This window comes from Ruditapes philippinarum, unplaced genomic scaffold, assembly GCF_026571515.1.
Source record: "Ruditapes philippinarum isolate M1 unplaced genomic scaffold, ASM2657151v2 ctg3663_1_1_1_1, whole genome shotgun sequence".
NCBI classification, from domain to species: Eukaryota; Metazoa; Mollusca; class Bivalvia; order Venerida; family Veneridae; genus Ruditapes; species Ruditapes philippinarum.
The window spans coordinates 166-72254 of NW_026851578.1; the positions used below are offsets into that span (position 1 = coordinate 166).

Below are 72089 nucleotides of genomic sequence, written 5' to 3' on the forward strand. Positions count from 1 at the left end.
AACCATTTTTCCCTGACCAATAACAGTGTCAAGTCTGCACAATCTTAGAGCAATAAATGTATTTTTTATACTATGTATTTCGACCTCTTCCTCCCCAAAAAGCCAACCTATTTTCTCCAATTCTTTATTTTAAATTATTCAAGATAAAAAACCATGAATATTAGTGAGCAATTGTCATAAGCAACTTGTCTTGTTTACTTTCAACAAGTATGAGTAAATTTATCCAAAATGTAAAGTATTTGATAGTACATGTTATGCTGAAAGATGTTTCATTCTCTTACAAATGCAAAGCAGTGTAATCAATGCAGGATTGACTAAAACAGGCCTATATTTTAATAAAATATATGATAGTTATCAATGGAAAACTGGTGTTGGACAAGAAACAATAAGACAGGTAATGAAGTGGCTACATTAAAAGCAAAATGCAGTAAAAGCTTGTAATACTACTATAAAAAACTAGCTATGGCAGTTAGTATTTTCAAAGTTTATGGTTTAATGCATGTGTGCAAAAAAACACAAATGGCACTAAAATTATTGGTACTTAATCGAAGTCCACTTAGTGTTTTTCTCAAGTTTCTCAATATCTTTACTTGATTCTTTTATTACTTTTCTTTGACCTTGACCCTGAAGGCATTGCAATTGGCATTTTACTTCACAACCAAGTTCATTTTCATATTTTTTCAGCCTCCTGAGCAGATTATCAGCCTCTTTCACACGAACAAACCATAAATAGCTCAGGAGACAAGGGATGCTTAAACTCCTTTTAGCTTCTTTCTTAATAAGATAGTTACTAATAATGACAAAAATATCCAGAATCTTCAGGCAGAAGCATAATCATTTTAAGAGTAAAAAAATATAAAAATAAAACAGAATGATGGTCATAATCAAAAATAACAATAAAGATACCCAAAATGATGGAAGAAACTGCCTTAGCTTTTACTGATTTTGCTTCTTGCTGTTTCACAAAAACATTATTTTCTACACAATTCCCTGACTTTTCCCTGACTTTTGCTCATTTTTCAAATTTCCCTGACCAATTTCAAAATTCCCTGACTTTTCCCTGACCTTGAAAAAAAATCATTTTTCCCTGACTTTTCCCTGACCGTGGGAACCCTGCAATACTATTATTAATCAGGACGGACACATGCATAAAGATTCACTTGAATATATTCCGGTTTCGAATTCTTACTCCATGATATAAAGCTTAAAGGAAAAAATTAAAACAGAGCAAAAACATTTCTTAACGGTTGGATTTAAAATCAATCTGAACATTGTTATTGTCACATGGCATTGTTAAGTTTCACTGAGGGAAGAAGACCTCTCTTTGTATTTTCTTGCATGTTAGACAGGTTATCTACCGTTTATGGACATGACTAAATATCGGCTATAAAACAAGCCAAAAAAAATCCCTGCCATGTAAGACAAATTGCTTGCTTTAAATGACGTCATTGCCGATTCGCCTTTTATGAATAAATTGCGTTCTTAGGATGACGTCATTTTTCAGTTATGAATGAAGATGTAAGTTCATACGCTACTATAAGAAAAAAGTGCTAAATGAGAATATCAGTTTTCATAATTTCTGTTCTGAAAATAACTGATATCTGATTGTATCTGACAGGCACCAATAGGAGGTCACCTTTCTGTGACCTTTCAAACAGCCAATCATTAGCAAGCTTTCACAATTTTGATTTCTCTAATTTTAACCGCTGGAAAACCAATACTGAGTAGGTATTTTTCACCATTTTGATTACAAACATGGTGTTGTCCATATAGCCAGTTAGTTAACCTGGCAAAACAATCTTGCCCATGAAAAATTGAATCTTTTATTTCCAGTTCATTTGTTGTAAATTACTTTAAACATTTTTTTTTTCTAACAAAAATCAACAATTTGTTTTAATTTCATAGCCAAGAATACTTTGTCTAATGCCTATCTGTAAAGAATGGTTTAATTAAGGCTAAAATAGCTTTGTCGGGAAATGCGAATCACAATGAGGGCGAAACAAATACTGTAGCAATCAGATCTACATGCAAGAAATTACTAAAGTAGATTTGAACTTTAGTCAGATTGGCTAGTAGAAACACCAATCTACAGAAACATTTGGGACAGTAATATCTTATATAAATGTATAAAGGTAAGAAATGAATCTCACTCCACAGTTAGTGTAGCATTCAACATCAAAACTCCCTCATTAGCCCACTCCACGAGGCAGCCATGGTCAGGTTTCTTAAATCCAGGAATTTTCGGGTCTCTCTCTAGCTCGTTATACATGTTCCTCAAAGATGGCGGGACGGCTATGTCTTTTGGTACAGAAAATGATAAGCCCATGGCCTGAAACAAGAACATGCAGAGATTTTATAAAAAATTTCTCCACTATATTGGGGCAAAAAAAAAACTATAACAAGAGGGTCATGATGGCCTGAAATGCTCACCTGTATAAAGGCCGTTGAGAAGGGACTAATTTGAACCCAGGGACTTTTTTTAACTAACTTGGTGAACACCCATTAGAAGATGTTTCATGATAAATATCTAAGCTCTAGATCTTTGGGGTTATTAAAAGAAGATTTTTTAAGTTTTAACTATAGACATATAAGAAAAATCAGACCCCCAAGGGCTGGGCCAATTTAACCCTGGGGCTTTTATTTGAACAAATTTTGTAGATACTCTCATGATAAATATCTAAGCTCTAGCTCTATGGATTATTTTAAACAAGATTTTTTAAAGTTTTTACTATAGACATATAAGGAAAATCAGTACCCCTGGGACGGGGCCAATTTTGATCCCAGGGCTTTTATTTGAACAAACTTTGTAGACACACACATGGAAGATATTTCATGCTTAATATCTAAGCTCTAACTCTTTAAATTTTTCAAAAGAAGAATTTTAAAGTTTTTACTATATACATATAAGGAAAATCAATGACCCCCCCCCCCCCCCCGGGTTGGGGCTAATTTTGACCCCAGGGCTTTTATTTGAACAAAACTGATATACAGTCACTAGAAGATGTTTCATGCCAAATATCTAAGTTTACCTCTTTGGACTTTTTTAAAGAAGATATTTTAAGTTTTTTCTTTGGCAACCAGAGTTCTGCATTGAATTAAATTCTTGAACAAGTTTTTAAGGTGGCCACTATAGGACCATTCCTGTGAAGTTTGGATGAAATTGACTCAGCGGTTTATGAGGAGATGTTGTTTAAAGTAAAAGTTTATGGACGCCGGACAGACGCCGGATGAAAAGTGATCACAAAAGCTCACCGTGTCACTTTGTGACAGGTGAGCTAAAAAAATCATTTTGTATATTATTTAAGGCACAAAATGTTTCAAAAAGGCAGAATCACTGACCAGTTGTTTAACAGCTTAGATTTATCTACCCATTATAGTGTACAGCATATACGCAACCATATACATGTATATTGCAATGATATGTTAAAGATCAATGCATAATAAAAGTACACCCACCTGACCATTGTCATGATAGGGATCCTGTCCAAGAATCACCACTCTGACCTGAAAAGATTACAAGTAAATCACATATATAACATACATATAGTTCATATAATTCATTATCTTACTCTATGTTCAAGCTATATAGCAGGATCTGAAAAATGTGGATCATACATACAATTAAACCTGTGATAAAGTTCACCTCTGAATAAAGATCAACCTGTAGATAAAGGCCACTCTTCAAAAAACCTTCATTGATTAAATGGAACAGGATAACCTCCAAATAAAGAACACTTGTTTATAACGGCCATGTTTGGTAGGTCCTTTGTTCACAGGTTTGACTGTGTAACATTCACAGAATTATCAAATCATATTTATAGAATCTTCTAATGTTTTTAAGTCATAGAGAAAAATGCCTCCAGATAAAAATTGAATTTCTCAAAATTAATTTTTCAGCATTGTTGAAGACTAAAGGGAAACTTAGGCAAATTAATGACACAAATATTAAATTGATCTTATTTACTCAAACCATGCTAAAAAGACAGTTTAAAACTTCATAGCATTAATATCTGTATAAATACTATATATTTTGTGGCTTGAAGCATAATTATATCTTTATATGTTGAACAAAATTAAGACGCCGACAGAGTCACCAAGTAGTTTTAAAACAATCATGTAACTAGAAAAAACTTACACTAACAGATATTGTGGATATTGTTAGATTAAAATAAGTCTTAGTCATTCACTTGATAGGTACTTTAACATTTTCATAGCTACATGTATAACAACTATTGTGAAATCTAAATGCTCTAACCCGACCCACATGGGTCAAGTTGGGAAACCACCATTATATTCTTAATAAGAAGAAAAGTTTTGTTTCTTTGGCTGCTTAGTGTATTCATTTAAAGGGCATTTATAGAATATTGAAAGAACAATTCAAATCAAAGAAATGAAAATTTTGCCTGTGTCTCCCTTTAAGGGCTGGAATTTTTAATAAAAACTTTCTATAAAAAAATGTTGCATTTATAAAATTTAACTAAAAAATAGGCTTACAGTGCAGATTTAAGGATAAAGGGTACACACACTACTGGCATCAACCATATATGCTTCAGCTTGGATAGGGGAGGGGCTAAATAGGGATGACTTAATAAGATTTACAATAACAGTATTTACTCACCTTTTCCAAAGGTGTGAGGTGAAGAGCATTGAATATAAGATCCCTGGGTGGAAATATCTCTTTGCCTTGGTCATACTCATTCTGTAAAGTTTCTTCTAAAGATTTAAAATACGGTTGCTCAAACTCTGGTGCCAGCACATCTTTCCATTTACCGTCCTTCAGAAGTCCTTTCAAATCAAGATTCCCTGTAGATTTCGCAGAGTTCTTCCCCTTGGTTTTTTCTTGAGGCTTATCTACTATTGCTGTAGCTTTCTTCCTGCCTGTTGTCTTTTCTTTAGTGACCTTTGTGTTCTTTTTTGGTACTTCTTTTACTTTCGCTGAAGTCTTAGTTTGTGCTTTTACTTTATCTGTAGTCTCTATGGTGAAAAAGTTAAACCATTTATGGAAAGGTGACCAAGCCATGTGACATTTTTTAATACCTAAATTAAAAGTGTTTCTTTTTTCATAGTCTATTAAAGAAATTTTCTTGATGATTGAACAAACAAAATCATTAAACATCAGCATTCTCAAATAATAGCTGAATTTGTTGATTTCTAATACAATTTCTCATACAATCATAATATTTAAACTGTATGTGTATGTGAACTATGGGATCCAGGCAGCCATGTTTTAATTCTGTACCTAGTGTTTTGATTTAGTGTTGGAGGTAACACACTCTACTTTATATATGTACTAAGAGCTAACAGCTATCACAAAAACAGTGAGCTATATTCTCATTAAATGGTTGAGAATAAGTTTTTCAACGACACAGAATTTGTCCAAGTCCTAACGGGCATCTCAAAGGGAAGCAATGAATTGACAATTGACACTAGTTATGGGTCTTGGTCACTGACCTTCAATTATGAGAATGAAACTTTTAGGAGGTACAGTCTATATACATTCTTTCTGTAGTTGTGTAGCTAAAGCTCTGAACAAAAGGTATTTGTGGAGCTAGAGCTCTGAACAAAAGGTATTTGTGTAGCTAAAACTCTGAACAAAAGGTATTTATGGAACTTGAACTCTGAACAAAAGGTATTTGTGGAGATAGAACTCTGAACAAAAGGTATTTGTGGAGCTAGAGCTCTGAACAAAAGGTATTTGTGTAGCTAAAACTCTGAACAAAAGGTATTTGTGGAGCTAGAGCTCTGAACAAAAGGTATTTGTGGAGCTAGAACTCTGAACAAAAGGTATTTGTGGAGCGAGAGCTCTGAACAAAAGGCATTTAAGGAGCTAGAACTCTGAACAAAAGGTATTTGTGGAGCTAGAGCTCTGAACAAAAGGTATTTGTGTAGCTAAAGCTCTGAACAAAAGGTATTTGTGGAGCAAGAGCTCTGAACAAAAGGCATTTAAGGAGCTAGAACTCTGAACAAAAGGTATTTGTGGAGCTAGAGCTCTGAACAAAAGGCATTTAAGGAGCTAGAACTCTGAACAAAAGGTATTTGTGGAGCTAGAGCTCTGAACAAAAGGCATTTAAGGAGCTAGAACTCTGAACAAAAGGTATTTGTGTAGGAGTTATTACTCTGAAAACTAAACCTTATTGGGATTTTTTTTAATCAAAAGGGGCAGAAAATTATTTAAAATACATTAAATTTTCCACATTTATGGGCATTTGCAATAAAATCATGAATTTATAACCCTAACCTTCATGTTAAAAGTTTGTAATAAAGCTCTTAACATGTAAATAATAAGTAATCAAGATTTGTGAATAAACTAAACCAAGTATAATGTCAACATCAATGCCAGAGAGATTTAGAGAGCTTCACTATTTTTCCAAAAAGGTCAAATAATGGTACATGTATAAGTTTGTTTGTTTGTTTAATTAGGTTTTACGTCACACCGACACATTATAGGTAATGGCGACGTTCCAGCTTTACTGGTGGAGGAAGACCTTTTTTGCCCTTCTGTGCATTTTTTCAGGCACGAACGGGCACCTTAGTAGAACCACTGATGGCCTGTAAGCAAGCTGGATAGATGAATCCAAATGGTATACCTGGTAAATAAACAGCTTGACTTTTCTATATTCAGCAGAGCTGGTCTCTATATAGAAACTACTTCTTCAGACATAATCTGAATTGTTTTCAGAAAGTAAGATTTCATAATATTCAGATTTAACCTTTCAAGAGCAACACCTCTCATCAACAACCAGAATCTTCCCCTCCCAAAGGAGTGGTTGTTCTACAGAGGTTGTACTGTAACTTCTTACCTTTAACCAGTTTCTGTTTCTTCCCTTTCGCAACTCTCTTGGTTTGAACCATATCTTCTAGCTCCTCCAATTCTGTGTCTGCTTTACGTTTTCTCGGCATATTTCCTGTTTATTCAATTTAAAAAAACACTTTAAAGCAGCACGCCTCCAGATTTATGTAAATTTAAATGAAAATTTTAGAAATGTTTTTAAAAGTAAAATATTGCAAGTGAACAAATAAATTAATTTACATATTGCAATCATCACTTACAATCCAAGAAATTACCAAAAAGTGGTCAATATATGCAAAAACAGCCCTTACTGCGTTAGTAACGCATTAAATATATGATGATAAAATTCCACAAAATCAGTTTTTTACCACACATAACATTGTAAAGTTAACTTGGATCTTGAATGTTTTTACCTTTCTTAAAATTTTAGTACATTTTGTTTCAATATTGATATTAATTCTTGAAATATTTTGGCTCATCTGGAGGCATGCAGCTTTAAGAAAGGTATTATAAGATATAAAATGAGCCGCGTCACGACAAAACCAACATAATCGGTTTGCGACCAGCATGTATCCAGACAATCCTGCGCATTCGCGCAGTCTGATCAGGATCCATGCTGTTCGCTATCAGTTTCTTTACTTGTTATAGGGTTTGCGCAGGCTGGTCTGGATCCATGCTGGTCGCAAACGCACTATGTTGGTTTTGTTGTGACGCGGCTCAAATGTTACATACTTTGCAAACAGGTATAAAATGTTGAGTATTTTGCCATCAATTTTCAAAAGATCAAGATCAGACACAAATGAAAACCTGACTGGCATTTAAAAAAATTCTACACACATGCTGAGACTGTGACTAACGGCACACCTTTGAATTAAAGCATCATCAGTGCTAAACTTTAAAATCAGGTGTGCTATATACATTTTCCATTTCATTTGCAGACACAGTTTTTTTTCCATGCTTGTGTTAGAGCTTTTATTTGACTTCATACATAACAAGATGTATTATTTAAAACAAATGCTTTTTAGTCACACCTTGGCCTTGTGCCATAGCTCAGAATTATTTACTATTTAGGAGAAATGATGTGTATTGTGTAAGTGGCAGGACAGCTCAGTAAGTAGAGTTGTGGCACCTTATTCCGAGAGTCTCAGGTTCGAGTTCTAGTCAGGCTGCATTTTTCTCACCCTGTAACAATTGAAGCCCGATATGGGGCCTTGAATGCATATAACACTGAGTTTGATTTACATTGCTCTGTAACCCTAAGAAATCCGAGGACGAATTTCAATAAAGTGAGGGAGTATGTCACAGTTCAGAATTGTTCGCTATTTAGGGGAGATGATGTGTAAGCGGCTCGATAGCTCAGTGAGTAGAGCTGCAGAATTGTATTCAGAGTGTCCCTGGTTCGACACCAGTCAGAATACACATTTTTTCACACTTTTAGAAACTGAGTCAGATTAATTTCTGATAAATTGAAATTTATTCTGACAATAGGTTAAAAACTGTTAAAGTAGCACACCTCCAGATTCATGCTAATTTTCATGAAAATTTGAAAATGTATTTAACAGTATGTTATTGTAGTTACCAAAAGAATGCAATTTACACATTATCAATGGCACTTACAACCTATGTAATTTACTATAAAGAGGTCAAAATATGCAAAAATACATGTAGAAACCCTTACTGCTTAAGTAACACAATAGAAATATATTTATCATAGGTTAAAGTAAATCATCTAGTTTTAGTGAGTATCACCCTTTAAGGTTGTAGTATTTATGGTATTCAGTTTTGCACGGATTTTCCGTGCGTGTAAAGTATTGATAATCGTTGTTAAGATTTTTCTCATTCGAAGTCTTTGCATTGTGCAGTAAACATATACATTATGATATCATAAATGGCTGAATCAGAAGATAGAATTAGAGATAGTTCGTCCTTCAGTGATAGAAATGGAAATACAGATGGCTCTGTAGATGAATCTTCCATTGAGCAATTTGGTTTGATGCGCTCTTATTTCGACCAGCATTTCAAGTCATTGAAAAGAGAATTGAGAGAAGAATTACACTCTTCTTCGACTTCCACACTAAAGCGTTTCAAGGACGTTTCGTCATCCAAGGACTTCAAGTATCGAAGTAACAAGAAACAGTTTGTTTTCAATCTTGACGTTATTGAGGGTTTGGACGACATTAAAGAGGCTACTTAAAGGGGCGAGCAGAATAAAGTCTTAGAATTATCTGAAGCCCTGAGAAAGAAGGTATTTCATAGAAATAAGCTTACCAGAATTGCTGATAAATCTGCAGGCGGCTGGGACACAGTCAAAGAGTACGAGTCAGACGACCTAGCCAGTGACAGTGACGATGATAAACGTCTTAAAAGGGCAGAGAGCAGGGCGCTTGCCAAACTTAAATCTAAGCAGCCGCGGAAGCCTGCCAGCGCTACACCTAGCCCAGGGTTTGCTGATCTTAGTGGGTCTTCTACTTCCACTGGTGTTCCTCCTTCAAATACCAACTTCATGCCTAATTTTCGTGGCTCACGACGCTTCAGCAGGTTATCCAATGTTTTTCATGTGGCGGATGGGGGCATACCCGACCGGATTGTCCCTTTCAATATTCTGGACCAGGTGTCGCCTCAACTTCCGTTTCCGGAACCTTGGGTTCCCCTTGGCAATTCGGACAACAACAACAACAACCTCAAGTCCCGCAGTTCATGCAGCTCAAGCAAGATCAGCAGTCAAAGGCCGCCATTTCAAAGCAGTGATGAGAAAGATGAGTATTCATATCTAGATATGATTTACAATAATGATAAAGACTTTAAAAACATTTTGTTACAAAACAGATATTTTGAATATCAAAATTTATCCAGTCAAAATAGTATTAATAAATGTAGCGATTTTTCTAATGTTAAAGGTAGATTGCGTGATCATTATAGATTTTGGGAAGTTACCTTAAAGGCACCTGCTTTTATTTTGGATGTAATAAAGAACGGCTACAAAATTCCGTTTTTAGAAGTTCCAAAAAGTTATTTCATGAAAAATAATAAGTCCGCTCTTAAACATTCAAAATTTGTCTCTGAAGCCGTAGCAAAATTAGTGAGTTCCGGTTCTGTCTTGAAAGTTAGTTTTGTGCCTTATATTGTTAGTCCTTTATCTGTAGCTGAAAATAGCCAAGGTAAAAAAACGTCTTATTTGGATTTAAGTGTTTTAAACAAATATGTTTGGAAAGAACATTTTAAATTTGAAGACTGGAAAGTTGCATATGAATATCTTTATAAAGACGGATTTATGTTTAAATTTGATATAACTTCTGCTTACCATCACATTGATATATCCACTACTCATCAGTGTTTTTTAGGTTTTTTCTTGGTCAGAGAACAATGTTAAAAACTATTACGTTTTCACTGTTTTACCATTTGGTCTTTCACCGTCCCCCTTTATTTTTTACCAAATGTTTGAGATATATTGTTAAATACATCCGGGAAAAATGGGGTCAGGTTAGTGTTTATTTCTAGATGATGGCTGGGGTGTAAATAGAAATTATTTACTGACCTTAAAAGATGCTGAATTTGTTAAATCAGTGCTTTTACAGGCTGGTTTTGTTTTGAATTTGCAAAAGTCAGTTTTGGTTCCCACTCAAATTCTTGAATGGTTAGGTATAGTCTGGAATTTGCAAGAAAATACTATCAGTATCCCTAGCAGACGATTAGTCAGTGTTTGTAGATCTTCTGCATGCTTATTCAGTAAAAATACCTTTTTTGACTGGCAGAGAAATCGCTAGATTAACAGGGAAGATTGTCTCAATGATGCCAGTTATAGGAATGTTTGCAAACTGATGACAAAAAATCTTTCACAGAGCTATAGAATCTAGGTCATCTTGGGATTCGGTTTTAAATATTTCATTTTTCACTGGTTGTTTTCAAGAGCTTCATTTCTGGGAAAATCAGTTCAAGGAAACACCTGTGAAGTATCTCTTTACTCACAATGGGTCAGATTCTATTACTATATTTTCAGATGCAAGTAGTAAGGCATGTGGGGGCTTTTATCAAAGGCGAAAATGATCAAGTCTGTCATAAAAATTGGTCGATTAATGAACAAAAAGAAAGTTCTACCTGGAGAGAACTGTCTGCGTTATTATTTTCAATTGAAAGTTTCATGCCTAAACTAAAAGACAAGCAAGTGCTTCTTTGTACAGATAATCAAAATTGTGTACGAATTGTAGAAAACGGAAGTACAAAATCTCGTTTGCACGAGATTTCTATTAAAATATTTAATCTATGTTTGAAAGAAAATATTTCGTTGTTAACTGAATGGGTTCCAAGGAGCCAAAACGAAATTGCAGACTGTATTAGCAAATTTTGTGATGTAGATGACTGGGGAGTTTCCGATGATTTTTTCTGTTTCATGGATGATTTATGGGGCACTCATACTGTTGACAGATTTGCCAATCATTACAACAATAGAATACTTCGATTTAATTCTAGGTTTTGGGTCCCTGAAACAGAGGCAGTGAATGCCTTCTCCTGTTCTTGGGCTGGGGAAAATAATTGGCTTGTGCCCCCTATAAGTATTGTTCCACAGGTTATAAATTACTTGGAGAAGTGCAAAGCTAAAGGAACTTTAATTATTCCAAATTGGCCTTCGGCGCCGTTTTGGCCAATGTTGTTTGGAGACAACAGTATTAAGAAAGCTCATATTCTTGATATTTTAATGTTTTCATCCGGGCAGAATATTTTTGTTCAATATTTAAACAAGAACACGATTTTTTGGTCCGGATTTCCATAGTAAAGTTCCTTTGCTATTAGGCTCGATTGTACCAATAATGATTTTAATAATGTTGTCGATTTTCGCCGACCTGACGGCGTTTGATAGAATTTTCCGCCGACCTGACGGTGTAAAGTTGTTGCCGACCTGACGGCTTTATTTAGTTAATGCCGACTGAACTGTTTTAGTTGTTTTTTGACGACCTGGTGGTCTATTCATATTTTTTTTGCCGACCTGACGGCGTAGAGATTATTTTTATCGCCGACCTGACGGCGTAAAGCTTATATTTATCGCCGACCTGACGGCGTTAATAAATTTGCCGAACTATTGGCGTTATTAAGTCAACTTCTATAATTTGTTATATATTTTTCATGTTTGTGTTTATTTTACATATTTAAAACATATATATGTAATGATATTAATATGAGTATTTATTATATTTCATTCTCTTCTTATACGTTTTGCAGATTTAATTGCACTGAAGTTAGAGACAAGGAATTACCAGAATCCGGAGTTGTCTTTCCTGGCTGATCGTGTTCCAGATATAGTTCTTCAATCTAAAGCACCTAATACCAGTAAAAAGTATCAAAGAACTTTTCAAGCATGGAGTCGTTGGGCATCTAAATTCAGAATTTCACCACTTCCGGCTTCGGAATCTGATGTCTGCCTTTATTTGGTTTCGTTAATTCAAAAAGGTAAATCTTTCTCAAGCGTTGACGAGGCATTTTATGGAATAAAATGGGCTCATGAATTAGCAGGCTTTTCGAACAATCCGTGTACGTCGTTCTACGTTACTTCAGTCAGGGAAGCAGCTCATAGGATTCTTGGTCATTGTGTTACCAAAAAGGAACCAATCTCTCCTGATGTGTTAAGACAATTAGTCTGTGCCTTTGGTTGTTTAAATGCTAATCTTTTTCAGTTGAGAAATTTAACTATGTGTTTATTGTCATATGCTGGTTTTTTAAGGTTTTTTCAGAACTTGTTAATATTAAGCGGTCAGATATATGTTTCTATACAGATCATGTTGAAGTTTTTATTGTTCAAAGTAAAACTGATGTTTATAGGGATGGCGATCGTTGTTTGATTGCAAAAACGGGTTGCGATACTTGCCCAGTTAATATGTTGCAAAGATACATCAATAGCGCAAAAATTAGAGATGATTCTAATGAATATATTTTTCGTGCGCTTACTTTTTGTAAAAAATATAATTGCTACAAATTAAGAGGGTCTAAATCGTTATCTTACAGTCGAGCTAGAGAGATTTTTTGCTTAACATGCTAGAGTCAATTGGTTTAAACAAACAGCTTTTTGGGCTGCATAGTTTAAGATCTGGTGGTGCCACGACAGCCGCTAATATGGGTATTCCTGATCGTTTATTTAAGCGGCATGGTCGATGGAAAGTGATCGAGCTAAAGATGGCTATGTTAAAGATGATATTGATAAAAGATTACTTGTTTCGAAATCTTTTGGGAATTTAATCATTTGTCTAGCATTTCAATTGCAATGCCTTATAAAATTATTATTTTATGACCGTTCTTTGTTGGTCGATATGATATTGTATAACACAATGCACAAGACAATTCCTAAATAGCATTTTGTGTTTTGTTATCTTTTCTCACAGTTGATTTACCTTATTAGATGGTAAATAATTTATTTCCGGTTGAGAGAAACGAATTAGGAAATAAGTATATTAATAAATACTGACAAATCCGGTCATAAATTGCACATAACATGTAAATTTTTTACTAGATTTTTTAATCTTTATACCTACATGAATCCTAAAATCTCAGTACATTTTTCTCAGGTTTGATTTTATCGAAATATTTTTTGCTCATCTGGAGGTGTGCAGCTTTAAAAGGTTAAATCAATTGTAATCCTAAATTCTCAACTATGCTAAACGGCCATTCTCAGTTAGAATTTACACCCCTATCAAAATTTTATAAAAAATACAGATTCGCAAAAACTCAAAACTGTTAGTCTTTTTACAAACCTAAACCATCTGTGAAGTTCTACTGAAATTATTTTCAACATCATATAAGTAGTTTTTGTAAATCGGCGGTTTGAAAAGTGTATCCATTTTACCTTTTTAAAATGCCGGAAAAATGTTCGTGACAAAGTACCTTTTACTCTAAAAAGGGCTGCTTATAATTACATTGATGATATCTTATTGGAATTTATTTTTAAATATCAACATGATACATAAATTTTTAATTGTACAATTTATATCACGAATTACTTGCCTAATTAAGCTTATATACCTTTTTAAAAATTCATATGCAAAAAAGTGCAAATCAAGATATACTGCTTAACTGTGATTACGATTTGTCTCATATTATAAGAGCTACGACCCAGTTGTAATTAGTTATAGTTCTTGGCATAATAAAAAAACCGTAGTATCACTGCTAGCAATTGTATGCGATGTATATGCTTTATTGTTAGGTAAATGATCACCTTGCTAAAATTTAAGTACTATGTAAAGCTAACGAACCTTTTCAACCATAAACTCAAACAAAAAGAAGCCCACTTAATACCCCAAAGCATACATATAGACATCAGACAATGACATGAGTATAAACCCATTATCTTTCTTGACTTTATAGTATACTGGTTCACAATTTGTAGTAAAAATAAAGCATCGAATAGTATTTATGTAAATGATAGTAACTAAAGACATAGCAATACAGCATATCAGTCTAAAACAATTGAAACAACAACACCTTAATTAAAAGATAAACATTGTATCAAGAAATAGAACAGTTTACCCGATCAAATACATTGCTGGTGCTAAGATTTTAATCATATATTCACTAACTTTTTCAATTCAGATATGGTATATAAAATAACGAACCTTTCATTGTCAAATCAAAATTTTGATGCTAATATTAGATACATTTATATTCAGATATAAAGTTCGGATATAGACATTCGAATACAATTATATTCATTACCTAATGATATCTACTGTAATCTTTTCATTTCTCAAAAATGATATTAAATTGGAATGGCATCTGTAGTAAAACAATTTATAAATGTTTTCTTCAATTTATAACAACTCATTCAATCCAATGAAAACGTGTCAATATGGTAATAATACTAGATTCTACTTTTAAAACAAATAAACATAAGCTTTTAACGAAGAGAAACATTCAGCTAGTATAAAAAAATATTAGCTATATAACGCAAGCATATCAAACTAGACCTATCACTGAAGGTGATTAATACCCCCACCAGCAACTTTTTGAAAAATTAGTAGTCTGAAGAAAAATTTCAACACAAACTATCAACTGTGTACAAAGAAATATTTCAATTAATTGTAATCCCAACTGGGGTCTCCAAATAAGCTATGCTTTTCACAAAGTTTGATTACAATATTCTCATTCCTAACTCTAGTTATTGTCCGGGGAAACCATTTTTCTACTTTTTAGGAATGGTGACCTTGACCTTGACCCAAGGGGGTCCAAATGCAATACCAACCCAGGTCTTCATATAAGCTTGCTATACACCAAGTTTGATAACAATATCTCATTCCTAACTCTAGTTATTTGTCCGGAAACCATTTTTCTATTTTTAGTAACGGTTTGACCTTGACCTTGACCCCAGGGGGTCCAAAAACAATACCAACCCAGGTCTTCATATAAGCTTGCTATACACCATTTTGATTACAATATCTCATTCCTAACTCAAGTTATTGTCCGGAAACCATTTTCTATTTTTAGTAACGGTGACCTTGACCTTGACCCCAGGGGGTCCAAAACAATACCAACCCAGGTCTTCATATAAGCTTGCTATACACCAAGTTTGATTACAATATCTCATTCCTAACTCAAGTTATTGTCCGAAAACCATTTTTCTATTTTTAGTAATGGTGACCTTGACCTTGACCCAAGGGGGTCCAAATGCAATTTACCAACCCAGTCTTCTTCTTATAAGCTTGCTATACACCAAGTTTGATAACAATATCTCATTCCTAAACTCTAGTTATTGTCCGGAAACCATATTTCTATTTTTAGTAACGGTGACCTTGACCTTGACCCCAGGGGGTCCAAATGCAATACCAACCCAGGTCTTCATATAAGCTTGCTATACACCAAGTTTGATAACAATATCTCATTCCTAACTGTAGTTATTGTCCGGAAAACATTTTTCTATTTTTTAGTAACGGTGACCTTGACCTTGACCCCAGGGGGTCCAAATGCAATACCAACCGGAGTTTTCACATAAGGTTGCTATATACCAAGTTTGATTACAATACCTCATTCCAAACTCTAGTTATCGTCCGGAAACCATGATGTGGACCGACCGACGGACCGACCGACCGACCGACCGACAAGCTGACTCCTATATACCCCCCCTAAACTTCGTTTGTGGGGGTATAATTATAGGATCGGAGTCAATTTCGCTAATGATATGTTCGTTATTCACTGAAACTGCTTTTTTGCAACAAACAAAGAATTGACCAATTCAATGTTGTCACCTCCCAATTATTTAAATGACCTCCACGAATATCTTGTTTCTCTTGGCTGCATAACCTTTTAGGGTGTGTCCTTGGGTTCAGCCATATCTTTTCTTCGCCTACTGGACATTGCAATATGTCACGCAAATATTAGTTTTCAAAAAGTTAATCACAATTTCACAACATTGAAGAGGCAACGTATATTTTCATGCTTGTAATAATATATTCTTGATATTTTTCCGAATCTTCTTGTTTTATTATTTTACCAGGGCCAAAAAACCCTTCTTTGTAGAGGCCGAATATAGGCTACTTCCCCAACCAAACTAGCCTCTTTTTTTCCCCAATTTGGTCTTAAATATTCCCCAGTCTTTTGAAATTTCCCATAGAATTTAGAACAAAATTAAATGATGGTGTTGAATTAAGGATTTTGACTGCCTTATTTGTATTTCCCAGTGCTTTTTGCTTTTCTACTTTAAAGACCTTGTTAAAAGTTTATGTTAAATTTGAGACCCCTTTTCCCAAAGTATGCCAAAATCAGGCATATTTTCCCCAAGAAAAAGGCTGAGGCCCCTTCCCCAAAAATGGTGTTTTGGCCCTGTTTACTGAATTACCGCAAGTTTTTAGGTTTAAACTTCAGCATAATTGTCTGCACTAAAAGTAATTCCAAAGCTACATTCGTCTAGCTTGAAAAAGACGGTTTTTTTAATTGAAAGGTTCGTGGCCCAAGACAACGAACCTTTCATTGAGTTAAATGTTTATTTTATCATGTTTCCCTCATCATAATAATTTATCTTTATAGAATTGTTTTAAATTCACTTCATATTTTAAATTTATAATCACACAAATATAATGGTTTATTTGCTTTTTTATAAAACAAGCTTTTCAGGCGAGTAACGAGGTTTATTTTTTACATACATCTTTTTCAGTTGTAACGCTTGTAAAAATTCAGACATTCTTTTGATGTTCTTTTTCTGTATAAACAAGATATACTCACAAGATTTTTTCTTAAATAATATTATATACATTAACAGGATAAGATATATTATTTTATTCATATAAATTTATCATAGGAAAAGGTTCGTGACTAATGGTCACGAAACCTTTTTCCTTGTTTGTAAATCCGACATCGGTATTAATAAACATCATAAAAATATAAATTCGCTTATTTCATTTGAAAACAACATCGTTTGTGATTTCGGTAGGCAATAGAAAATTTTCTTGAAATTTAATAACATGAAAAGTATCAAAATCACTTGCCAAAGGAATTTGATGGGAATCTCTCGATCATGTTTGTAACATGCGCTGCGAATAATAAGCAACCATTATAGAAAGAGTTTGAAACGTTTCAACCCAAATGACATCATAGTACATATGTTTGTTATCCGCAGCCGTTTACAAACAAGCACAGTGTAGGCGGCATCGAGTAAATATATCACCGCACGAACCTTTTCATCACGAACCTTTTCTCAGCATATTTTCAGATTCAATAATGTTGTTTATACAGCAACAAAATGTTTCATTTTTGGCATAAATACTAATTTTACCTAACTTAGAACATTTGATGGTGCTCGGGGTACATAATTGCAGTCATTAAACCCTTTAAATCAGGTAACGAACCTTTCAATTTTAAAACCAAACCACATCACAGCGTTTTAAATTCTACATAAATAATAAAAAAATTGTGCACATTATGAACATTGGTGATAATATGAAAGTATTATATTGTGATATTAATACAAAAAAGAACATGTAATGTTGTTTCAATGACAAAAACACTTCACTTGCAATATATGGTTAAAAGGATAACGAACATTTCATACTATCCGGCGACAAACACTAACCCCTTACCATTTTTTATGAGTTATTGTTACTTGAGATCTAATTTACAAATTTATAGTCGTGAATTGTCCCAAAATAATACGGCATCAAAAGAAAATTAAAACAATACAATTAAAGCATCTAAATACACGTTCATTTTTATAAATTGGAACGGGGGACAATCACGAACCTGTCATTTTTCGTAACTTTTGGGTGAATATTATTAAACAATTATTCATGATCAAATGGCGAGTTATTGTGTGTTATTTAAGGTAACATCTACCTTCTTAAACCAGCATAGATTTACAGGCAAATAACCTGCAATAATTAGGATAGACGGTGGCGACAAGTAAAAACAAAGGGTGTAAATTCTAACTGAGAACGGCCGTAAAGACTGCTGCCTTTTTTCTAAATTTTCTTGATAAAATTGATGAATAATTTAGAAGCTGACAGTTGTAAGTAATGACTTTGTAATACACTTGAAAATTTTATTAAACGTTGGACATGGCATCACAGGGAAATCTGTCCTTACAACTGTCAACATCAGGCTAATAACATGTAAACCAATTCATAAAACCACCCTTTATTGTAATTATCTTAATCAAGGCGCAATAAATAACTATAATCTGTACACAAACATTAATTTTTTTATACAAGATTTCAAGATTTATTCAAAACCAAGGCATATAATATGCATAAGGTTATGATATATCAACAATATAATGAACAGTTATTCAAAAGTGATAAATAATGACTGCATAGTGGTGTTCAGCCTAACATTTTTTTAACTACACGATGTTTTTCTGTGCTTTACATAATTGTTGAATATAAATGATATGTTGAGAACATAGTTGATGTTTAAGTAAAACATGATAGGACGGAAACGACTACTGACACTTTTTTAACGTCAATAATGTTAAATTTTTGTAAATCGCGAAAATGTAAACAAAATTCTTACCTGTTAAATGTGTTCCGTTACATTTACACGATCATGAGATTTACTTTATCAGGGAAGTGATGCAGTAAACATGCTAAAAGGACAATAATAGAAGTATTTTATCAAATAAAAACTTCCGTATTCTTTTAATATAATTTTTGTTATTGATATTATTATATTCACGTTTTCCACTGTTCTTCCACTTACGACTTACGACTTGAGAGACACTTAATTGATAAAGTGCAGACAAGTACCGTAATAATATATTTTTGCGTTATTTTCCGTTATATACATTGTATTCTTTTTTATTTTGTTTTGTATCTTTTTTATTTTTTCCTACTTTATTTATGTATTTGTTTATTATTTTTTTTTTTTTGGGGGGGGGTGGCACTGTAACGTGTATACATGTATACATATGGCGACTTTTCATTTCAGCGTGCCTGATAGAAGAAGATTTCAGGTGCCCCTACGTTCATTATCTGTAATAGACACGAACGGGAAACTGAGGTTCCGTAAGTCAGATTGATAGCTCCCTAACATGAGATAAGGCGAGGTTCGAACCTATAACGGTTAGGGGAAAGTGGTTTAAAGTTAATGACTTTTATCGCACGGTCACGGACGCCCCTCTAGATTAGTTGATACATGGTGTATGTATTACTTATTTGTTTGGTTTTTTTGTGTTTGTTTGTTCTTTTAATTACGTTTTTTATATACGTATATATATTTATTTTAAATAAGTTAGGTCTGAATCTTCCAGCACCTTAAGACATCTTCTGGTAAACTAAAATGCCATATAAGTAGTCGATTTTCTCTATAACTTTTATGTGCATGTATAAAATCTCTACAAAATTGAATTTCTATCTTATTTTTGCGTATGGGATACTTACCAAACGCATAATAATTTGCAATTTTTTTCTCTCACGTCATGGACTTGCTTCTTGTTTGGGTCTGGATTGAAAGATATACATGAACAGTAGAACCTGTGAGCTAAGGCCACCCAAAGGAAAGACAGAACATGACCCTTGTAGACAAGTGGCCTTTTTTCGGAGGTTCTACCTTATCAGTGGAGGGTTGTCGAAAAATGGTCTTTATGTACAGAACGGTCTTTATGTGGAGGTGGTCTTTAACACGGATTTGACTGTGTGTAGACAGACATGTATTCTGAATGAGTAACATTAAAGCATTCAATGTGGATTCTATTGTGTAAGCATCAGTTAACAAAAACACAGGGTTGGAATGTATAGAAAATTCTGTACATGTTATGTTTCCTTGATATTTCTCAAAGAACAAGAACAAAGAACGTTTTACGTAATGTGTTGTACTGCTGTGGTACCCGCATCTGAGCTACGTCAAAAAAAAATAACAACAACAACAAAAAAAAAAAACAGGGAAAACTTTGCTCCTGCACATGTTTTGAAATAAAATCAATATATAAGTCAAGAAATGCTCATTGTACTATCATTTTGTAGGTGTGGACTTTTTTTAATAATAATATTCATGTATTTTTTGTCCGATTGTTAAAGCAGAGTTTACATTTAAAACTGAAGCAATTGAAAAATAAATAAAGGAAAAATAAATAAAGTAAAAAAATTAAAAAGAAAAAAAAAAAGAAGAGAGGACGTGAGTTAGTTTCGAACCACGATCTTCTGCATTATGCAGCGGTATGACAAATGTATGAATGAAATAGACAATTTATCTATATTTAGACCTGTCAAGTCTTGTGTGGCGTGACTTACATTTCAAGAAGTTTGAAGAGCGCGGTTATTTAAATAACTGTTAATAATGGCTAAGCAAGGTCGTGAAATTTCCAGTGGAACGCAAAAGAAATGTTTTTGAGCTGATTGAAAGCAGATTACGTGCAGGGATGTGGCAAAAAGATTAAATATTAGTGAGAGAACGCTTTCGAAACAAAAGGGAGACCGACCTGGCAGAGCAAAAGCAACATCGGATCCCGTCGACCGCACTTTGTTCAGCATTGTAAAAACAATACAAATCGGCGATCTAGTTCGAAGTGTATTACCGGCATATTTAATGAAATAACATCTGTGAAACTTTCTACTAGATCTATACAGAGGAGATTTCATTTCTTTGGATATAAACGACGATCCGTCGGGAAAACCATAGGAATAAGGAATGTGGTTAGCGTGGTGTAGGGGTAAAGTACACTGGACAACTGACAATCACTGGAAGAATGTTAATTTTAGTGATGAAATGATGGTTGTTATCAAACCTGACGGGAAAACAAAAGTTTAGAGAAAGAGCTCGGAAAAGTGGCGACCTGAATGCTTAGGATATGTTGCTGACGGGCCTCAGTCAACCATTATAATCATGGTCTGGGGTTGCATCACTTATTATGGAATTGGAACATTACCATTCGTAAATGGTAACATAAATTCTGAACAATACATTGAGATTTTAGACTCGAATCTGTGGCCAGTTATTGCGAAAGTATTTTGCGTTAATCCACGGCTCTTTCAGGATGAAAACGCTCCTTGTCACCGCTTCCGAAAGTCCAAGGAATTGAAACATAGAAGTATTAGAAACCAGATACCCCCAGCTCAGTTGCCAGTTGCCGCCCCCCCCCCCCAGTCCCCAGATTTGAGCCCTTTTGAAAACGTTTGTCAACTGATGAAAACACGTTGAACAATTGACTTTATCTAATATACTTATTAATGTCAATGACTTGAAGGCTCAATTGTTACATGTGTGGAACGAGGTGCCCAAAAACTGTATGATAGTTTACCCAGAAGATGTCGACAGGTCATTTTCCAGAAAGGAGATATTACAAAAAACTAGTTACATCACATCATTTTTCAGGTTAGTAAATCATTTTTATAGAGTTCATATTTCGTTAATTACCGCGTCGCCATTAAAACACTTGAATCATTTATAACATGACACTGTGTACCAGTATATCGGAATATAAGCTCGACAGTTTTATAAAATTGATTTCAAACACTAAATTGGTTAGTGTTTATTAATAAGCATGTACTATATTAAATTGGTCATACATATATGTCGCCATTGTTTCCTCGCTTATGGTGAATTTCGCTACATCAACTATAAAAATTCAAATGGTCGACACAAAAGACATTTTAATTGTCAGTACACCGTATTTCTTTTTTTTTCTAATTAGAAGTGACATAGCAACACTGCTTTTAAGCAATTTTTGAAACACTGAAAATGATATTAATGCATAGGGGAGTTATATAAAAAATATATCTCAACTTTGTTGATATCAATCATTTCAAACTCAAGTGATTATTATGATATAACATTGTAGCTTTCAATTTAGAAGTTATATTAAAAATATATTTTCTCTTTTTTACCACCTTGTTACGAAAGAAAGTATAATTACAGTGACACAAATATATCAACAATTTTATTACGATGAAAGTCTATGACAGAGTATACTATAAATGTAAAAAGTAACAAAAGTCCTTTTGTATACTCGTAAAGTATATAAATACAAATGAGCCGCGTCATGACAAAACCAACATAATGGGTTTGCGACCAGCATGGATCCAGACCAGCCTGCGCATCCGCGCAGTCTGATCAGGATTCATGCTGATCGCTTACAAACACTATAACAAATAGAGAAACTGATAGCGAACAGCATGGATCCTGATCAGACTGCGCGAATGCGCAGGCTGGTCTGGATCCATGCTGGTCGCAAAACCCACTATGTTTGTTTTGTCATGACTCGGCTCAAATAATAAACAGTAACAAACACATCAATAAACAGATTTAAGTACTGAAACATATAATATCAAAACGTTATCAATGTCATTTCATCCCATTTTAACAAAGTGGACAGGTATCTATTTAAGTAAATGTACATGTATTGGATTTCGTACACAAGTTGTAAATTTGAGATATTAAAGGAACTCCACTGAGGTCCAAAAGCCGGAAACTTTTAACTTTTAAATTTTAATTTCATACATAGTCTGATCAGCTGGGGGTACTTAAAAGAGAAGGTTAAACAAAAAGTAATTAAGAAATATACTAAACAATAAATTGAAACGTGTACTTTATTTCTATTCCTGGCCCGATTTGAGTGAAAAGCGTTGTAACGTTTTTCAATTTTAGGTCATTTTTTCTCAATAAGAATAATTTATTCTATAAAAAGAGAACGGAGAATGATATGAAATTTATTTGTCTAGATCTACATGAAATGGAACATTTATCTAGGAAAAAAATCTAGTCTTGTGTCAAAAAAACCTTAACGGAGTCCTTTTAAACCGTAACCTATTGTAATTTTGTACTTGATTTGTCCTAATTTTTAAATTTGAACAGCCTTTGTTAAAGCCTTTATCAAAGTTTCATATTATCGAAATACCAACAGTATCTGATCAACCTTCATGAACTATGCTTTTGTGAATGGTGACAGTTACTGCAATACTAAATACTGGTGGCAAAGGTTAATCAAAAAGTTATCGATCAATGTGAATTCAAAAAAAAAACATGGACGAAAACTTTTAGTAACCACATTTAGCTACTCATCAAATGATAATATGTTGTATAATTCACTTATCAAAATACACTGGTAAGTTATTCCCGTCAATTTACATTTCATGAAAATATAAACTGGCAACTACATTAAAGCACAGTAAAAACATGCGTTTTTTTATTGTCCATTTCATGTCCTTAAATCGTAAATTTAAACCTGATTGTCCCAAACGATTGCTTATGCAAATGTTGACAATGGCACTAAAAGCGATATAAGACAGTCTGAAGAGACGAAATCTCATTGTATCTCGCGACGCATGAACGAGAGGATACGTTATTTAAGTTTTTACGCATTTGCACCAAATGTAAGATTTTTGTAGTTTTTTTTATCTGTCCACATTCATTTCCATAGAAAAAATGCCTGTTCTGATTGACCAATGCATACGTCCTACAGATAATGAGTAAAATTTCACTTTTAATATGGTACCGAAAAACTAATAAATCAAACTGATATATCCGTGCCTCTATAACTGTCCATTATGACATTATATTCATTCACAACATTCACCAATGCATTTATTTCATTTACTTCCGGTATCTAATTAGAAACACAGATACACACGTGCTTATTTATTATCACGTGACGCAAGGTGCACGGGTTTACTTGGAATACATTCCGTGTTTCTTGGTATACGTTCACTATCAAGAAAAAAAATGTAGCACTGTTTTTTTTTCAGCCGTTGATTGGGGATATTCGAGGTGCTCGTTATAACACGTGCATTTTGTGATATAACATCGTTGATTGTGATGGGTGTATCTTATGATGATGGATACAAAAGTGTCACGCTCTCATCTTCGCACGTGCTCTCATCTTCGCACGTGCATTGGCATTGCGTGTCGGATATCTTTATACATACAACTTTCTGGTTTTAACTGAAAATATAGAGAAAAGAAACACTTTGATATCATTTTGTTTCCCTTTTTAGTGAAATGTCTTTTTTTCATAAATACGCACGGCCCTCTTGATAAATTTTTGGGTGTAAATAACAACAACAATAATAATAATAATTTAAAAACAACAAATAAACAAATAAAAAAAGAAACAAAAACGTATAAAAAAGTTATTTTTGTACATGATTATCTATAAAAATAAGAAACAAAAATGAGCTTGCATTTTTACAGATATACATTATATTGCTTCATGATTGAAATTTTGCAAGTTTGTTCTCAATAAATGCATTTGTTGCGAAACATATATATACAGCCGGAATTCAACGTCATTTGCCTAATTCAATGCATATTTTGTAATTCCTTTTAGGAAATTAACACATTTCGTATTTCTTTGGTATTCAACTGATTAGTTTCAACTACTGAATTAGTTACATATTGGGAGTAAACTTTGATTGATGTCTGCACGTGAACCTACTGCGAACATCATCACAAAGATCTCCCCGTTCCGCACAACTGTGGACGCGCGTCGTTAATTTTAGTACAATTTATTCCCGAAATTGTACTGTGGACCATTCGGAAAACATTCATGTTGATGACTTTTGCAGATCGAAAACGTTTCATGTTTTGGGAGATGAAAGATCTCTCGGTACATGCAAATATTCCAACTGCAAGTTTTATGGGTATTAACGTTTTAGGTTTTTGATTCTTGTCCTAGATATTCTGACACTAACGCGCGGAACAGGTTCGATCTTTTCGGGAATTCTTAATCTTTTTCGGATATTAATTTTTTATAAAGGTAGATGACGATTTTTTAAGGACAAAACGGAAATTGGTGTATGAGTATCGAGCAATATTAGTAACAGGTTAATATTATACAATTCAATTTGATTTAAAGGTATCCAAAACAATAAGTTTCATATCCTATAGATTTCATGGACGGGTCTCTTAAAATCTTTTGAAGATTACCTTAAGTTAACCCTTGACCTGCTGGAATATAATGTGATTTTGTTTTGGCAACGCCAACTCGAACAATAGTGCAGCCTGACCAAGCGCTATACTAATAACCTTGATGTATCATCATTTTATCCCCCGGATATGAAAATAGACAGTGCCAAAAATTGAGGCTGGACAAGCCCATTTACGAATTCACCAGGTTAAAAGTCTAGATGACGTGCGCGGTAATTGTAAAAAGCAAGCTAAGTTAAACTTTCATTAGGTCGACTTGTAATGAAAACATAGCTCGAAATCTCGAGTTTTCAATCGTATTTATTTATAAGATACATTCATTTCACCTTGTAAAATGTACAAATATGCCTTTTACATTAATATGACTTTTGCATGTGAAGATTATAATTGAGCCGTGTCACGACAAAACCAACATAATGGGTTTGCGACCAGCATGGATCCAGACCAGCCTGCGCATCCGCGCAGTCTGATCAGGATCCATGCTGTTCGCTTACCAACTCTATTACAAGTAGAGAAACTGATAGCGAACAGCATGGATCCTGATCAGACTGCGCGGATGCGCAGGCTGGTCTGGATCCATGCTGGTCGCAAACCCATTATGTTGGTTTTGTCATGACACGGCTCATATATTAAGTCTTATGACTTTTTGAATATAAAATTTATATTCATATGACTTTTTGCATGCAAAACTTACATTATTGTACTCAAATGACTTTTTACATGTACATGTTTAATTTATATTCAAATGACTTTTGCATGTAAAACTTTTATTCAGATGATTGCTAAATTTAAAAGTATAAGTATGTGACTTTTACATGCAAAAAAAATCGGATTTGATTCACACGATTTTACATGATTGCAAAATTGTAAAATTGTACATTGATTTGATTTTAAGATACTACTGTAGTCTTGGACTATAAGTTTTTATATAACTTATGCATGTATAATACTCGAATCCTTTTCCATTTTCGGTACAGGAATAACATACAACATTTTATAGTATACACGTACATTTCTAATATTTTCTGAAATTCGTTTAACTTTTGATTTTCTGTTAAAGATATTTTCATAAAATGTTTTCCAGATATGAGTAATTGTTTGCCAATGTGTTGAAATAAAAGCATATTTGTAACACATTTTTGGGGTGGATATTACTTCAGATCAGCTTGAAACAGAATGTTGGAAGTTTTGCTTACTGACAAAACAGTTATGAGAAAACTTTGAATCAGCATCATCGTATATAGTTATTTCACATTGAACGTTACATTTGAAGAAAAAAAAAGTTAAAAAAGCGGTTTCGGGCAAAATGTATATTTTGCCAATAACATTTTATCGAGAAAAATGATCATTTACGAGGGCTGTCACAGTAAGTCATGGACAACAGCGTTTAAATACAAATATCAGAAAAATTACAGGTACCTAAAAAGCCATTGCTGAGTGTACATGCACCCCCCCCCCGCAAAAAAACAAAAACCAAACAAACAAAAAAAAACAAAAAAAAAACAAAACAGCACGATATCATTTAATTTGATTATACAGAACAAATTATAAGACTACCTGGTAATGCAATGTGGCCCAAACTCCAAACGTCATAAAAGTTATATGAAATTGTAACTATGACTAATAAATTGGTGAAATATTCTCTAGATTTATCTGTTTTGATAAAATTGTTTATCAAATATGCTGTAATGGAAGTAAGTAAATTAGAAAAAAAATCTGCCGTCGAGATCATATTAATGCGCATTTGAACTTGAAATTGATAACTATTTCCTTAAGCAAAAGAATATAAATAAAGCATTACATAAATTCTGCAATAATAATTATCACTATATGTATAGTCGTTTAAATCTAATGTTGACTAAATATAAGAATTAAGCAAAAATTGTGTCTTATTTCTAAGAGGAATATAATATGATAATTTTCGGATTTAATTTCATTATAAATTCATATAAAATTATAAAAATTGAATTGCCACTATTGCCGATAAAAGAATAAAATGAAAAATATAAAATGTATATTTTGTATTTAGTCAAAAATAGCTTTTTTCTTATAAACTTTTTTTTATCGTCCCATGTTTGAGAACCAAATTTGAACCTTTTCTCTCTATTTAAAAAACAAAAATGCAACAAATATCAACCAGTTCAGCTATATTCTATTTCTTTATTTTTCGAAATCCTTAACTTTTGTTACGACAGACAAGAGGACCTTTATATGCATATTTTAAAAGCCCATTATGCTCCAGAAATGTTTTTATTTTCTTTCCTCAAAGGCATTTTAATTTCTTTTATTTTTGGTGTCCTGTTATTTAAGTTTCCAAAAAGTTACCCATTGGCCAATTACTTGAACCATCTTTTGATTCTGTTAATATTATTAAACTCATGTTTAAAACTGAAAATATTATTTGTTTGTGAGACATAATGTGCCTTTAAGTAATTTTAAAAATAAAATAGAGCTTAAATATAACGAACACAGTTATAACGAAAAATCGGTTATAACGAAGAAAATAAATTTCCAACCTTCACCGTTATTTATTTGTCCATTGACACAATTATAATTTGGATATTTCGAAAGAACGGTTATAACGCATGTTTTCTGAAATCCAGTGATACAGTTTTTAAAAGCAAAATGGTTCGGGTTAAGCGAGTTTATTTAATTTTAAAAGTACCGGTAATTGATTTCGGAATTAATCCTGCTTAATTTGTATACATATACATGTAGATATTATAGAATAAAAACAACTGACAAATCGTTTTACAGCGATATATTTTGTACGGAAGGTGACCGATTTTGATATATCTATCCATTATCTGCATTTAGATGTTTATCAATTAATTATTTATCTTTCCAATTAACTTAGGACAATAATCAATTACTGCCCACTGAGCAGCGATCTTTCATCAGTAGACTAATACTGCTATTGATGGACAGGCTTGACAGGTCGACGGTGTCCAGTTACAACTTAATGACCGGTGCCACTGACAGATCTAAAATGCGATCTGCAGCGAATGCACGGAAAGGCGTATAATATGGCCATTATTGCAGTTTTTATGAGCTAATCGATGTAATGTTTCTTGTTAATGGTGAAGAAATACGAGTAACGTTCACTACAAACCTTTTTGCGAACAGAAATATTCATATTATGATGTTGTTTTTATTTTGTTATGTTTTTTCCTTTGTTTTTTTTTTGTTTGTTTGATTATTTCATTTAAAATAATGGAAATGACGTTTCCTTCCCATTTTTTTCTAGATATCGGTACATTTTCAAGTTTCGATTTTTATCAATTCAAATTTCTATTGTTTTTCCTATGTTTTAACAGCATATAAATGGAATTATTCTTTCTAAATAGCTATGAGGTTAATATGGTCCAAGCGTGAATCGTCTAAGAACATTTATAAATACCAATTAACAAACTTTAGACTGACAGACAAACTATTATATGCTCAAGTGCGGTAATAATGTTCAATTGCCCTCAACGCTGATATTTATAAATTTTAAAATAGAATGCATGTTTTTGATGATATTATAGTACTAATTAAGCTCTGTTGTGTTTAGTTATGAATATTTAGTTATGGTTATACCACAGGGCGTTGAAGGTTCAAAGTTGCATACCTGTACATATATTCAAAGGTGGGTGTTATGAAAAAAAATTATGCGCGAAACTTTTCCTTCAAGATTCTTGAAATAGTAATTTCTGAATATAAAAATCAAAATGATGATTTAAAGTGGATTGGTCTACAATGGGTATATTTTCCATAAGAATTTCAAATATTAATAAAAAAACAACAGAAATGCATCATTTGGATATTTCTATGAAATCTGTCTTTTTTTAAAAAAAAATTAATATAGTTCTGAAATGATTTAGTATGAACATATATATGATGAAAAATAATATTTTGTTCTGGAACGATTTCTAATCTGCTATATATTGGATCGTGTATCTAACACTTACCGACAATGGTCATATTAAATTTTTTTTTCTTGTTTATTGTACCTATGACGCTAAATAATATCAATATACTTATTTATAGTATCATAGATCTATCGTTATCGGCTAATTCACTTTAATTAAAACAAGTATTTCACAATAACACTAAATGGTTAGTAGATTTTACTTGCAAAAATTTGGAAAAAAGTGATCCATCGGAAGTATTAGCTTAAAGTTACTTTTATGAAATAAAGTTCTAACATTTGCCTTTAAGAGTACTGCAAAGCTTTTTTTTCAAGATGATCTACGACCGTAAAAGAAATATGGGAAATGCTGCAGTAAAATGCATTTCGCGGAAAAGCTTTCTTTCAAGATGATCTCAAACCATAAAAAGAAAAACATGGGAAATGCTGCAGTGAAAGACATTTCGTGGAAAATTTAGCCGCATATTTCGTCCAGCTTGTGAAGACATCTGTTTAAATCATTATGGCCGCTGATCCCTTTATTATGTTGTTTCAACAAACAGGTTTGACATGACTTATGTGTTCCTACCAGCATCTATAGCATTCAGCGAATATTTCAGCAAGCCTAAGTATTTATTTGAAAATCAATTTTAAAATGCCAGCAACACGTGGTCGTTCGATCATGTGCGTGTATAAAAATCGAACGACAGTAAATAATTTGACCCCGCCCCCACGGAATGTGTTTAGCCATAGTTAACCATGCTTTCTTTCAATTATTTATTTTAAGCTTAGGGGATTAATTGTCAGTACCATACATTTTGAAATCAAAGCACAGAAAGCGCTGAATTTGTTTGGGTTTCAGAATGTAAGAAAGGTGAAGATTTGTGAGTGCCACCAATGCTTTCCTTTGTATTAACTGTAGTAAATTGGCTATGAGACTAATTGCAACACCGATAGTCAATTCAATGTTTATTTGACTTAAAAAATTAAAAAAAATGAGTTGCCTCAACTGGGATTTGAACTCCAGACCTCTCGCTTTCTAAACGAGCGCGCTATCCCCTCGGCCACGGTGAACTTATATGTTAATGGGATGAAGAAAACCATATTATTCTAAATTAGGGTTTGTAACTCTTATTATTTCGACACTGAACCTGTTGTTTAACATGATAGAGCTTACTGTAAGCATGTATATCTATAAAGAATGAAACAATAATAGAAATATTCGACCATTCGGGAACTACTTTGCTTGAAAATTAATGCGCCTGTCATTTGACAATCTTTACGCATTGATCTCCCCTGAATTTTTCGGCGTTAGTGTACATATAAAGGGAAGTAACTGCTTCAAAAAAGTGGACTACTTTAGGCATTTGCAATTAACAGCATTAGGCTCTGAAATTTCGCTACCATTTTTTGTTTGGTCTGACGACCCAAACAAATAAAAAGAGATAAATTCAAATATATAAAATATCGTAAACGCATATAAGGTTTTAATACTGCACGTTTGTAACGACGATTTTCATTGGATAATTTTGATATACCATTTATTAAACACTGCTGTTTTAAGCTGTTGTTTCCTAGAGCAAGAAATTCAACTCATTGCTGGTTGGTTCCAGGAACAGATTATAAGCTTACAGCTTCCTTCACAATCGAACTAAAATAAATTCTGTATAAACATAACTATGTGTTTCTTTTTTCGTTTTATTTTAAATATAAAAAAACGTGGTGAAATATCATTAAAATCGTAAAAAAATGCTTTTTACAGGTTATATGGGGGATGGTAATGTAAAAAAGGTTATTAGCAATATAACCAATAAATAACGGCTTACAATATATATATTATAATATTATATGCGTTCATATTGGACCATATAACATGTCAAAAATCTTTATATCAAGTAACAATTTAAGCCAGTTGTTTATAAGGAATATCATTGGTTGAAATAATACATGTTAACACTTAACCGTGATTGACGTTTTATCTAATATCAAAATTGTAAACATACATGGGAAAATTGTTTATATATTCGTTTCATATATGATACATTTTGTATGGGAATCGTTTGCACCGAGATGTTCTGGTCATTTGAGGTGAACCTCAGAAAGCCCAAGATGAAAAACAGCTGTTTTCATACGTCACGTGGTTGGAATAACAATGATATTACAATATTCCACGCGATAACCGAAAATGTACACTCTGTAATTAAAACGATCTGGAAGACGAATTTCATTTTGTTTTAAAATGTACTGCTTATGTCGATTTCAGTAGACTTTATATACCCCGGGTATTATTATAAACCCCCCAAAAATAAAAAAAGTTTTATTTAATTAATAAGGGAAAATTTTGGAAAAAAAATAGCTCTTGGGGTTTTAAAAGGGATTTTTTCAAAAAACATTTAAATTTAAAGGGGTTTTTGTATTGTAAAATTTTAAATGTCGTTTTCCCCAATCTTTTTTCATTTCGATTTTTTTTTTATTTTTTTTCCGGGATAAATTTCATAAAATATTTTTTCCCGTGCACATTTTTTCCCCGATATATGGTTTTAAAAAAAAATATTTTTATTTAATTTTTGTATTTTCTTCCATGAATTAATAAAACCCGGGGAAAAAGTTAAAGATTTTTTTTCTTGTCTTTTAAGCTTAATAAAATAAATATTTGTTCTGTCCCGTTTAAAGATTTTCTAAAAGGGTTTCTAAAAAAAAGGGGGTTTCATTTCTAAAAGAAAAAAACCCTATATATAAAGGGAAAGAAAGTTTAAAAAAAATTTAAAGTTCAAACAATTGAAATGAAAACCCCTTTTTTTAATATGATTTAATTTGTGGTTCATTTTCAAAGATTTAAACCGAGTAAATATTTCAACGACGCACACCACAGAACATTTTTTTCACACATATCTAGATTCGAAAAAAATGATTATCACATACATGCTTATCACTTGCGTGATAAATTGCACATGTTTATGTACGCAAATTGAAGCGATTGCATATTATTCAATTATTATAAATTTTGATTCGTTTGATTATTTTTCATTTCCAAAAAAGATTGAATTGTTTTAGGTTTATTCATTTCTTTGTTAAAGTGTATAAGCTATATCTAATTAGATTAGTTTGTAAAATTTATAAAAGATAAAAATATGTTGTTTTCGTAATCTTATGGAAGATTCTTGAATGAGTTGTCAACAATCTAAATTGTACATTTTGTGAATAAATGAACTGTTAAAAATCAAGTGCATATTTTTAAGTTTATATACATGTTAAAAAGTAATCATTGTTGCCCTAACACTTTTTTTATATAATATTAATTCTTGGGAATGGCTTAACCTAATGTTGCTTGAACTTGTTGCCCAACCCATTAGCTTTTTGTTATATACTCATCTTTTGTATAATATTTGACATGTATTTGATACAATAAATATATTCAATCTAAAAGTTATTTAACATAGTTTTACATGAATATTGCACGCAAACAGAATAAAATTTCCGGCTGATATTCTAAGTATGAATATAATATAATTTTTATCTCGGATCATTCGCTATTAAGGAATTCAAACATATTTGTTACATATACGGGTACTTGGGAATCATTTATTTTTAAAAAAATACAAACAATAATTTTGTGAACTACGGGCAGCAGATAAATAAATCATAGATTTGCTTACTGAAATGTGAATATTTCAAACTGTATATAGTATACTCCTGCTTCATTGCATATTGTTGCTTATTTAACAGAATTAAAACACTGAAAATGCGAGTACATGATATTGCTTCGGTGCACATTTCTATAAATTCAACAGAATCATTATTTCAGACAAAATGTGCGAGGTATTTAAGACAGTTTTTAATAAGGTAAATTATACTCAAAGTTAAGTGGCATGCACCATTTTTTTAAAGCTAGAAGAATGTCAACGAGCAAAGGATCTAAATAACGGGAAATAGAAAGTGTTAGATCATAAAATTGTACTCTGTGTAAACATTCGTGTTCAACAGAATTTGCGGTTAAAATTCAAATTTGTGAATGAAAAGGTTATTAAGCCGTCGCATTCAGTGCTTTTGAAGAGCGAGTGAGCTATATTGCAGTGTTAACTTTTATCATGAAAATGAATTCAGTGACAAGTTTCTCATGGAACTTAAACGTTTCATTATGCGAAGTAGAACGATTATTTACTTTAATTGTCTGAAATCGGGGGATTGGTACGTGTGCTTGCGATACCATAGCAGCTTTTGAAAATTTTGGAATTCAGTTTCGGTATTAGGAAAATACTACAAGACGATTATCTCACCTTCTGATATACCTAAGAATTTCGGGTACCCTCCACTAACTTTCTAGGGTATCCTAAAGAAACAGTAAGTTATATATAAAAATATTACTTTATATCGAGTAGTATTCTATTTGACGATATAAAAAGTCACGTGGTTTGGCTATGTAAGGTGAGGTGTTAAAATATAATTGTAATCCATTTTTTGTAAGCCATTGAAGTAATAATGTTTATAGGACTTCCAAAACAGTTATTATTCAGAGCGGGCGCTATGGTGCAGTGGTAACACTGTCTGCTTACCAATCAAGGGGTCGTGAGTTCGATCCCCCGCTTCTCCACTTACAGAATGAAATGACAACGACACTGACAAAATCAGAACATAGACCTCTGGAAACTAAATGAATAGAGAATACTAGACTAATGGGAAAAGAGAAAAAAGAGACATAACGGAACAGACAGCAAAATACATACAAAAAGGGCTTCAACCGGCAGATAACAACAACGGAACATTCTACAGGACACTGAATGGAACCGACAAAAGAGATGAAAGACGCCACAAGGACATGAACGGTACAGACAAGAGGAGATCGAGCCACAGGGACAGCAACGGTACAGACAAGAGGAGATCGAGCCACAGGGACAGCAACGGTACAGACAAGAGGAGATCAAGCCACAGGGACATCAACGGTACAGACAAGAGAAGAACAGGCCACAGAGACATCAACGGTAAAGACAAGAAGAGATCAAGCCACAGCGACAGCAACGGTACAAGCAAACAGGAGATAAGCCACAGGGACATCAACGGTACAAACAAGACGGTATCAAGCCACATGGACAGCAAAACGGTACAGACAAGAAGATATCAAGCCACAGGGACAGCAACGGTACAGACAAGAGGAGATCAAGCCACAGGGACAGCAACGGTACCAAACAAGACGGTACAGACAAGAGGATATCAAGCCACAGGGACAGCAACGGTACAGACAAGAAGGTATCAAAGCCACATGGACAGCAACGGTACAGACAAGAAGATATCAAGGCCACAGGGACAGCAACGGTACAGACAAGAGGAGATAAGCCACAGTGACATCAACGGTACGTACAAGAGGAGATTAAGCCACAGAGTCATCTAACGGTACAAACAAGACGGATATCAAACCACAGGGACAGCAACGGTACAGACAAGAAGAGATCAAGCCACAGGGACAGCAACGGTACAGACCAGAGGAGATCAAGCCACAGGGACAGCAACGGTACAGGCAAGACACGAGATCAAGCCAGGGACAGTAACGGTACATGACCAGAGGAGATCAAGCCCAAGGGACAGCAACGGGTACAGGCAAGAGAATCAAGCCCAGGGACAGCTAACGGTACAGACCAGAGGAGATCAAGCCACAGGGACAGCAACGGTACAGGCAAGACGAGATCAAGCCACAAGGACATCGACGGTACAGACAACAGGAGATCAAGCCACAAGGACATCAACGATACAGACAGCACAATACTGGACATATAACAAAATTGTTACTGAGGGAACAGTGGGGAAACAAGAAGCTACATTCACCACAAAAGATACAATAAAACGATAAAAACAAACAAGAAAAGAAACTGCACACAATAAGACCAAAAAGACCGATAAAAAACTAACGAACAATAGTGAAATGACAACAAAAATCCTCCGCGTCCGGCCGAAGAGAACATATACAAAACGGAACAAAAACTCAAGATACAACGGAACAGCAAACTCACAATTTAAAATAAAAACTTATAAGTACTAATAATTTAAAATCAAAGACTCAACAGGACACGTGATACATAAAACATTTGCCATTGAACATGTCAGGAACTCTTTTTTAAGAAGCATAACACTAATTAATTAATTAACATTAATGAAATATACAAACAGTTTTCACTTTGCATATGTCATTAAAATATGACACTATTAAAAAGTTATTATTAGTAATATTAGTTATTGAATATTTTCTTCTTCACAATAGTTTGTCATATTGTACAGGACTTAAATAAAAAACAATGATATAATTTCTGAATTAACAATCTTCATTACCATTCCTTACATTGACATACATACATTTGAAATTTTGCATTCTTGTATGTAAATAAATAAAGTATAGAAGAACGACAAATCTAATTTGTATGAATAAGAATACAATAAACATACATTGTTAATACCATTCAGAAATAAGCATGTCATCAAGATACATATACTTTTGGCGGATAAGTCATGGCAATAGGCAACTTCAAAGATTTTTGTTCCAGAATTTCTTCAAACTGGCAAATATCGCAAAAAATGTTCATGTACGAGTACGTAAATATATTTTATGCCGATATATAAAATTTTACCCCTTGAATCTAACACGGGAGTGTTTGCACTGCATGAACTAAAAGTAATAACAGAAAAATAAATATATAAACAAGACCTATGTTTATAGATTTTGTATTATTGTTTCATATATGATACATCTCGTACAGGATTGTTTGCACTAAAATGTTCTGGTCATTTGAGGTGAACCTCAGAAAAAATTCATGAGATACCAACCAGCTGTCACTCAAAACCACCAGATTGATATTTTAGTGAGTTGTTCATAATAGTATAGTATATAACGTTTGTTTATTGTTTTAGGTTAAATTGATTGAATAAAGATATAGAAACATGTTAATTTGTTATAATCTACCGCCAAAGAAACCTCGGCCATGCTTCTAATATATATATATTTTTTTTACATTTTGCATAAAACTCGCATTTTTCCTTTGACTATCATTTTGCGGATAATTTTTATCTCCAAAGAGGCACATATATATATATTCGATAAATTTGTAATACAGAAAAGAGATATGAAAATGAACCATGGATATAATGAGTCATTTTAGTTTAACAAATCAGTACATTTTATGTATTAATCTTAAATTTATTTATTCAAGATCGATTGTGAAATAAGTTTTGCAGCGGGTATTAAACACATTAATTTTTGCCTTTTGAACATTTAAGATAAACCATACAATATTAGAGATAATGCTGCAAGAAGAAAAATACATGGATTATGTACGTTTCAGGCTTATTATAGTAATGGAATAATTGATACATTCAGCGGAAAAAGTAAATTGCTTCTTTTTCCACGACATGTCGCAATAAAGGACATCATACGACGTGTCAACATCCGTGCTGAATAAGGTTACCTGTAAAATACAAAAACGGCGGGAACCCAGTTTTTGAAATATAATATTTGACTCTCTATGTGCAACATGCATGTAGATATAAGTATAATTATATGTTTTTGCCATTTAAATGATTTATATCAAGAATCGGAAAAAAAATAATTTTTAATAATTTTTATAAAAAATCGGTTATACCATCATGGATAATAAAGATTAGTATAATAGATAACAATTAATCTAAATTATCATTGTTACACCGATCTGTTTTTGATATCTGAAGACAGCTGCTATGTACCTTGGTTGGAGTTGTTCCCGGCATTTCACCTCAAATGACCAGAACATCTCAGTGCATTCTCGTCTATTCAAGACGTATCAGGTATGAAACAATAATATTAACACTTGTTCCATTTTCTAGGTTTAATATTCCTTTAATATTTTAGTTCATATGGAACAAGCATCATTCAATAGTAGACTAGAATAAAGCTAGAATCTCAGGATTGTCATTGGTCAATTCAAGTTTCTGACCAATCAAATACCTGTGATCTAAGTTTGAGATTAGCATATTTCTTTATAACATCGGCCCCTGGATAACTGAATTCACTTTATTCAAAAAAGAACCATGTTCAATTTTGCAATATTTGTAGTCAATATCTTATGGTCATATTGATGAAACTTTGTATAGCAAATTGATTAAAATTTGTAAGATTTGAACTGTTCAACAATAATAACGCTACCACCAGACTTAGTTTTTATCCAGGAATGCGATACACTATGACAAGCAGCCATTGTGACTATGTAGCCATATTCAATTGTTCTTTTCTTAAAACGAACAGCGCCTGTTATATTTTGAATATGGGGTCTCCAAAATGTGTTGTAAAATTATAATTAAAGCTACATTTCATTTGTTAATTTATGTTTTGTAATACAAACGTTTGTTTTGCTTGATTTATTTAAAAAAAATGTGCGAAACATATATTCATTTCAGTTATTACCTTTTTCCGTGAAATACTCATATCATCAAAGTATTTTACTAAAGCTAATAAGATGAAATTTAGAAAGAAGGACAGAGATTACGAATATATAGAAAAAAGTGACCCAAACTACATGAAAACAGCAGACTCGGTTTGATTGAGTCTGTACATGAGGGATAACGCAAAAGTGCAACATCCCTCACACACCCTAGCACCGGCTTGAGCGGAGCTCAATTTTTTTTCAACACTTTAAATATGTTGGTTTCTTTTTACGCTTTGTTTCACATCACAAGAGGAATAATTACAACATTATTCATTGACTGTCTCCGGAATCATGTCGCTAATTTATAATGCAATTTGTGTGTGTTTGTGATATTGCTAAATCCAAATGAATTTGTTTTGTTTTGAGTAATGATTAAAATAGGTTTGGGTATATTTTATGCCATTTTTTCCAAAGAAAACTTGAGAACTTATTATTTTGTTAAGTAGTATCAATATAGTGAAAATTGAGCGATTGCTGTTTTTTTTTATCTTAGTTTCTTAAAAATAGAAATGAACAGAATAGAACATATCAGTGGAGCAAACCTTACTATACGAAAGGTATCATACATGTATGTGAGATAATAATACAAACCTTTATTGCATTCCAAACTTTTCTTGTATGATTTTAATCTATATGGTGGAAGTGTCCGTCAATAATGTGTGTTTCTATGTATGATTTAACGTTAAAATATTTTCCGTAATTTAAACAATAAATGTATCTTTCCGTGGTATGGTTGTATACTTTCCTAATAATGGATTATGTTATTTGAATATTCTGGTCAAATTCCTAGGTGATTGAAACTGATTCATGGCTAATACTTAAAATGACTACACTTTTTATAAATATACACAAATGAATTTAAAAAACGGCATTTTCCTTCCCCTTTGCATATTACTATTTTCTTAACAGTTTGACATAATCCAATTCCCTATTTTTTTAGCTTGGCAATTGTCGGCAAAACCACTTCAGAATAAAACGATATTGTATATTTGTAGAAAGTTATAGCATTGTTTACGCATGTTTATATTAAGCTACTAATAATTATTAATTTAAAATATGATTTATCTGCTTTTTAATGATTCCAACATTCAACTTAAATGACCGGAACTTCTTGTTCACAGTTCATATACAAATCGTTTCATTTTTACATAAAATTGCACTATTTTAATTGATCTATTATGATACCATACAAAATGTTGTTTAATTGGTCCTTTTTAACAATGCAAATCTGTGTAGTTTTTCTTGTGTACTTTGTTTTTCGCAATGTTCACGTTTTCAAGTAATATTTGTTATTATATCAGACGTAGATGACAAAAAAATGTATTTTCTTTTCTAACAATTCAATGTAATAGATAATAAATTTCTTTTTAAATGTAAGATGTACTAGTTAGTGTACTAGTATATATCAAAACTGGAATAATCGAACATTTTCCATTTCCGAAAGTTTGTTTTGTATCAAAGTTTCTAAGGCATGTAAAGGTGTAGGGAAAAGCTATTTAGAAGAATAGGCAATGCGTTTATTAACATACACTTAATTAATGGTGCGGGCAACTGAAAAAATACTTCTGATATTTCTTGTTGTATTATTCATGCAACATTGAACGTATTATTAATCATAAAAATTATTGTGAAACAGTAAAGACCTATAAATATTTTTGTTTTTGCTTTCCTTCAACCCATTTGTTAAAACAGTTGAAACTTTTGCTCGCAAAATATTTGTTAAACAAAGGCAGGTTCATTTGAATGAAAATTACCATTGCCAATCTGTTTGTGCAAGTAACACTGTTAATATATTTCTAAATTATATACTTTATTCTTAATGGGTTTTTATATTATTTGGTTATTCTGTTTTCATAATATGAAATAACTGGCCACTTGCAAATGTAAACATTTATGAATTAACATTTTATTTCAATTTATGTAAGTAATTCAAGCATTCAAATACACTGCCATATACACAGAACAGAAATATTTGCATAATCAACAGATGATAAATATAAAGCGCATTAGATAGAATGAATATAAATGCACATAACTTGCAAACTCAAAATAAGGAATAAATTAACATTTTAAATAAAATTTCATAAAAGTAAATATTCGGGGTTATTAGTTTCGCAAATATCAGAAAAAGGCATAATTTTCAATGGAAGTAAAAAATATTATACGTGAATTACAAGACTTTTTTTGCGTGTTCGTCCAATAAAATTCCATTCAGTGGTATACTGTAAAACGGTCTATTTTTATAAGTCTCGTTTCAATATTAATGCATTCCGTGAAACTTTGTTTGAAACTTTGTTATTGTTTTATAGTTAAACTTATTATCAATTTTTTAACACCTTACATAATGCAGGCTTCGCACTTTAATATACATATACATCGCATTCATTAACTGATCTACAATAGTATCTTTAAATAATAATAATAATAATAAAATAATAATAAATAATAATAATAAATAATAATAAAATGATAATAATAATAATAATAATTATTATTATTATTATTATTATCATCATTATTCTTGTAATTGCTCATATAATAAAATATGGTTACGATTATATATAAATATACCACATTGTGATAATACATGTACTCGTAATGTTTTGTTAGTTTATAAGAATATACGAAATGGAAATTTATTTATTTATTTATTTTTTGTAATAAAAATTGTTTAACAGCTTTACAATTATAATATATAATTTATTGTAACTTAATGGAGAAAAAGTTTAATTATTACTCTCTCACCGAATTGTTAATTCATAACAGAAATAACGCGCAGTAGGCTTTAATTTGCATTATGCTAATATTACATGGATTTTAATTCATATGTATATAATTCTATACAAAACACATATTAAAACAATATTGGTCTCTAATAGAAGGTCTGTAATACTTTTCGATTAGCGATGGTTACCTAACTTTGAATATTCTGTTACATTGTAATTGAACTATTTGAGGGTCTTGAATATGTTTCTCATTGATATAATGTCTCTTGAAATTTTTAAATAGAATGGTTGTATGCAGATTTTATGTGAATATTTGTATACATTATAAAATGTATGTATACGAATGATACAAAATTAAGTATGAATATATATACAATAAATAATTGTGTTGATTGTACATAACAACAAACAACAAAAGAGTAACACAGTATAGTATTGGTAAGTGAGAAAATTATAAAGCTTCAAACTTTGGCACATTTGCATGTGTATCATGTGTATTTTATTGAAAACAAAATGTTGGTATTAGAATTGAAAACAATCATGCAACAACAACAACAAAAACAACAATAGCAATAGCAACAATAGAAAACTATATGCCATATACATGTTTTATCTGTAAGATCTTTATTTACCGACAAATATCATGTTTAAATGAAGCGGATAATTATATTTTCCATTTCATGACTTATTTCTATCTTTCAAAGGAACTAGTTTTTCATGGTAGAGCTTACGTTCATGCGAAAATAATTTCTGACGGCAAGGGACGCCACAATAAAACAACAATTAAAATCTAAAAAACCCATAAATAATAACAAAACTTGTATGAAAAAGAATTATACTTACTGGACGGGTTCTGCTATTACTTAGACAAAAAGTGCAGACGGCTTTAGGCATGCAGTCCATTCCACCCCGCAACATTGCCTGGTGTTTTATGCACGGCTGATCGAGGCAGTCTGCACCGACCATCAACACAGTATTTAAATGAGCTATATAGCTTGTAGCAAGTCTTAGCACTTCTATTTTAGATAATTTCCTATCCGCGGGCTCCGTCGGGATCAGAGTCCGTAACGTGACAAACGCCGTATTGACACTTTGCGTTCTGTCGCGTTCCCGAGCGTTTGCGTGTGTTCGTGGTTTTCCGTCGGGTTGTAAGTCCGAATTGTCCATTTCTCGTGACGGGGATAATTTCCGTCTTTTTCTCTCGTTAAAAGAATCATTAGAACATCCGCTGTCGGTGTCGGAAACACTGGGATCGTCGTCTGATCGTCGCTTTTTCCCGTCTTTTTTCATGATATAAATACACAATCGTCGTGCAGTTTCTCCGAACGAGTTATTTGCTATACTAGTTCACGAAGATTCTTCATTATAAATAGAGATAATTGAAAATAGGAAACACTTTTGTTTTCCTTGGTAATACGCAAAATATTATCTTAAATCCGATTATCGTAATTAAAATCCACTTTGTCTAAAAAAAACCCCAAAATTTTTCAATCCCGATAAAAATTTAATGCATTTTATTTTCAATAGGTTTTCACTCATTAATTGCAACTGTTTTCTATTTCATTTGCAAAACACATATATAATTAATAGAAATTTTCTGATTGTCAGAGATCTGTCTAACTAATTATCAGTAATTAATGAACATACAATATGTGCTAACGAATGGTGGAATTTTGTGCAAGGTGCCCCCTGCCGGATTCTCGCCTACCGATTCCTTTCAAGACGTAGGTGATGATAATGTCAGTGGGCGGAGCTTAGCGCCTGTCAATCAAACGATAATGTCATGGTTACAGGAACGAAACTGACAGGCCCAGAGTATATGTATGTATCAAGTTCGGTAATTTGTCAAAACGGATCATTTTTAACAACGGAGGATTGTTTTCCTCTACTTATTACAATTTTTATCGGGTGTAAAAATTGCCGATGATTTTTACGAGGAACAGATGCTGTGTTATTTTCCAGATTGTTTCAAATCAAATCTCAAATATACAAAACAGAATTAATTTAAGTATGATTCTAAAAATGAACATAGAATAATGACAAGTGTTCTTATCTTTGATCCACAATGTTATTCTTGATATATTACGTTCTATTTAAAGCTGAAAAGTTGATATGTTGTCAACAGTTGATCTTAATTCTATTGCTTAAAACATTTCATCATGATAGAAGGATGAAAAAATACGACATAGCTTATTGTTATATTTTAAATATCCATTTCATTTTTAAAAACTGGAAAAAGAGTGATCCCTCGGAAGCACTAATCACACAAAAAATTACTTGAAAAATTGCAGACTCGTTTTGATGAAGTCTGTACATGAGGAGGGACAATGAATGAGCGCAACATCCCTCACGCTCCCTAGCACCGGCTTGAGCAATACTCAATTTTCAACACCTGGAATCAATGTTTTTTTTTTTTTTATACAAATTTGCTTTCATTACATAATTGAATTTGCTTTTTTCTCCTGTATTAAAATAATATGTCGTATTTAATTATATAATTAATATTTTAGCTTACTCATATTTCAATAACTTTCTGCAAATTTTCATTTAAGTATTACATTTTTGCCAAAATTACACTGAACCGATTAAGAAACGGATTGGTTACAACAGAGACGTTAAATACATATATTCTATGTCTCTGGTTACAACTGTAACTAACATTTAACTAAAGAACTAAATGTAAGCAAAAATGACAATTCATGAAATTAAAAATAACTGCAAAATAGATATTAACAAATTGACAAAGCATAAGACCTTGTCCTACTCATGAAAATAAATAAGAATGAAATATATATTTTAAGATTCAAATCTTTACCATGTTTTAAAATCGTTTTTCTGATGAAGACGTTTAAAGGTCGATACTTGTAGATTTGGTTGTCTTGATTTTTGACATAATTAAACCGTTTAAATGTAATTCAAATAATACTATGTCCGTTCTTTTCCCTTCCACATTAGAAAATTAAGACATTAAGCTTTAATTTGATACAAAAATTGTTTAGGTAAAACATTTTACAACATGAATTAAAATAACAGTTTCATATAAATTCTGACACTTTGACATTTTCTAGTTTTGCTACGACTATTAGCGAAATGTAATAACAAGACTCGTGATATGTTCTGATATGTGAATTACATATGCTCTCATGTTTTTTATCTATGATGTACCAACTGCTACTCCCACAGAACAAAACTGTACTTGATTTCAAAAGTAGACCTACTCAATCAAGATATGATAAACGGAATACTTTTGTGTGTTTCATAGGAGTATATTTAAATATGCTCATTTTTATTGTCAAGTTGAGTTGAATAATATTGACTATAAAATTCAAAAGATTGACTGTTATTATGGTGATTGACCAACAGATAATATTTGAAAATATTTTGGATATAAATATAAATTGGCCTAACATATTAAAAATTACCCGTTTCTTTTTTTAAAATTGAAATTACATCAAATTCCGTTTGATATTCATAGGTTCATAGATTTCCTAAGGTGAATAAACTTTATTTCCAGATTTTTTTACCTCTTTTTGCAAAAATTTAGAACTTACTGAAACAACTTGGTAGGATTTCTAACTGACAATGAAGGCAAAACGTTAAACGAATTAGTTTTGATATTAGTTAAATACTTTCAGGAACGCTCTTACATTCCGTGTTGAACCAATCGCTATCAGGGGAGGGCCGATCGTTAATGCTGTAAGAACTTGGGACAAACCCTTTTCGAAATCAATTTGTATTTATGTTTATTTACATGTATACATTAGCAATAAAATATGATTACACTGATCTTTTTAATTAAAACCTCGTAAATCTATTTAGACAAGAAAAAGTCACCTTACACAAATCACCTGGGGAACTTAAAACAGCAAGATATGCAAAATATTTTTGAGAATTATACCCAGAAATAAATTGAAAATCGTATGTTTGTGCTATTCTTGGCTCATTTCGAGTGAACAGCGTTGCAACGCTTTTCAATCTGGGACCATTTTTTGACAATTGAATAATTGCCCACAATTGTTCTAAACCTGCATCATATGGAACATTATTTTCTAAAACTTATTTCCAGTCCCATCATGTAAAAAAAAACACTTTCAGTGGAGTCCCTTTAATCTGTCTATAGAAGAAGACACTACATGTATTTTGTTTCTATCCAGCCTCCCATCTTTAAATAAGACTTATTTTCTTGCTTTCTAAGGCTTGCTAAATATCATTATAATAAAGTACTATATTGTATTTATAAAACTGAAATAGTTATGAGAGTTTATTCTATTATTCTGGCGGGTTCTCATTGGTCCATGATCGCATTACAAGCACGTCCATGTTCATACATTGGGATGACAGTCAAACCGTCCGGTTAGCTAGACCGGTCGAACGTTGGACTGTAAATCGGGCGAGGCGGGTTCGATTCCCGGACGGTGCAGGTCACTTTTGTTGTGACTGATCATGAAACCCTTTCTGCGGTCATTCGCACTGCGCCTCTGCTCTGAACAGAAGTTATCAGTTCCTTGCGAAAGTGGAGGCAACTAATACGGACAAACTGCTTGATAGCCTGACCAGGAACGATGCGGTGCCTGAACTACATGCTCTGGTATTTTTTTTAATGGGGCTAACTGCCTTGATCCGAAGTATAAACTATCAACACCGCCAAAGTCATACTTCTGGACGATCTCGAATATGGAGAGTACATAATCCCTGTGATTGTGATAGTCACACCTAACATTTACCGCATGTGCTATTGTGGGGAGAACAGGAGAATTAAAAAACAATCTATGTCAGTTTTAGTTTCAAAATGGCTGCTTGACGAACACAATATGGCGCTCATTAATTACAATTCTTCTGTAATTTGTAATCGAATATGACAGAGAGATTCCGAACGTCTAAACTGTGTTTACACAATATCACAAAAATCGGCAACAAACTCCCCGTCTCAGAACGCCTCTACAACTACGATGTTTATTTATAACAGACGGTAACATAAATCAAATTTCAAAGGTTTGCGTTAATTCATCACTCGACATTTGTTTCACCAATTTTTCATCTGACTATGAAGAGAAAGTATGCCTATCATTTCTAGTAAATGTTGGAATTCGCCACTTCAAAAGCTGAAGATCTTGTCTCAATAATTTACGCGAAAGTTTCAAGAAATTTATTACCGCGAAGAAAATGGGACTATTTCCCGTTGCGGAAGAATGACAGTTTGAAAATAAACGCAAGTATGATGTCGGCGCAGTGACGTATTGATATGCAAACTGTTCACAGAGATATGCCTGTTGATTTTCATGAGAGGTCAGCTGAAGTGTTACACGCACTGTTATACTGTACTTTCAAATGATTAAAGGCACATCAGAGACGAATTAATATTTCTTTCTTTAGATTAGGAAAACATGAGTTTTATAAATAACGCTTTTAGAGCATGTTACATGACGTAAAATGATTCGTCATAAAAGTAGCAAAAAGTAAAACAAAGTAGTAATTTGACTTCCATGCAAAACATCTGCAGTAATAAAAAAGTCAATTTTTTCTGAAGAAGGCTAAACGTCGAAAGCTTAAGAAAATCGTTTTTATTGAACTGATTATATGCAAAATACTAAATCACTATAACTGTACTAATACCAAGAATGCAACACAAGCCAAATATGGCTCACGTAATTGGCCAATGAGTATGTTTTTGGAACTATGACAGGACACCAAATATATAAAGCCTTTGAGAAATAAAAAAATAAACCCTGTTCTGGGGCATACTAGTAATGGACCGTTTAGTACTAGTAACATGAACAACTGCAGAATACCGGTATATATCTCGTGAGGAAAGACTTATTTTATAATGCTTAAATGGAAGAGAAAAAAGTCAGAACTAAGTGAAAAACAGTGTCTACAGAGGTCAATATTTATGCAAAAAAGGGCCAAAATGGGCGGGTTGCGGGATGTCTTTTTCTCCCTTTTAAGTCCTGTCGGATATGGCAACGACAGTTGATTTTAAGAGCACGGTCGGCAAAATACAACTCGGATCCAAATGAAGGATAGACTGTCGAGTTCACAACGGGTGTCGGAGGTTATATAGACTACAAACATGTATACGGAATGTTCTGTTTGTTGACGAATGTGAGTGACTGTAATAAAGAATACATGTATTTTATTTACGGCTTCAAGAAATTGAATCGTGCTTTATTTTACCTTACTTTATTCGCGAATTCAAAAGATAATCATAAAAACGTTGAAGTGAACATGTATTTTTTTTTGCTTTCGTACGACTAACGCCGTGCAATGACAGTTTTAACTCACACACCCCGCCCCCAAACACACAGCGGCAAAATCATGACAAACTTTCTTTTAAAATTGAAAAAAAGAGAGTTTCAAATTAAATAATATAGTATTTAAACACATTTGCGGTAATTAAACTAAAGGGGAAAATAAAAAAAAATCCGAAAAAAAAAACATGCGTTGAAGAAAGTATACATTTCCCTTTAAAATAGATACCATTATATCATATATGTTTAATAATAATTATAAAGAAATGTACATACTGTGGAAAAAAGCAAGTAAGTTCAGAAAAGATTAAAGTAAAATATTAAGACTACTGCAGTAATACATTATTATGCAATTCATGTCGCCTAAACCTCTTTTCATTAGTCTTAATTACCTTTTGTATTATTTCAAGATTGATTTATATTAAAACACTCAGAGAAAGACATAGTAAGTGTTTTATAACTCGGATGCACTGCAACAAAAAAAAAATTTAAAAAAAACTTGGCCAGTGTGGGGGTCGAACCCACGACATTCGCGTTATTAGCACGACGCTCTAACCGACTGAGCTAACCGGCCAGTTGTCGTTTTAGTATTCAAAAGAGAGATACAAACAAATTTGTCAAATACATTATAATATAATATTGTCTGCAAGTCTATTTATGTGGATGAATAAAGTTTTAAAATACCAATGTTTATTTAAAAGGTTCTATCAATATATTTAATTATTTGTTACGCTACCTTCACGTTTCGTAAAACATCGTGCATTTCCGCCATCGATCTTTGCGGAAGTATATCGAAGGGCAACTACCCAATTCAGGTAAACGTTGCAGTCGACAACGGAGTAGTCCCCCTTTAATGACTATCTTCGCGTTTTGCATGGCTGAGTCTAGAAGTTTAATAGACTGATTCATTCAGTTAATAAAGATATTTGCACAAAATCAGGATGAAAAATCTAAATGTGCATATAATATTTAGAATAAACATTGCTTTACAAAAAAAAAACAATAAAAAAATAAAAAACAAAAACAAAAAACACAACGTTTTATAGATCTTGAGTATAGAACTTTTGCGGTTAAAACGTTGCTATTTTTAGAGGAGATTTAAAGTCAAGATATGAAAATGAAACATTAAAGCAGTTATAGTAACGTAAAATACTTCAACATCTTTAACGTCAAATGCAATTAAAGGCCTGTTATGTCCCAGAAATGCTTATATCTTTACATCTCAAAAGTCTATTAAATTTAATAGTATCCAAAAAGTTACTCATTTACCATTTACTTGAAGTTGAACTATTGCATTTTGGCAATAAGTACAGTTATAGTGACTTAATATTTTGTATGGAAGTCAAAATTCTACTTTGTTTACATTTTGCTACTTTTATAACAAATTATTTCACTTTTATCGCAACTTTCTTCAGGTAACAAGCATTTATTGGCCGAAATTGCTTTTTATTACTATTAAACTGTTCATTAACGTCAAAATAATTATTTAAACATATATTTTTAACTTGATTACCATTGAAACATTTAAACCTTTTTAAAAGACCTTTAAGCAGTGTAATTTTCACAGATCATTTTTCGTAGATCTGTTTTCATATTAATGAGATTAAGTTTTCAGTTCAAATTGCTAACCTGCGATAGTGAAAAAAAACTACATGCACGTGTCCGTAAAATGACACTTTCTTAAAGGTCCGTTATGCTTCAGAAATACTTAAATACTTTAATTTTTATTCCTAAAATGCTTTTATTTTTGGTATACTTTTATAGTTTTAAAAAAGATACTAACTACCCAAATGCCTGAGGCATTTTTATCATCCATTATTTTTTTTTTTTTTGCAAGTAGTAGGCCCTACAGTTAAAGTGATGGAAGTCAAATACTACTTTGTTTACATTTTGCTACATTTATAACTATTTATTTCACAGTTATCGCTACATTTTTTTTCAGATTTCAAGCTTCTGATATAGAATTAATGTTTGTCCTTTCTTAAAAATTAAAAAAAAAAATGAGGCATAATGTGCCTTTAACTATTTTAATTTTGATACTTTGCAAGCTTGTATAACTTTAATTCTATCCCAGTTTGATAAAAAAAAAACAACAAAAAAACACACACACAAACCAAACCAAAACAAAACTAGAAAAAAGCGTTCAATAATAGAACTCATGTAACATTGCAAGCGACATTCCCTCAACACCACGACGGAAAGAAAATCTTGCAAAAAATTATAGGGCTGTCACTCCAAGCCGAATAAATGTCTTTTTGACATTAAACAAACACTTTTTCTCCCTCACTTAACAATGGCTAATTTGAATTGGGATAATAAATATATTTGTGAGCCCCGGGTCAAGAATCTAGTGGGCGTGGCTGCCGTGCGACATTATCACACTGCCTAGTATTACGTGAACCGGTATTACGGATGCCAATCCGGAATACAAAACCGTGCACGAGGGTTTAGTAAGGGTTGATAGGTTAATTTGTGATAATTAACTTCCTAATGCTTGGTTAGTGAGGTCGAAAATCACGACACCCGTATATTAACAGTGAAAATATAACACTTTTTACCATGTTTAAATAACATTATTCATGATTTTGATATTTCCACTTTACTGTTCTGTATTTAAGTGTCGTGACTGGACAGCTTCTGTCATTTCTTTGCGTTGCGTCACGATAAAAGAAACCCAACACCGCTCATTAATCAAGCACTGCTTTTTTAAATACTGGGTGTTTTGCAGCTATTTACTCAGCAATGGAAATATAGTGTTATGCATATACATTCAGCAAAACTGAAATTGTAAAATAACATGTATTTGATGCAATAAAATATGTTGAAACTAATTGCATAAATATTTCTTCGTCTAGACCAAATGATCAAAGTATATACATTTGCTATAAACATGATTTAGTTAAATAATATTTTATTGTATAAATATACACACAATATACAATTTCACACAATTTTATAAGTACATACAAAAGGTTTGGGCCTAGATGTTCTAACAACATTATCGTGGGCTATTGAATATATACCATTTAAGGAAAGCTTAATTTGTTAAACAGCAATGGACGATCAGCTTGTATTTAAGATATGAGATTATGAGTTAATGGCGTGTGAGATTTGTGATAAAGATCTCATTAAAACTTCGTTCATTTTGAGATCATTTACAAATCTCTTAATGGTGTGTTAAATATAATTTATTTCGTGTAAATTAGAGTATTTAAAGTCGATGTGATATGGATCATAAATGAATAAATTTGTTGAATGTTCGTAAAATGTATTAACTACTACAAAGTAAATGTATAATGTCTTACATATATGAGGTCTGATAAAATAAATATATGAGGTCTAATAAAACAAATATATATGAGGCTAAAACAACAAATATATGAGGTCAAATATAACAAATATATGAGGTCTAATAAAACAAATACACGAATCTATGTATTGACAATGCTTCCTTCCTGGATTATAGAAAGGTGCAATCGGAACATCTCGGCTATTATTCATAATAACTTATCCGAAGTTTAACGGAATGAGCCGAGAAGATGCGATTGTTGAAAGATGCAAAGCATGAGAATCTAAACGCATGTTTTTTTTCTTTGTAATAAGAAAAAAGGACCGGGTCTTACACCTGTATTTCAAAGGACAAACAGACGAGAGGGAACACAAATTTCTCCGGTGAAGAATTGTGGGATAGCGTTCAAGCTGTACTTAATCCCACAGCAAAGGTAGAAAGGGTCAACCGATCCAAAACAGATAAAATGGCACCAATAAAACTTGATCTTGTTGAACGCTGATAGCCATTTGTCGTCTGCTGTCATAAAAAATGATTTAAAAGGCATATGAAATTTTATACCAATCGTGAAAATTATCCATGCTTAAATAGTGAACGATTAATTGCAGAGTTGTTTGGTTTTTTTATGTTTATGATATAACCTTTTTTGGTAACGAAAGTTGAATCTACAGAATAATGTGTCCCACTAAATCTAATATTTTTTTCGCAAAAATATTTATAAAACATTACAATAAATTAGTAAATGCATTTTGTCACGCAAATAGTGTTTTTTTTAGCCGTTTCTTGTTTGGTGGACTAATGAAATGACTTTCCTCCCAGGAATTTGTATTAGATTAAACAACTAAGTGTTAAACAGTAAGTCAGTTCCTATTAATTAAATGTTTATGAAGATGTTAATATTTAGAAGATTTAGAATGTTTTTATATCTTGAAAAAAAAAAATATTTAAAACGTCATGATTGTTTACTTACATCACATCATGACAGACATATATATTTAATGATAAGAATTTCACTAGTTCACTTCGCCTTTAACTTTTATACGTGTTTTGAATTGTATTTAATTTTATTTTCGGTAACTCAAATTTCAAAGATCAAGGTAAATGGCCAGAATGTGGGAAATTTCAACGATCTCAAGGTGATAATTTTATTATATATATTTAAAAATTAAATACATGTATTAAGAAATATTGATGAAATAAAATGCGTATTTTTATTTTCCGTATTTTCACTCTAAAAAAATTTACTGCAGTGAAACATATTTTCCGTATTTTCACTGGTGTCTTGCCGGACTACTTTCTTCTTAATTCAGCCAATACACAAAATTAAAAGGGAATTCTTCCTATTCATAAGGTTAAAAAAGAGAAAAAGGTATATAATAAACAGAAAATTCAAGTTTTTTCTATTAATACAGGATTTATTTTCATCTTGATGTATGAAAATTATCATTTTTCACTCGTTGCTAATGCCAATCGTGAAATATTTATTATCATACCACTCGATGAAAATAATCCTGTATTTATAGAAAAAAACTTGAATATCCTCTATATATTAAAAAGATAAAGAAAATAATGAAAAAAATAAAATAAAATAAAAATCCTTTACCAAGTCTCTTCCAATTTTCTCCGTGTGTGATTTCTTTTACCGCGTTTTTTCACGTTTGTATTTCATTTTTTAACAGCTTTTTTATTCTTTCGTTTTTATTCACATTTTTTTTAATTAATTGTGCACACGTCGCATATGACGTCTAGCGTACACGTGGACGTTGATATGAAATTTAACATGAATACTGAACGTTCTCAATAATTATACATTGGTTTTATATTAATTATTGCAATTTTATCACGGAAGCGGTGCAATAGTAAATGACGCCGGTTAAAATTATCCCATTTTACACGCAACAATGCATAATACCGCCCAAATTGTTGACGGTTCGTCTGAAAGTCAATCAGAAAAGTTGTTATTGAATATTTCTTATTATGATTTTTTTCTTCCGTGCGACAGATAATTGACACTTTTAAGAAAGAATATTATGCATTACAAATAACATTTTTGACCTCGCGTTAATTAAAACGAAAGTTAAAAAGAATATTCCGTAGAATGTAATTCAAGCATTGTGGTCACGCTTATTTTTTATAGATATATTTGGCTAGAAGGGGAAAAAACGTGCATTATGTATAATTTTGACACGTCAACACGCTTATTTTCCTCAGTTTATATTTCATTTTAGGTTAAAGTGGAGGGTATTAAGTTACAATTCATGGTACTTCGATAATGCAATATTGCGGTTTATAAACTATTCTTCTTTTTCGATATCATAATTATCAAGATGTCTTTGCCGATGAGATTAAAAATGAAAGAGTAAAATTTTTGAATCCATAAATTCATTTAACTACATTGTTGTACTCAAAATATTTTCAGCGTTTTTTTACATGCATTTCCGAGGTACGAAGTGTTTTTCAGAATAGAAATTAAACATTACAGGGATACGGTATATATCATAGAGGTATGAATATTCCGAGAGTCTTGTGAGTGGGTCCTTGTTACATGCGGAGATTTAAAGGGTTATGCAACAGTTATACGGGTGAAATGATATTTGCTTCTTGTATCTTTATACGGTTTGAGCGTCATACGGTTTCAAGCTTAAGCTGGTTTCAGTCATTATACAACAGTTTTAAGCGAAAGCTGGTTCCAATCATGGTTCAATATGAAAAGCTATACGGTTTCAAGAGTAAACTGTTTTCAATCATAGTACAATTTAAATATCTATACGGTTTCAAGCGTTATTCGGTCTGTAAGTTGATACACAGTTTGAATATAATATCTGTGTGGTTTAAATAAACCTGTTTACTACGGTTTATTTATTTGTAAGAATATGAAAGCATGGGGAAATTTCTGGTGAAAATGAGTTATATTTAAAAAAAATCCAGATAATCTATCAAAAGCTTTGGAAATTTACTAGTCCATATTTTAAAATATAAAGAAGATAAATGTTCGTTCTGAGAGAGCCATCATTAAGTGTTATTGAGATTTTAAAATGCACATTATGCCTCAAATACGAATGTTATTTTCTTCTTTAGAGAGTGAAAATATTTGTCTTATTAAATTTAAATACTATACGCTTTTCACATAACAATTATGACCTCTTATGGCCGCCACTATGAGGGTCACTTCTATTATCATATGCTTAAGAAAAGATAACTAAAATCTCATAATTCCATCAGCTTCATGAAATCTTTTACATATTGGTGCTAAAATGCTATTTTCCTTCATGTATATAAACAAATTTGACAATTCAGCTAGATCGGCTGTTCATATGATTTTTTTCCTATTATGTCAATTAAATTATTATATAATATTGACCCGCAAAATGGCTGCAGAAATCGAGAAATATCTACAACGAATTAAAAACATATTTGAGCCGTGTCACGACAAAACCAACATAATGCGTTTGCGACCAGCATGGATCCAGACCAGCGTGCGCATCCGCGCAGTCTGATCAGGATCCATGCTGTTCGCTTACAGACTTTATAACAAGTAAAGAAACTGATAGCGAACAGCATGGATCCTGACCAGACAGTGCGGATGCGCAGGCTGGTCTGGATCCATGCTGGTCGCAAACCCATTATGTTGGTTTTGTCGTGACGCGGCTCACTTGCTGTCATAACCGGAAGTAATTTAAATATCGACTGGTATTAAATAATGTGTCATAAATGTATCAAAACTTTAACAAAGTGGTATTTGACTTTCAAACAAAAGTTTGTATCACTGTTATTAACTTATTATATACTTCTTGCTCAAAAGAAAAAGACGCAAAAGATTATTCAGTTTTATGGAAAATGAATACTATTTGGATATTTTAACAGGACACAAAATTAATAGCCGTTTTTGCTTAATGGGCCTTTAACATATTGACAGTGTCTCCCGTGTAACGCGAATGTAATGTTACCTCTGCATAACGATCCTCTGTATAGCCATGACTTTTATGCAACAAACATTTGCCGCTAAGTAAGATTTCACAATATAATGACCTCTTTTATCCATTTGTGAAGCGTTTTTACCTACCAGTTGATAAAAATTGATCTCTTTAGGCTTATACAACACCTCGCTACAGCAGCCAAAAGGTTTGCTTCTCAAGGGATGTTAAACTCGTGTAAACATTCCGAAAAAAGAGACGTACCTACGTTTTATACAACGCAAGAAAAAAAACAGTAAGTAGTATTTCTAATGTTGGAATATATAGTGAGTGAGATAGATTATCTCATCAAGCTCAGTGCGAAATATAATATCACATCATTTAATTTGTTATAAATTAACTACACGTGCAACTATATAAAAGTAGTTTTTTTTAAATAATTTCCGCGTTTTCACACCAATAAAAAAAGAAAGAAGAAAAGGAGAAAAAAAAACCACAAAAAACAAAAACAGAAAAAAACACACACAAGAAAAACACTGGCACCATACGTTTCAAAAAGGAACACACGAATAGCTCAAGATAAATGGTAAAAAGAAAATTCATTACTCACTCTTTAAAAACAATAAATCAGTCCCCTTAAAACAAAATATAGGCCGATGAACATTTTAAACCGCATGTACTCGAGTTTTTTTCTTCGAATTATGCGAAAAAAGCGCGACATTGAATAGGTTTGCAACACTAACGTAACAAATTGGCTATTAATTCATAATAATCATATGGAAACAGAAATACCAAATTTATCCCCTACTTGTGGTCGATATTTTTTCCATCTGTGCAAATAACTGAACAAAAGTTCAGCGAAACATAATGAAAAAATACGGACATTCATCATACTATGTGAAATGAAAAAAACAGTCCATTCTATTGTAGAAATAAAGAGAGAAAAAAAAACCGAATTGTAAAAAACAACACAAAAACGTGCAAAATTAAGATTTATAACTTTGTTAAACAACGCATGCATTATTTAAACGGTTTGATGATTAATCAGAATTGGTACAAAGAAATAAATTTAATATAGAAAACACATTGCATTCACTTAAAATAAGCTACTTTTACTTAGTAAATGCTTCCAAAAACCTCGAAAATTGCAACTTTTATCCGTATTTAAAGCGTTTTTACCTGCCTATTGATGATTGATCAGGCTAGCAAAATGATTGATTCATATAAATCAATCATTACAACTATAGCGCATTGTATAGTATACAAGTAAGTATATGGCGATTAAATTCATTCATGAATGTAGTCTGTCTATGATCAAAGTTGCGTCAGACCGTACTATAATTTGTACGGAAAAAAGTGCTCAACGGAAATGGATCGTACCGTTTGACAGTCCAACTGTTTAATATATACAAATGTTAATTTTATTCCACCTGAACCGGGAGTCTTAACATGTATTAAGTTAGTTTTCCCCACATACGCATACTTGCGTAAAATTATACTAAACGGGACCGTGGTTTATAATATAAAATTAAGAATGTGGAGTGTATATTAAGTGTGTATTTGCCTTAATTAACGAAAGTGTGTGTGTATATATATAAATATATACATTTTTATATTCATACTAAGTAAAATTACTACTGATTCAAGAAATAAATATATATACTTGATTATAATTAATACTAAGAACGAAACGGAGAATTATCTACTATCATTTTAACTAATGAATGACCAACTTCATACCTCTATCAAGATTTAGTATCTAGAGCCTCGACTAGTATATTGCAAGGCTTCTTTGATAATATATTTGTTTATATCTGAATGAATTGTGACCCCTTTGATATATACATATCATTTTAATTAATAGGCTTAGCGCGTTTTCCTATTTAAGATATAAAGTAGAGAAAAGGGAGTGCAACGCGTATGCATCCGAACTGCATATGCAAACAAAACCGCTTAAAAGACCACTTAACTTCTCCGCGTAAGAACATATTATCGATAAAATATAGCTAACACCGCCTGCGTATGCAATCGATAACAGAAACTTCGCTTTGGAGGGAAATTCAAAACTTTAGAAGTTTATGCCCGCGGGAGATGTTTATTCGGAGATGCGCTTAAGGGCCTTGTTCGGGGATCCTATTTTTCCCTTCAAATTAATACCGTATGTTTTATTTATTACTGATTTTTTCTAAGAGAGTCAACGTTGGTTTCCAAGGCTCTTTGGAGTCAATAAAGACTTTAATACATGTTGAAATCAAGCGGTTCTGAAAACGGTGTCTCCGGATTGAAACAGCTGCATTTAACAGCTACAGATCCCTTGTTTTAGCTCGGGTTTTATTAACTTTTGTTTGAAAGGTGCCCTATGACATTTGCTGCCATTTAGAAATAAATTGCCGACTGCAAATGGTACAGCAAACATAACACGTCACCGAATGACACGCGCAAGACGGCACCGACCCTTCAACTCATTCTCTCCAGACCGTTAAACTGAAATTAATTTTGCACAAATAGTCAATTCTTTTCATTGGAAATCAGCAATATTAGGCAATGAATGACAAACACTCGAATTGTTTGCAGAATTCTGTTGTTTATGAACGCTTTCGGATTATATAAGAACCGCAATATAGCATCTGCGCCGAGCGACGATCGCTCGAACCTTCGACAGAAATCAGACTGTTTTCTTTTAGTGAACGTGGCTAGAAGATAAAAATTGCGCACGAATTGCACGATTAGTGTAGTCAAGATGTTAACTGGAAAACTTAAAACCTTTGTTTGCACCGTCTGAAGCAAGCATTTTCGACATGTCGTCCCCGCCAGCGCGTTGGTCGAAAGAAAAATATAGAAAAACTTCACAGGTGAAGTCGAGGTTTCACGTGCGTTTTCCACGTGCTGGACATTCGGCAAACAGTGTGTAACAAGCTCTTTGGGGGACGGTATAAGTCAGTTTTTGACAAAAAAGCCATAAAAAATGGATATATTGCATGCTTCAAACCATCAGCGGCAATGGACTGCGGCGTTAAACAAGAAAAACATCGTAATATGATGCGAAAATTTCACTGTAAGCAGAGATCAACTGCGCAAGTGAGGCTTACACCATGTTTGAACCTCCGATAAAAGTGTCTAGAAACTGATTTTTTAATAGCAGTTTAGACAATTAATTGCCTTTTAGCTTGATGATTTATATCATTACCCACAATAGTGCTCAATGGAACCTCATCACAGATGCAGACATCTATGGACCTATTGTGACGCAAGGCATTCAGCCTGGAACAGACCACACACGCCTTAAAAATTAGATAACGGGCATCTCCATTTATCAGATATCACTCATTAGCCGTAATATTCATCTGTCTTTTTTCAAGAAGACAGCAATCCCGTTCTTAGGAGACAACCACAAGGTGTCAAAGGGGTATATTAAAGGCTTTGTTGTACCCTCTACAAAGACACTTAATTGTAAGATAACTGTTTCATCGTTATCAGCAGAACTTGCGTAACAAAGTGTTCATGTTCTTGAGCACCTGTTCCCAAAATTTCAAAAAGATATGACGAACAGTTAAATTTTTACATAGGTTCAAAGTTGAGGTTTTTCATCTTGAAAAAGCCCTCTTCACGTTTTTGGACGAAAGGTTTTGTAATGTTAGACATAAGGCATTTGCGGTTATATCTTTAAGTACTTGTTTATTTTAAAAGAACAATCAACCGTTATGTTCAGTTATTTGTTTTTGGAAAATAGTTCGGCTATTTTAGCATATTTATAGCATGTCTTAATTGCCCTGCAAAATGTATACATACGCAATGGCTACAGAACGTGGTCGTTTCAAAAGCTCTATGTTAACTACGAGTGTTAATAAATGTACTGAAAACATTATAAGTACAAATAAAAAATATATACATATTCATATTAATATGTACATATGAAAGTATAACAGTCAAAATATCTATTTCTCGGTATTTCAAATGAAATATCATGATTTCACAAATGAATCAATATGTTTTATCAGTGGTTTTGTTTGTTTAATGATATGAACAAGTCCCTATTGTCAACATGATTTTAACACATAGAAATAAATCTGTACACACGCACATATACTGGTATAGATATTATCTTAATACAGTCAAATAGCGCTGTGCTAAAAAGTCCGTGGTGATGTCTTTATCCTAGCATATACATTTATGCAAGATTACAAGCCCTGTGCATGCTAACTTGCATGCTATTGAAACTTAAGTAATACTGTAGTAACACGTAAGGGAACGCCATGTTAACATATTTCACATTAATGTATAATTTAGGCAAAGAAATTCAAAGAAAAATCAGCATAATTGTGCATTAAACAACTGTTTGCATGCATATATGTGTGTGTTAAAAATCGTATACACGGACAGTACTTGACCCATGATATCATTTTGTCATGATTGTATATCTTATAAAGGATGGCCACAGATAATGCTGAACTAGGACGCTGTGTATGGGATACGTTCGAAATCCATTACATCTTATACGGGTATATACATTTTGGATTGGGTGAATGTGTCATTTTTAATTCGCGCCAAGAAATAAGTGAACAATCTGAATATGCTAGAAAAAATCTGCAAGATCTATAACATAATTAAATGAAAACGCTAAAGTACATATGCTATAATAATAATAAGAAGTTCGAAACATTAATTTATGTAAAGATGCCGTAATCCAACTATAGATAGGTACTTTATTTGATTACTTCATAATAGTTTTACCTTCGCTTGTGCTAAAGGGCGTGGACAGTAGCTTGTACAATGCACAGGTTCAAACATACCGAGCCTGCAACATTTTTAATTTTGTTGCTTTTGGCTGTCTTCAAAGATTCCGTGTTTTGTCTTCGAGGATTCCGTTTCTTCTATTCCATTACGTCTTCTTTTTTTTGCCTGTTTTGCTTTTTCTGTTCAATATTACAAGATTTGTGACGTCGCTTTTCATTGGAGAACCGTGGCGTTTATATCATCTATATATATATAACCGATGTAAATCAATGAAGTAATTTTCATTTCTTTTTTCTTAAAAGGAAAAACTGTCTCATTTTATAAATTTGTTATAAAAGTTTTTTGAGAGTTAATATGGTCAGGTGTAAACAGTTGTTTGCAATCTATATATACTTTCAACCGTGTATACTGGGGCCATATACTCGTATATGCTTATATGTTCATGAAATTCATATCTATGCTTTGTAGCACATAACACTGAAAATGGAAAGAAAAACACAACTTTCTTTCTTACTTGCTCACAAATTTTGTACAATTTGAATAAAATATTGTCACTTGAAAAGGTTCTAGCATCGGGGTTGGAAATAAAAGCGAGCCAAATAAAATACCTTGTGTTATACCAAAATATATACACACTTATTCATTTAATTGATATAACTGTGAAATGTTGAAAAGTACACAATTTTGTTTTTAAAATTGCATATGTTCTATATATACCACATATATATGACTGTGTGGCTGTAGCATAATTTTTGGACCTACTATAATATTCCAGCACATATATACATTAAAATGACGTTTGTTTCATATACAAAACGTTCGCTGCAATGTTTCTTTTTTCTTTCTCTCTCTCGAGTGCACATTCAAATATGTTTGCGCACTGGTTATGTGTTTCCATTTCCCGACGTGATAAAGACTTCAATTTATAGACAAATTGCATGAAATTGAAATCAAACCGACACAATCGCAATATTCTGAACAGTCGGTTCTCGCAAGTTACTTTATTTCAATTCTGTACCAGTAAAGTTAAGTTTTTTCTTCTTCTATTTTTCAAACAGTACAACCCAATACACCATTTCGCACCGATCGTACGATTAATGTTCTTGCAACGTTCAAGTTTCACTACAGTGCATTTAGTGTTAATGTATGTACGGTATCAACGAGTTTATTTCACCGTACAGTATTCCGCGCTGTGTATGTAGCGCACTCTTAAAAAGGCTATATAATTTGAAATTGTGTGATATTTTGATGCGTTACAACTCTTTTCAGTTTAATAAATCATACTACTGTACTTTGCATTTGAAACTAGCGACTTAAAACTCATTCAAATGTATTAACTACAATTACAGACTGTATTGAAGTTTGTCCGATCTGCTTCAACAACTGAATACGGTGGCTGATTTAGGCCATGTCGTACTTTTGCCCGATTTTGTCGTTATTTCTCTTTTCTTTGCCTCGAGAATGCGAAAATGCAAAAGACACAAAGATAAGATAACGATAACTTTGCCGACCGTTCGTGTGTTCGCATTTTCGTGACGTAGTGGCGAAAAAATCGACATGGCGTTAATCAGCCACCATAGCTGAACATTTTTCGGCATGTCGCATTTTACTCTATATGTGCATATCATACTTCAAACTGTAGCATTCGTTTTCGCTGTAAAATAAGTTTTAATGTTATTTAATAGTCCTCCGGTTAATATTGATACATTTTGTATTAACCAATAATCGTTATTTGAATGAGACAAGCGCCTGCTTAATGTTCCTTTAAAAAAGATATACTATGCTCAAATTTGATATTACGAGAAGAAAATTTTGATAATTGCTACAAAGTCTCTTAAAAAATAGAATAAACATGTTTTAACTTTACACAAAGTACATTATGTTATATTTAAAATTCTACCCTCTAAAGGTGGTCACAATATGAATATATAGTGTCATTAAAAACAGGCATGTTTTTAAAGAAAAGGCCAACTTTATTTGATTTGTAATAGGGAACGCGGCTTCTAATTTCATTATTCAGATTAGACATATTCAATAAGAATTTCATAGATTTAAAAAAAACATCTGTCATTTTTTTTGTCAAGTATGAGCACAGTATATCTTTAACATTTATTCTAAAAAAACGTCATATTTTCTTTACATTTATTATAATAACGAACTATTTTCTAGATTGTTTTAGGCCTAAAATGATACAGAATATATAAGTATTTCTCTATAACTTATCTTAACATTACTTTATGAAAACAAAGTGTTTTCAGAGAAGTTATTTATAATATATTTTCATGTAGATTCAGCAATTAACAATAAGACATTTTTTCATATACATGTACAGTCATACAAAATGTGTTCAGATATGACTCTATATAGATTATAGATATTTTAATATACAAGTTAGTCAGAGTTTCTTACTTTTAGTGAAAAATATAAATATCTTGACAAATTATTAATCGTGAACATTTTACTAAGGATTGCATTTTTTCATGATAAGCAATTTGTGCCCTATACTACAGAAAATACTTGCTACATGTCAATTTACCTAGAAAGTATTGAAGAAAGTGTACAAGAAACTGTTCAATATATTGTCAATAGCTATACTCAGTCAGGTCCCCGTCCGTGATTTTATGATACGAAGTGGAACACCAGAGCTTTCCCTCCACCAGTAAATCTATTAAGTCGGGACTTCTCAACCCACCCCATCCCAACCTGAAAAGTATGATTAACGTTGGTTTAAATGAATTCAAAAATCTATAAAAAGGGGAGATCCCACGAGAGAGCAATGAATGTAAAGGTTAAAATTGGAACTTGCAGAGTCTGTTTAAGATTTAGTTGTGTATAACCTAAAGAAATGTTACAAAATGCGCATTATAAGACCATAAGTTTTTAGTTCATTTAACTAGAAATGTTGTTTAAAGGACATTATGATTTTTTACATTTTGAACATTTGCCATTATGTTACAGTATAGATGTTCTAGTAAAGTGCGGTAAAATCTTGGTAAAAGGAAACAGTACTTTGGATGTCACGTAGCATTATAATGACCTCCCAGTCAGTCATAAACATTGACCAGATCTATACATCATCGGCTTCGGTTCTGTTAATATTTGCGGGCAACGTAAGTATTGTATGTTTAATGAAGGTTCGTCCGCCTGTTAAGGCATTCAATGCAGCTTTCACTGTCGAGTACAGATATGCCACCAGCCATTCCCTTAAAGGCACATAGTAGTAATAATTTACCTCACTGGAATTTCCACGGAGTATAAGCCAAAGAAATAAACCACTGTTCGGTGGTCAATGAGAACCTTAATGTACAGTAACCTTAAACAGTATAAAAAGGAGTAGCCCTTAAAAATGTTGTTGGTGCCAAACAAACGACCTGCCAATAAAGCCGGCAATATCTATGCTTCGGGGCTCAAGCACTCTAAAAAACATTTTACTTAGGCTGTGGTCCGGTCACTTTAATGTTACGAGGTTCGAAGTTGTGTTTACTATTGCCTATATTATACTATATTGTACTATATAAAAAAAGAAAATATATTATCTTTGCACTATAATCACATTATGTTAAATCAAAATCAGTCCCCTTAACACAGAATCCGTTTTATAGACCCAATCCTGTCTTGAATTCGGGACTGATGTTATTACTGTTGATTTTTCAAAGTATTGCAAGATTAAAAATTAAACACTAGACAATTTAATTCGACCCCGCCCACTTTTTTAATTATAACAAGTAAGAGTTAGTTAGTGGGTGAGTTAGTTAGTTGTTAGTTTGTTAGTTGTTAGTAAGTTAGGTAGTTAGTGAGTGTGTCACAATCGTTCGTTCGTTCGTGAGTGAGTGAATGAATGAGTGAATGAGAGTGAGTTAATTGGACAATTAGTTAATTACACCAACACTGTAAAGGTTATATGTCATTATTTTGTTCTCGACTATAAATAACAAGGATTATATAATGTTTTATGATGAAAACAGTTAAGTACTCGACGTGTCTTGTCCATTTTGAGCCATCAAGGGAGGTAACTAGAATAAATTTTTTTTATAGAAACCCCAATTACTTGAGACGGGAAAGTATCAAGATTATCATGAAAATATCTTCTTTTTTTTTTTTTGGTATATTTGACAAAATCTGACACATTACCTATGTCTGTTCAAAATCTTTAGTAAGTTAAATAGGCGTAAAGCGGTTCTAAAGATACTGGAGCGAATACCTTTTTTTGGAGTGTTAAACATATCTCTCGATTCCTTTTCCAGAAAAGGAAATGTATCTATCAAATAGCAATGGCATAATAAAAAAGTAAAGAAATAACGAAGAACTTATCACTCTTGTCTCTTAAACGTCTACATTTAATACGGTATTTTTTATATCAGTGAACTATTTGTTGCATAATATACGTTTAATTTAAATAAGATAAACACCCTTGAAAATGGAAATATTCATTCAAAAAACCGCAAAACTGGGGATTCGTGTGTTATCCGAACGATCATTTACGCAAGACCCTCGCTTCACAAGCTAAGTGAAAATAAAGATATTTTTATTTTTAAATGTTATAGTCACGGAGCGATATTTTTTACGAAAGGGTTAATATTTAATTGTTAATTTATTGACATCGGCTATTAGATGCATACATTTTATTCATAAATAACTCTGTTATGGGCGCACGTGTGAATATAAAGATGGGCAAGGTCTCGCGAGATCTTATCTTCCTTCAAAGCGCGTGTCTAAGGGGATCGCGGATTCCTAATCGATTTGAGAAATTTAATTAAATTCTAATGAAACGACACTCAAAGATATAAATCCGAACAATTTTAACTGGCAATGAGCATTTTCATGCACATTTATTCCTTGGATCATATTAAAAAACTACCCAAAAACATTTAATGTTACTGGGGCCATTTCACATTAATAATAAAACGTCAATGAAATAATTATGTTGAAATTTCCCCACACCCGGCAAATAAAACGATTATTTGTACTTCATAAAATAAAAAGAAATGTGATAAATCGGTTTGAAATGGTTACAGTTTAATAGAAAACAAAAACGTTTACTTAATTGGCTTGCAATCTCTGTGTTCAATAACAAAAAGTGAATCTAAAATTCATAGTTGCTATCTTTAATTATTTCTTTCGCTGTTTAACAAAAAAGCTTGTCATCATTTCATAATTTTTATCATTTCATTTCATCATTTACACGGTAATAACATATCATTTTATTATTTATAGCATATCATTTCATTATTTGTAACATATTATTTCATCATTCGTAAAATAATCATGTCATCATTTAAACATTATCATTTCATCATTTATATCATATCATTTTTCATCATTTATATAATATCATTTCATCATTTATGTCATATCATTTTTTCATCATTTATAGAATATCATTTCATCATTTATATCCTATTATTTCATTATTTAATACATGTGATTTTATAACTTGCTATATAATTGATAACGTATGTTTTCATTATTGATATCATTCCAACCATTAATAACAGATCAGTTCAACATTTGTCATGTATCATTTCATTACGTGAAGTGGTAACAACTCAATTTAACCATGATTTGCACGTTAAAGTACACATAATATGCCTTTGGATTTGTACCCAACTATACTGAACCAAAAAAGAAACTGTCGCAAAGTATGTGCCAGTTGTTCAAGGGTACCACTTAGATGTACACACTTATATACATGTAGTAGCTTGTAAAACTCGTTTTGTTTGCAAAATCGGTCAGCTAATCCCCGTATAAAAGCCCGATATGTTTATTCAACGTAAAAATCGAGTTTCAAAAGGATTGAAAAACTGTACTAACATATCTACATTCAAACTTGGAGACAGTTTCTTTTTTGTTTCAGTATATCTATTTTCGCACGATTTGCACGTGCAATAAAATTTTAGCAGGACATTTAAATACACCTGGTTTATGCATACTGGGTGTAAACATGACCGAGTTGCATTTGTGATTTGAGAGTAGGGCAAAGGGCTTATATTACAAAATTCGTGGGTTATTGGGTAAATGTGCATCAGAAATAAAAACGGATCTAGAATAAGTTTATGGAGAAAATGCCATTCCATATCGTATAACTGTTTAAGTAAGGTAGAACTAATGTTAAGGATGATCCCCGCTCTGGGCGGCCTATTTCCGCTACCTTTAAAAAAGACATCAGCAATGTCAAAGCAATATTTGATGAAGATGCAAGATATACCGCGGAGAAAATAAGAAAAATATCGGACCTTAGCGCGTCATATGTGTTTTTAAAGTTAAGGAAGTTTGTGTCCGTTGGATCCCGCATTTGCTAACTTCTTACCAGAAAAGGGAGAGGGTTGAAAAAGCCTCGGCCTTATTGACAAGGTTCAAAGATCGATACCCTAGACACCTGAGAAAAATTGTTAACAAGAAATGGAACGTGGCTTTGTATTTAGAGCCCGACACAAACCCCAGTAACAAAATCTCCCAGTTGTTGCTCGACGTAGCAGGGGTGGTAAAAGAGTTATGTACGCTCTATTTTTTGACAGTAATGGAATAGTGTCCCGTGTCATTGTGCCTGAGAGGGGTAGTTCCACTGGAACCTTTTACCGTGACCATGTTCTCACTGCTGTAGTTAAATCACTACATTACAAAGAACTCAAGGTTCAGGGTGCGCAGGACCAAATACCCCATGGTAATGCACCTGCGCACCGGTTAGTCTTGGTTCAAACTTATTTAGAGGTGCAGAGAATTGAGGTTTTGCTACATCCCGCCTATAGTCCTGACCTGTCTACTTATGACTTTTGGTTTAACCCATACAACAAATCTTGCCTTCGCGGTCGCCAGTTCGAAACCCGAAGCGCTTTAAACCAGTAAACAGCATACCCAAAAAACAGTTCAAAAAAATCTTTTTTTCTGAATGAATTCTGAGGCTGGAAAAGTGTTTAGAGGTCAATGGTGAATATCTTGAAGGACTCTACCTGTCTACTTATGATTTTTCACAGGTATGACTTATGCCGTTGCCACTTATTAAAATATGGTCTTTGTATAAATAACATTATTAATATTATTTCATTACTTCTAAGATAAGATTTAATTATTTTTATCATCCTATATAAATAATCATAAAATTTCGATTTATTTATATATCAGTATATCATTTTGTTATTCATACATATTATTTCATCATTCATAACATGTCATTTCATTATAAATAGCATATTATTTCATTATTGATAACATATAATTTCATTATTTGTTACATACTATTTCATCATTTTTAAAATAATCATATCATTTCGTTATTTGTAATGCGTTCATCTCATTTCGTTATTAATAACATATAAATATTTTCATTTTGTACAATACATATATATCATTTCATTATTTATAACATATCATTTCCATCATTTAAAACATATAGTTTCATTATTAATAACATATCATTTCATCATTTATAACATATCATTTCATCATTTATATACATATCATTTCATTATCAATATCTATAACAGATCATTTCGCTATTTATGTATATTATTTCATTATTTATAACAAACCATTTCATCTTTTTAAATATTTTCATTCATATTCATTTGTTTTAATCAGCAAGAGGTTATGAGGTTATTATACTTTGTGTTGAGTACTGAATTCTATGCGACGAGTACATAGCTATTAAAACTATGTTGTACGAGGGGCTAGCCGAGACTGATATAGGTTTCGCAGCTGTGTACGAGTCCAATAAAATCAGTATTATTCTCAAACATGTTTAATTTTGATAGAACTTTGTTTCTTCGGCTAAAACACTGATTTTGATATGAATTTTGGACTCTTAAAATACTATATGGTGTTTAATATGGATATGATATGAACCTTTGGGACTCTCGAAAAGTAAAACTTGTAATTGAACTTTAGGTGTAACTCGTAGATTAAAAAAAAAACATGATTTCAGTCACTAAGATGGTAGGTGTTGGATAAGTCAGCATTAATTTCATTAATTCTGTTGCGCAACTGTGTCTCGCCATTCTATTGTGGCTGATTTCTACCATTTCATTTCTTATAATATGCTACCTTATCGTGTCTTCCGCCTTATGTTGTAGAAACCGAAAGTACAAATGACATTGAGTCGGAAATGTTTAAAATTGTACATCAGTGGGCATATTTAAATAAAATGGTTGTCAGGCATATTTTCAATTATTATAGTACCGATACAGACTTTACTTTCCTTTGTTCATTGTTTACATTATCGAATATTACACTCTCTGTTTCTGACCACGTGGTAGAACTACTTTCAAGAGGTTTTTAAAGATAATAGCCGAGGATGTTTCGATTGACGAATACTCGCGTCCAATCGCATCTTCTTGGCCCTTTCCATCCCACTTCGGACTTGATATGAATAATATCCGAGATGTTCCGATTGACTGGCGGCATGTAGAGACCACTACGCAGGTTAGTGTTTTGTCAACTGCGTCGCACAAGACAGGTTCAATTTCATGAATGCTGCCTAAGAAACACTAACCTATGCATTATTCCTTAAAAACTTTATTTTCAAGTCTGAAAACTTATCTATATTTAAATCAGTTTATATCAGTTTACTAAAAGCTTTATCGCCTTAATTTTCGTTTTCATATTTATTAAAATCACTGTTGTTTATTTAATAGCCTGCAGTGCACGGTGTTGTAGAAACGTGTGGCCGAAATTTTGCATTTTGAACGGCTTTCTGAAAAAGTACTTAAAACCCTTCTTTCACAGGCAATAAATCCAGGAAAAATGCAAATCCTAAATTCTAAAATTTAACCCGGCCCCTTTGAAAAAAAGTTTTGACATTTCACCCTTCTAAAATTATTTTTTTTTTATAAATTTACACGTGCCCCAATTTTTAAAGTCCGGACTAGGTTTTTAAATTTGGGCCCGGGGCCTTTGCAAAAAGGGATCTATAATGGGGATTGGCAGCAAATTTTTGGCGTGGTCAGTGGAAAAAAATTTTCGGGTTTTTCAAAAGGCGTAAAAACCAAAGCTAAATTAAAAAACCCCCTTGATACGGACCTTGTCCGGGGATAACCAATTTTTTTTTAAAAGGCAAAATTGAAGGTTGAACAAATTTCCGTGTATAATCACATTAATGCACTGTTTATTTAATTCCGTGCACAAAAGATTTAAATTTGACAGTGATCTGTTTCAAATATTAGCCACAAGCCATCTTTTTCATATTTCTTTTTTCTCCCCTCTTTTTTTAAAAAAAAGAAAAAAGAGAACAAAGCATTTTGCTGCATTGCTTTTTATTATCAAATTTCATATTTCAGTCCATCCAAAAAAAAAAAAAAAAAAAAAAAAAAAATGAAAAAGAAAATCTTTTTCTTATTTCTCGAGTCAGAACACAATGTAAGAGTCACGTATTTATATTTTATTTTCACAATTAAATTTAAGTTATTTCAAATTAAGTTATTTCCTTTCATTATTTGAAATATTTTACATACAACGGTACAATAGATATACAATTTAAAGGAACCCAACTAAGGTACAAAATGTCTAAAATATAAAATTTAAGTCCTTACACAGATATGCTGAGACACTTAAAATATAAGCAAAGGATAGTTAAGAAATATAGCATCGTAGTTTTGTGCCCTTCTTAGCCTGATTCGAGTGGAAAGCGTTGCAACGCTTTTCAATTTTGGGTCATTTCTCACAATTCGAATAATTATTCTATAAAAAGGAATGAGCGAAATATCTGAAAGTTTGCACACGAGTTATTTGAATAGATCTCTATCAAAACGAACATTAATCTCGAAATATTATTTTAAGTCCCGTCATGTGAAAAAAAAATCTCACTGAAGTCACTTTAAGATTTAGATTCAGCCTTAGAGCAAACGCTTGTTTATGCTTGTATCTGGTCAATATTAGTTTTGAATTTTATTGTTAATCATTAATTCGAAATATAGGTAAATGCAATTTAGAACTGTAAAAAAGTACTAATATAATTAATTAATTTGATAGAAATTGATAATTTTAATATTAATTTTCATTTATCTGTTTGGATTTCCAACAATAAGAGTTTACTTATTTACTAAGCCAGGGTCGTTGACTATTCATGCAAAGTTTAAATTGTTTATTTTGTTTGTTTTTACGGCGCACCAACACAATTTAGGTCATATGACGCCGATGATTTTGGCTAACCTTGGGGGTTACAAAATTAAAGCATCGCCAAGGGTCAAGACCACCTCACCTGCTGGAGCTAAGAGATGCCTATAGGCTCCAGTAATTAAAACCTATTTAGAAGCCTCTTGCGATCACGCAGGGATAAACGATGGCTGCAATTTTGATGCCTCAACCCTTCAAGGCAACCCGTCAGGCACAAGGGGGTCTAAAGTTTTAAGTTATATACTTGTAAAAGAAATGTAACTTCTGCAATACCGATATACAATATACGCATAAGACTCAATTTCCACTCACCCAGTTGCGTTTACGTTAACCTTTGGCGTTAACGTGTACGTGTAACGCAATCTTAACCCTCTTTTCGAGAAAGAGCACCGAAACGCGATGCTATCTGATTTGTACGTGGGGGCGAGTGTTTTGGGGTTCTTTCTCTTTTGTATCATAGACAAAAATAAAAACACGTTCCTTGTCGCCAAACTATGAAACCCCAGATAAATGTAATCAATGTACGAGCATTATGAATATGGCTTTTCGATCGTTATCCATTTCCTTGTCACAATAAATAAACCCCAGAAAAGTGTAGCTCATCAAGAGTATGTCCGACTGACAGTGCAGTAACTGGATACCTGCATTTCAGTATTTATGGGTATACCATGGAACTTGACCATATTTGCAATGATAAAGTCTCTAAACTAAGATACGAGAACTTTATATTGAAACTAGACTTTCGAACATAAAACATGTTCTTTAAAACAGTTTCTTTTAAATATCCGGTCGGATTTATTTTTTACGGCGTAAGAAACTATAAACGTAGAATAACATGTCTCTGAGCATCGAGACCAGATTCCAAACCGCTTGCCTGCTAAATCTTAACTGTTTAACCAGAGTGCTAAAATTTATTGTAGAGTACTTTATAAATATTAATAAATGCATAGTAGAAAAGTCGGTTTCATCTTTTATATTTTATGTTTACAATTTACAAGCACTATTTATCATTTCAAAATTGCCTGTAATTAAATACCATCAAAAAAGTATCAAGCCTTTTTTTATAAATTCAAGACAATGCAGCATTTGTTATTTCACATCCTTATAAAGAGTTTTAGTTATCAAAGAGCGGTTGAAATTGTTCATTTAAATAAACATTAATGATTTGACAAGTTTCAGCAATTACCGGAAATACAAACGACTCTGCTTTGCACTAATTTCTTACTCGATTGATATTACAGACAAAATGAAAAAAAAAAAAGTTTGTTTTTCTTCTGTTTCATTATGAAATCGATACCAGCTCTTTTTCACTAAAATTTTGATTTTCTTTTATTCTCATTTATTTTCATGAATTGGTATTTTTTTTCTTCAATTTCAATCGCTTTTTTGCCAATTGCATGAGACGAGCAGATTCCAGTCTGATAATAATTTGAATCGAAATGTAAATCAAACGAATCACCGAAAGAGAACTTGATTAAATTCAGTCGGTTATGAAATAACAATTAACATGTAATAGGTAATTTTTTATTAAATGATCACGAAGGTGCGGGCAACCGTTTCTTCTTGGACGGGCCGTCTCGTGCTTTAATAGCCTATCATTGGAAGCGATATTTTTCGCTCTAACAACTTTTCAAAGAATTTTTAATATATGTGAAGACGGGAGGGCAAGATAAAGCGTTAAAGGTGCGCGGCTGTGGTCGTAAATTAGGGCGATAAAATTGTTTACTGCACTTGTATTTGATCTGTAACAAATTATTATTTCACCAATCTCCGTATGCAAATTTTCGGCCTGTATTTGCACCAAATTATAACGTAACTGAAACGGACAAAAATTTGTAACGTGCACCCAGACATCCGTTAAAAGATGATGTTAATCAAACCGTATCCACTACAGACCAAAGAGAGAACTAAGCGGCACGGTTGCTTCCTTAATAAAATGTCAATAAATAACCAATAAATGGCTTAAAACGATTTTGATTCAAAATGGCGGCAATGCGGACATCCGATCGATTGTATTTGCTAACACTCGAAGTGCGCGCGCACACGCACGCGACATTAAATAACAACAAACAAGTACTTATTAGTTGATATCGCTCGTTCTCACCTGTCGCATGCCCTTTAACACAATTGAGCGTACTTGAGACCGGGAGAGTAAATCTACTTTGAACAAAGTTGCAAGATTAGATTAGTCCTTTTATGATGGAAAGTCGTAAATTGCAAGGAACGTGTAGTGGTAACTGATATTCTGTATGGATTAAATGGTAACGATAACAACTAAATGTCAAGTTGAAAACCAGTGAAATGTTATCTGTTTGATTTAGTGAAAATGTTTAAACAATTAATTATACATAACTTGGACGTCAATGCCATGAGATATTTGTTTCTTAGGATCTTTTTTCCTATTGTAACGCATTGGTGAATAAAAGATTATTTATTTAGATTAAAAAAAAAATCATTTGGACATGTAATGACGATATAAAGAATTGGAGAAACTAGTGTTATATTAATAATATAAAATAAAAAGTTGCACATTACTGACTCCCTATTGGAATATTTTCAAATTAGATTTACATGTAGATGCCATTTTTCATCAGTAAACTTATTAGAAAAAAAACCAACAAAGACACAAAAAACCATATTTAAGCAGAGAATAATCTGGAATATTCTTGCTTAATTTTCTTTACTTTTAAAACCAAAACGTCCTTTTTTGTATTTCCAGAAACAAATGAAGAAAACACGATACCAGCAATTTTCTATTCACACCACCGGCCCACTACTCGTCAGCAAAAATCTTAAACTACAGAAATCGACCACAACACGACACAAGAATATTAAATAATGATGCTTCAATCACCATAAAACACTGGTATTCAGGTGCTTGTTAATTCAAGCCAGTATCAATAAACCCAACCTTCCAATTAATAAATATTGAATCTCTCCGACAAATGCTCTGTTCCCAGACTCCGCAAATATTCACCTTCACTAAGATTCTCTTGACGAAAATGTCCAAAGACTTCCATAAATTTCACCAGGATATTAAGGCCAAGCATAAACAAAAGATTGTTTACCTACCTTTCGCAATGAAAAGAAAGGGTGGAATTTCTCCAGTTCAGGTTAGAATAATGACGTCATTATCTGGTGTCAATGTATTTGTTTTAGAAGCTATATTTATGCTTCAGTAACAACAAAGGAAACTGACCAAGTCACATAGTCACATTATCTGCTTGATTTTCGTCTGTTTGGCGAAAATATATAAACTAGGTATTAAAATCTTAATTTTACAAAGAAAATTCTCCATATTTGAGCAGGATATATCCCAATTCTAGATCATCATTTATGGCATATTGAAATACGACCTTGACCCAATTATGACAAAGGTCAAGATCAAAATTACAAAAATCAGGAAAATTTTAGAACATTTTTGTTGTAAATTTTTGTAGAGATTTTGGAATTGGGCATTTGTTTCATTTATAAGATCGTATCTTATTTGTTTTCTTTAAGAGGACTGTAAATCACTCTTAAGGTCATAAACAAGACATTGTAGTCTTTTGTGATTATGTAATTAAAAGATGCAAAAAACTTAATCAAATAAATAAATAAATAAATAAATTAATAAAAGAAACGATTCAAACA

The 72089-nt window shown here is 32.4% G+C and overlaps 2 protein-coding genes and 1 non-coding gene across 3 annotated transcripts; all 3 read right to left on the minus strand.

Annotated features, from left to right (window-relative positions):
• Positions 1–2150: 2150 nt before the first annotated feature.
• Positions 2151–18815, minus strand: LOC132748602 (uracil-DNA glycosylase-like; the record flags this gene model as incomplete). The annotated part of the gene is given in 5 exon segments (XM_060738247.1): positions 2151–2329; positions 3457–3504; positions 4619–4974; positions 6801–6905; positions 18767–18815. Coding segments are annotated over 4 exon segments (683 nt in total), but the record flags the coding sequence as incomplete, so codon positions are not given.
• Positions 18816–22383: 3568 nt separating this feature from the next.
• LOC132749064 (transcription factor 15-like) lies at positions 22384–41872 on the minus strand. Its single transcript, XM_060738778.1, has 2 exons — positions 41011–41872; positions 22384–24127 (listed from the first exon to the last, which is right to left on the minus strand). Exons 1-2 carry the CDS (start codon positions 41455–41457, stop codon positions 24062–24064), a joined length of 513 nt encoding a protein of 170 aa, XP_060594761.1. The 5' UTR covers positions 41458–41872; the 3' UTR covers positions 22384–24061.
• Positions 41873–46915: 5043 nt separating this feature from the next.
• Positions 46916–46989, minus strand: Trnai-aau (transfer RNA isoleucine (anticodon AAU)). Its single transcript has one exon. It is a non-coding gene; the product is annotated as a tRNA-Ile (tRNA).
• Between the last annotated feature and the right edge of the window lie 25100 nt (positions 46990–72089).

Excerpts from the sequence above, each read along its gene's own strand:
- LOC132749064 (XM_060738778.1), bottom strand. The coding sequence starts at position 41,457 with ATGAAAAAAGACGGGAAAAAGCGACGATCAGACGACGATCCCAGTGTT. Across the intron at positions 24,128-41,010 it reads GTAATAGCAGAACCCGTCCA|TTAAAACCAGAAAGTTGTAT; the intron begins GTAAGTATAATT and ends CTATATTTTCAG.